This window comes from Nicotiana tabacum, chromosome 15 (assembly GCF_000715075.1).
Source record: "Nicotiana tabacum cultivar K326 chromosome 15, ASM71507v2, whole genome shotgun sequence".
NCBI lineage: Eukaryota > Viridiplantae > Streptophyta > Magnoliopsida > Solanales > Solanaceae > Nicotiana > Nicotiana tabacum.
In genome coordinates this window covers 98355664-98427752 of record NC_134094.1, presented here as the reverse complement: position 1 = coordinate 98427752, position 72089 = coordinate 98355664, and the positions used below count along the sequence as shown (strand labels likewise).

Below are 72089 nucleotides of genomic sequence, written 5' to 3'. Positions count from 1 at the left end.
TGTGCCTAGAAGAAACTAGAGTAAATGCGGGTTCTTTTAAAAATAAGCAAATATTATTATTTTCGCTCAATCCACGCGCTTAAGAAAAGTTAGGAACACTTTTTTTGCCATATCTCCATTTTGTGTTTATAGGAGTGTTAGGTTCTGCCCATTATTTTGTAAAAACTTTATTCATATCAATTTTTTCCCAAATAAACTTTTCGAAATCATTCTAGTTATGTCGGTTTTTCTTCGGTATCGATACGATTCGGTTAATTTTTGGTATTTTTTTAAATGTCAATTAAAAATCACAAGTAGAAGTAGAATGTAATACTTATATGTAGGGGTGTACAAACCGAACCGAAAAACCGCACCAAATCGAAAAGTCAAACCAAACCAATTAAAAAACCCGACTTGGTTTGGTTTGATTTGGTTTGGTATTGAGTAAGAAAAATCCGAACCAACCCGCCATATAAATATATAATTTTTATATATACTTTTAAGATTTTATATAGAATTTTCTTTAAAAAATGTCTAGAAATATCTGGGATTCTCTTGCGGGATATAAATTTTAATAGAATATGAAGTGCTCCATACAGATCAATGGGTAATTTTTAAATGTTTACTGATAGTAGGGGTAAATTTTGCTGGATAGATGTCACGACTCTAATTTTCCTCCGTAGGATGGCGTGATGGAACCTAGTATCTAAGACTATGCAGGCCTAAAAATTTGTGTAATAACTAAATATAAATGTGAAACTCAATCATTAGCAGCTGAAATAAATAAGAACTGCAAATTAAATAATTACAACTCCTAAAACCTGGTAAAAATAAGTCACAAGCTTCTAAGAGAAATACTAAGTGTCTCTATACATCAGAGTTTAAAGAGAAAAAGGAAAAATAACATAATAAGGAAAGATGGGGACTCCGAGGTCTGCGGACATTGGCATATGTACTTTGAAGTCTCCACGTACATGCTATCTCACTAGTATCTGGCCTGGTAAGAACAACCTGGATCTGCACAAAAAGATGTGCAGAAGAGTAGCATGAGTACACCACAACGGTATCCAGTAAGTGCCAAGCCTAACCTTAGTAGAGTAGTGACGAGGTCAGGTCAGGGCCCTACTGGAATAAAAAAGGAAACAAGGCAAAAGATATAATAATATAATGAAATGACTAAAAATTTAACAATGAGAAATTACAAAAAGGTTACTACATAGAAAATAGAGATTAACAACAAGGTCACTCCCAAGGACTCAGCAAGAACTGAAATTTTCATATTTAGCACGTGTACGCACTCGTCACCTCGTGTACACGGCACTCACACACCACAAATTATTACAACAGTACCAAATTTTAAGAGGATTTCCCCCCCCCCCCCCACAAGGTTAGACAAGTCACTTACCTCAAACCAAGCTCAATCGGTCAATAAGAATATCTTTCCCTCGATTTTTCAACTCTGATCGGCTTGAATCTAGCTAAAATAATTTCATACTATAAATATAACTACAAGAAACAAATTTAAATAATGAAATTATGACTTTAGCAAAGAACTGAGGATTCAACCCAAAATGTCGACCCGGGCCCACGTCTCGAAATCGGTAAAAGTCACAAATTACGAACACTCATTCGACCACGAGTCCAACCATACCGAATTTATCAAAATCCGACATCAAATCGCCACTCAAATCCCTAATTTAAACTCTTCAAATCTCTAGCCTCAAACTCCCAAATTCCACCTTAAATACATACAAACTAGGTGAAATATTCAGTGGGGAAAGAATAATATTGAATAAAAATGTTCACAAGTAGCTTACCTCAAGAAATCCCTCGAAAATGCTCTCAAAAATCGCCCTAGACCGAGTTTGCAAAGTCCAAAATGAAATAAATCTCGAACCCCTTAGGTTTTAAACACTGCCCAGGGGTTTTGCTTTGCGGTCCACTTAGCCGCATCTGTGGCACCTCTTTTGCGGTATCTCATCCGCTTCTGTGGAAAACGCTACGCTCCCTCGCGCACCTTTGGCCAAATCTCCCGCATCTGCGGGTGCGCTTCTACGAGCCCTCTCCGGCTTCTGCGACTCCAACTCAGCCTGCCCTTTTCCGCTTCTACGGAGGCCCGCACACATATGTGCCTTGGCATCTGCGGAAATACTTCCACTTCTACGACCATTGACCAAGCCCCTTCCATGTCGCACCTGCGATCTATTGCTAGCTTCTGCGAGCTCTCACCTGCAATAAGGGCTCCGTAGGTGCGATTACACCAGCAGATGCCCAACTTCAACATTTCACTCTACTCTAAATTCAATCCGTTAACTACCCAGAATCCACCCGAGGGCCCCGAAACCTCAACCAATTATACAAACTAGTCCTAAAACATAATATGAACTTAGTCGAGCCTTTAAATCACATCAAACAACACGAAAAATATGAATTGCGCATCGATTCAAGCATAATGAACTTTAAACTTTCAAACTTCTACATCTAATGCCGAAACCTATCAAATCAAGTCAGATTGACCTCAAATTTTGAACACAAGTCATAATTGACATTACGGACCTACTCCAACTTTCGGAATCGGAATCCGACCCTGATATCAAAAAATCCATTCCCGCTCAATCTTTTCAAAAATCCAACTTTCGACATTTCAAGCCTAATTCAACTACGAACCTCCAAATCACAGTCCGGACACGCTCCTAAGACCAAAATCACCCTACGGAACTATTGGAACCGTCAAACTCCATTCCGGAGTCGTCTTCACACAATTCAAACTACGGTGAATACTTAGAACTTAAACTTCAAATTTAGGGACTATGTGTACTGATACTGTAATACCAATACCGTACTGAAATATATATTATATTACACAAAACACATATTATTAATTATAATATAAATATAAAAAAAACTAAAATTTTACTCTCTTTTATTCTCTAAGTTCATCAATTAACTCTAAGTAAATACGAAGACATTTCTAATGATCAAATTTATTCCTTTATGTGCAGTTTTCTCTCTCTAGGTTGATATTTACTGGTTTTGGACAAAACTTTTGTCAATAAGCGTTTTTAGTTTTGTACTTTTGAGTACTTTAATTAAGAATATTATAGTCTCTGACTTTATGCACTTGTTAGTATTCAAATCGAATAAACCGAAGTTACCAAACCAAATAAATCGAAACTGAAAGGAGAAAAATCGAATCATACCGAATTTAATTCGGTACAGTATTGGTATAGCATTTTAAGAAACCGAATACCAAAAATACCAAACCGAAATGTCTAAATACCGTACTGTACCGATCGACGAACACTCATAGATGGAATAGTCTAGTCTGAAAGGTTTGATGGGGGAATTTTATCGATTAGGCCAAATGTAAGTGGTTACTTCTTGTAGTTTTCCACTTTGAATTAGGGCATCTTTCATCTTTCTATTAGACACTTCAATTGTACCTATTAAAGGGGTGCTAGATAGATATTTAAAAAATTGTACCGTACCAAATCGTTTTTAGGTTACTTTTAATAAAATCATAGCTTTATATATATATATATATATATATATATATATATATATATATATATATATATATAATTGTACCAATAATTAGGGTAGGATTTTTATTTTATAAAAATAAACCGAAAAAATACCGAACAGTATCGAATAAATTTACATGTGAAAAATATATTTATATATTAAGTTTAAAAATAATAATGTATTAAAATTTTCCCTGGGCCATGGAATTGTGAAAACGGTTACAAGCCAACAAATAATTAAACTCAAAATTCAAATTCTCAAACCTATTATGCTACTCCCACTGAAACTAAATTATTTCCATCATATTCACTAGCAAGACACAAAGTATTCTACAGATTATGTGTAGTAAACTATAATGTATTGAATATGTTTCTTTTCTTATGATTTAGATTTTTTCTTTTGAATATTTAATCTTCTATAGAGTTTATTCTTGAGTCTCAGCTTGGTTAATATCTTTTCATTCGTGTGATTTATATTTTCTTTATTTACGTTGCCGTAGAATAGTTGATGGATCTATACTTTGGTCATCTTTCATGTTATTTTAATTCATCATCCTTTAAACAGTAAAAAATAACTAGAGAGTTTTGCTAAGTTCGGTGTTTTAAAAGGTGTTTTCGGGGCGAGCCTTGGGACAGGCGCACCAAAAATGCCCTGAGACGATGGTGTGGGGCAAAAATCTCAAGAGGCATACACCCAGCAACTCCGGGCATACGTCGGGTGTTCGGGGCGTACGCCTGGGAGTTTGAGGCGCGTTTTTTCTTGTGAGGTGTAAGCCCGAGAGATTAAAAAAAATTTGTTGAATAAGTCCTTCATATAATACCCAAATTTTCAAAAGTTAGCTTCTAATTTCTCAAAAGTTTTAAAAAGGAACTGAAATGTATTACATTTAAAAGTCAAGACTTTTTTTTATTGATTGAAGCCCTAATTTATGATCTTCCCCAATTCTTTATCGTATCCACTAGTCTGCTAATATCTCCCAAAAGTAACGAATATTCAATTTTTTTTTACAAAATACAAAGAGAATTTCATTCTCTTTCATAGCAGCAAGTTCAAAGTTCAAATTGCAGGTTAGTCATCTTTTTTGTTCCTGCATGTAGAAAACTTTATTCTTTTCGGCTCAAGTTACTTGTACTTGTAAATAACGTATAATAGAAAACTAGTTGTTTTATGGGGATGGAGCACACTAATATATATATATATATACACACTCTAATTCCTTTTATTTAAATCACTTGTTATTTTTCTTGCTCCACTATTTTCAGAAATTACTATTGATATGAATGTTAAAGTTATTAAACTATGTAAATTATTCATGAATATTTTTAATTATCATTACACCCACTTCTCTTCTTGTGATAATGGGTTTGGAATTAGTTTAAAATTTTATTTATTTTTCAACCATTACACACCGTATAATTCAGTAGGTCTATTTATTTTGTATTATATCCATCTGCTCATCATGTATATACATATATATTCGAATATACTTTGTTATTGTCTGGTTAATATAGAGTTCGATCGACTAACTTAAGAGTGCACAATGCGTAGGAATTTGATTAAAGCAAAGTTGAATTCGACAATGTAAAGTCTCCAAAGAACTTCAACTTCTATCACTAATACTTGCAAAAGTCTCCATACCTTTGGTGCAACGAATTTATTAAAGTTGAGATGTTGTAAATACTTTTGGAATTTAGACAAACTACCTAATTTAGATTCTTCAATTTATTATACTTTGTTTACTAACCGTTATATTATGTTAAAATTATTTTCTCTTATTTTTTCAATTAAGAAAGCAGGTAAATGCCAATTATTTCGAAAATAGTAAATCAAGAAGATGAATAAGTGACTTAATTAAAATGACTTGGGAGATTCTGGGTCACCTGACATACTAAGGGGTAATTTTTAAAAGTTTGCTGATTGTAGAGGTAAATTTGATCGGATAGTATAATGATAGGGGTAAATTTGACCGAATAATATAACATATGTTAGATGTAGACAATATCCGAAAGTAAAAGGGTAAATTTGGACATTTTTCCTTTTCAGAAACTTACCAATTCCTATAATCTTTCTCTCTTTGTTCTCCCATGGCATGGCAGACATTAGTCTCACCATTTTGGTAAAACCTCGATTTGAAATCTATAGCTGGTACAAACCCATTAAATCTTTAAGCCTTAAACCTAGTTTTTTCTTCTATAGATACTTTCTTATTTTCACAAGAAAAGGGATAATTTTGAACATGGCAAAAGAAACTATCTATCTATCTTCACTCTCAAAAACTATCAGCTGCTTAGTCTTAGATGTAGCATCAGTATTTTAAAAGGCATTTTGGGGCGAGTCCTAGGGCGAGGTGTACCAAAATACCCCGAGGCGATAATGTGGGCGAAAGTCTCAAGAGGCATACGCCCAACAATTCGGGACGTACGCTCGGACATTTGAGGTGTGTTGTTTTAGTGAGACGTAAGTCTCAGAGACTTTTTTAAATTAAAACAAAATTTGTTGAATAAGTCATTCATATAATACCCAAATTCTCAAAATTCAGCTTGGTAATTACTCAAAAGTTTTAAAAAGGAACTGAAATTAATTAAATTTAAAAGTCAAGACATTTTTTATTGATTGAAGCCCTAATTCATGGTTTTTCTCAATTCTTTACCATGTTCGCTTGTCTGCTAATATTTCTCAAAAGCAACGAATATTCAATTTGTTATTTACAAATACAAAGAGAACTCTATTCTCCTTCATAGCAGCAAGCTCAAAGTTCAATTTGCAAATTAGTCATTCTTTTTGTTCCTCCATGTAGAAAATTGTATTCTTTTATACTCAAGTTACTTGTGCTTCTAAGTAGCGTATAATAGATTATTTTGACTAGATTTTTATGGGGATGGAGTACATCTATATATATATATATATATATATATATATATATATATATATATATATATATATATATATAGTTTTATATATTTATAGTTTTCTTCAATTTTTATGCAATTTTACATGTTTATAAATATTTACTGTAATTATATTATTTTATAAAATATTAAAAATTAAATACCTATGGGGCTTACGCCCCATGCCTCGGGGCTTACGCCTCGCTGAGGCATATGTAAAACGCCTCGCCTTACGCCCACGCCTTTTAAAACACTGCTCACTGTTACACCTTCATCAAGTCAAATCTATTTTTGTTTTATCCACTAATTCAGCAATAAAATCATGTTTAAATTATATAGGTTGTGTTAACATCATTACTTAATTTTTTTTTATGGATGCATACCTATTAATAACATCCAGAATTTTATCAATTTTAGGGTGTGTTTGGTACGAAAGAAAATATTTTCCGAAAAATATTTTTTAATTTTTCCATGTTTGGTTGGCTTAAATGCTCTGCAAGACATTTTCCTCATGAACTCATCATTTTTCTCTAATTGGAGGAAAATATTTTCCCTATCAAGAGAAGGGAAAACATTTTCCAAAACTCTTTTCCAACCTTCCCGCATTCCCCATCCCCACCAACTCCTAGCAACCCACCCCTACACCCTCACCCACCCCAACCCCAACCCACCCTCGGCCCACCTCCGCCCCCGCCCCCGTCCCACCCTAAATAGAAATATTATTAATAGTACTTTTTTTCTAGTATATTTTTTATTTGAACAAATGAGTATTTTTCTTTTCACGATGTTTTTTTTATTTTAACAAAAAAAGTACTTTCTTTTTATGATATATAAGAAATATTTCCTTTCATTTCAACAAAATAATGTAGTAAAAAGTATTTTCTTTTATTACAACAAAAGAGTAACAACATCAACCCAGTAGTAATTCCACTAGTGGGGTCTGGGGATGGTAGAATATACGCAGACCTTACCCCTACCCCATGGGTAGAGAGGTTATTTTCGGGAGATCTTCGGCTCAGAGATAAAAGAATTGTAACAACAACAGAAACCAGACAAATTGTATCAACACCGTAAGAGACAATAAATAAGTGGAAGGACAATGAGTATGTTAATAATAATAAAATTGAAAAACAATAAATATTGGAAATAAAATTCGTGTGATGAACAACAACCGCTAGCAGACCTAGACAAAATTCTATCAGACTAGCTGGAAAAATGCTCAACTATCCCTAACCTACAACTCTAACGCTCGACCTCCACACCTCCCTATCTAGGGCCATTTCCTCAAAAATCTGAAGTTGCGCCATCTCTTGCCTGATCACCTCGCCCCAATACTTCTTTGGCCGCCATCTACCACTTCTCGTACCTGTCAAAGTCAACCGTTCACATGTAACGACCCAATCGGTCATTTTGAGTATTACAATCTCATTTCTCCATTTACTGCTCAAATTGAACTTTACAGTTATAGTGTGACTTGCCGGGGCAATTGGTTCGGGTCTGGTGAATTTTTGGAATGAATTGGAACACTTAGTTCCAAGGTTTAAAGCTTAAGTGAAAATAGTGACCAAATATCGACTTATATGTAAACGACCTCGGAATTTAATTCTGAAAATTTCAATAGATCCGTATGGTATTTTGGATTTAGGAGTGTGCCCGGATATTTATTTTGAAGTAAGTAGTTAAATTTGGCTTGAAATGACAAATTTAAAGTTTGAAAGTTTGACCGGGGAGTTGACTTTGATATCGGGGTCAGAATCATATTCTGGAAATTGGAATAGCTTTGTTATGTCATTTATGACTTGTACGCAAAATTTGAGTTCATTCCAGATTAATTTGATATGTTTCGGCGCGAAGTTTGAAAGTTGAAAGATTTAAAATTTATTAAGTTTCAATTTCAGTTTTTATTGAATTATTAGATCCTTATTGAAATTACGGAACCATAGCAAAAAGAATCGTTGAATTCAGACATCGTATGAGAGAGTTATGCCTATTTCCGTGTCAGGACCGATTTTCCGTCGCCGCGAGCGCCCAGGGTAGCATGGGGTGCTAGCCCTGGTACTGAGAATTTTGGGATGCTGGAAACTGCGCCACAGGCAGCGCGCCATGCTACATGTGACGCCCGAAACAGCTGAGGGTCTATAAAACGAGGTTCTTGCCATTTTTACTCATTTTTGAGTTTATGGAGCTCGGTGTAGGCGATTATTGGGAGATTTTCACGGGAAAACATTGGGGATAAGTGTTCCTTATCCTATATTGATTATATTTCATGATTCCATATTCATTTACATCATGAATCCGTGAATTTATAAAAGAAAAATCAGATTTTTATAAAATTTTCCAAAAATATAAAATGAAGATTTGAAGGTCAATCCGATGTTGGAATTTTATAATTTTTGTATGGTTGGACTCGTATCGGAACGGGTGTTCGAATTTTGTAATTTTTGTCAGGTTTCGATACGTGGGCCCCACAGGCAATTTTTGAGCTAAATTCTAAATTTTTATGAAAAATTAGTATTTTCATATGGAATTGATTCCTATACCTCGTGTTGATTGTATCGAATTATTTTGACTAAGATTCAAGACGTTCAGAGGCCGAATCATGAGGAAAAGGTTTATTGAAATAAAGAATTTGCTTGGATTGAGGTAAGTAACTCTTCTAATCTTGGAATTGAGGGTATGAACCCTGAATATATGTATTTCGTGAATTGTTGGGAGGTGACGCACATGATAGGTGACGGGCGTGTGGGCGTGCACTATGGAATTTTCCATGCGATTTTATGAGTTAAAGAAATTGGACTGAAAAGCATATTAAAAATCATGTTGAGGCTATGTGCTAGTATTATTGGGACCCACAGAGGTCATATTGTGGTGAAATATTTATTTTAAAATGAAAATTTATACTCAGTCATATTCATTTCGTTGCATATCATATCTCAGTCTCTGTTGTTATTTATTGATATATCATATCATTATTTTTGGGCTATTCTCATGACATTGTGAGCCCATGAAAGAGAGACTAGAGAGATTGATGACTGAGGGAAGCCGAGGGCCTGATTGTGAGGATATTTTTGGGATCGGACTACACGCCGCAACATGCCATGTTTGCTTTATATATATTATACTATAGCACGTGAGTTGGCCGTGCGGATCTATATATTATACTATTGCACGTGAGTTGGACGTGCGGATCCAGATATTATTATAGCACGTGAGTTGGCCGTGCGGATCCAGATATTATTATAGCACGTGAATTGGCCGTGCGGATCCAGATATTACTATAGCACGTGAGTTGGCCGTGCAGCACGTGAGTTGTCCGTGCGGATTCAAATATAATATTATAGCACGTGAGTTGTCCGTGCTTATAGCGCTTAGGTTGTAGGAGCCCCTCATGAGTCTGTACACCCCCAGTGAGCGCAGTCGACTATAAACAGGGATCGGGTTGCACGCCGCAACAAGTATTGTGTAGTGCTGAGTGATTGAGTATAGTGGGAGAGAATGCGAGACAGTGAGATTGAGTACTCTGAGAGTGTGAGTACAATCTCTGAGATACATTGCATTGACATGCACACATGGCATATATGCATAGAGATGTGTTTTTCTCATGTTGTACGGTATCACATTATTCATGATTTCTCACACATGTTGACAGATGGACATAGTGATGCATTTGTTTTACACGGGTTATCTGGAAAGAAAATAAAACATATTATTTATTATTGAAAGTATTTTGGGAAAAATTATTGTTTTCAAACTTATTCATATTTTTGATAACTTCGGTAAACAATTTGGGTTTTAATTGATGTACTTGAAAGACATCAGAAGTCATGATTTAGCTGAGCATTTATTCTTTGAGTTACTTCTGGTATTATTTACTTATTGTTGTTATGGACTGTTGTGGACTATTGGTTTTGGACCCGACCTTGGTAGAAGCTCGTCACTACTTTCAACCTATGGCTAGATTTGTTACTTACTCAGTACATGGGGTCGGTTGTACTGATACTACACTTCTGCACATTGCGTACAGATGTTGGCTGATGTTGTTGCTGTGCTCGATGGTTGCGGGATTTGAAGATGTACCTGCATTCCTGTTGTAGTTGCTTCTTGTTCAGGGTAGCTTTAGATTTATAAAAGCTCTGTTTATGTATTATTCAAACAGACTATGTATTTATTTCATTTCCGCTTTGTATACTATATTCTTAGAAGCTCATGATTTGTACTACCAGTTCTTGGGGAGATGTATCGGTTTTAGATATTTTCTTTTAATTAATTTCATTGGAATTGGATAGTTGGAAATTGGCTTACCTAATGGGTTGGGTTAGGTGTCATCACGACTAGTGAATTTTTGGATCGTGACATCACACCTCCTAACCAGGGCATCTAGGCTCTTCCTTCGCACGTTCCAGTACCATCTAAGCCTCGCTTCTCGCATCTTGACATCCATGGGAGCCACGCCCACCCTCTCCCAAATATCTTCATTCCTAATCTTATCCAACCTAGTGTGCCCACACATCCATTTCAACATTCTTATTTTTGCTACTTTCATCTTTTAGATATGAGAATTCTTGATTGGCCAACACTCAGCTCCATACAACATGGCCGGTCTAACCACCGCTCTATAGAACTTACCTTTAAGTTTCAGTGGCACCTTCTTGACGCATAGGACTCCAGACGCTAACCTTTATTTAATCCACCCCCCGATACGGTGCGTGACATCCCTATCGATCTCCCCGTCTCCCTGGATAATTGACCCTAGGTATTCGAAACTCTCTCTCTTAGGGATGACTTGCATGTCAAGCGTCACCTCCATGTCCATTTCCCCCGACACCTCGCTGAACTTACACTCCAAATATTTCGTCTTGGTCCTACTCAACTTGAAACCTTTAGACTCCGGGGCCTGCCTTCATACCTCCAGTCTCTCATTCACACCACCTCTCATCTCGTCAATCAGAACTATATCATCAGCGAACAACCTACACCATGGCACCTTCCCTTGAATATGGTGTGTCAGTGCGTCCATCACCAGAGCAAATAAGAACGGGCTAAGAGCAGATCTTTGGTGTAACCCCATAACCATCAGAAAAGGCTTTGAGTCCCCTCCCACAGTCCTAACCCGAGTCTTAACTCCATCATACAAATCCTTTATCGCCCTAATATAAGATATTGGCACACCTTTCACCTCCAGGCATCTCCAAAGAATGTCCCTAGGACCTTGTCATACGCCTTCTCTAGATCAATAAATACCATGTGCAAATTCCTCTTCTTATCTCTGTACTGTTCCACCAACCTCCTGATAAGGTGGATAGCTTCCGTTGTAGAACGACCCGGCATGAACCCGAACTGGTTTTCAGTTATTGACACCGTCCTCTTTACCCTCCCTTTCACCACCATCTCACAAACTTTCATGGTATGACTTAGTAACTTAATACCTTTATAGTTGTTACAATTCTGGATTTCCCCTTTGTTATTGTACAACGGGATCATCGTACTCCACCTCCACTCATCTGGCATCCTCTTCGTCCTGAAAATAATATTAGATAGCTCAGTCAGCCACTCCCAACCTGCTCTACCCACATACCTCCAAAATCCTATTGTAATCTCGTCTGGTTCAGTCGCTTTGCCCTGGTTCATCTTACGCATTGCTCCCACGACCTCTTCCACCCACAGTTCCTAAAGTCTTGGTGACTCTCGGAGTGCCCCAATTCCCCTAACACGATGTTTCTATCTCCCTCTTCATTCAAAAGTCTATGAAAGTACGACTGCCATCAATACACGACCTTCCTCGTCTTTGATGCACCTCACTTGCTTCAAATCACGAGCCTTCCTCTCTCTCTCTTTGGCCAGTCGAAATAACTTCTTGTCCCCATCTTTACCCCCCCCCCCCCCCCAATTGCTCTTTCAGTCGCCCAAACGCAACCATCTTAGCCTCCGTGACCTCTACTTTCGCCTCCCTCCTAGCTTCCTTATATCTTTCTCTATTCGCGTAAGCACTAATGACATTCAAAGTACTCCTTCCAACTACTAACTTAATCGCCATCAATCTGTCACTCACATGCCTAACCTCTACCACTGACTCTCTAAGCTCCCTACCCACCAAAATACCCTCTACGTTCTTGCCCTCCACGCCTCCGGTGCACCACAACTTATACCCGTCGGTATTCTTCGTTTTCGATCCTACCCACCTAATCTCCTGAACACAAGCTATATTGACCTTTCTTTTCTGGAGAATCTTCACCAGCTCTATAGACTTACCCGTCAATGTCCCTATATTCTACGGTCCAACTCTCAACCTATAGGCACCCTTGTTCCACTTACCCCTATGGGCCCCGTCCCATCCCTTGACCCTTGCCCTCTATTACAATAAAAAGAATATTTTCCGAAAAAGGTGTTCACCCACGAACCAAACAAGGGAAAATAAATAATAAATTTACTCATTTTTCATGAAATATTTTCTAGGAAAGCATTTTCCATGAAAGATTTTCCATGGAAAGCATTTTCCTTCGTACCAAACACACCCTAAAACAAGTGTTTGGCATCCACGTTTTTAACTCTAGACACACATAGGCTGGAGTGCATGAATCACGATCTTCCCTCCAAATATTATGTAGAACAATATAAAATAATTCGGTATAAACGCGTTATTGTTCGAAATGAATCACAGTATTTTCACAATTCTTGACATTTTCCACTTAACCTATAATCTTTTCACATTGTTTGTTTTTTTAAATCTAACAATATCGTTTGTGCCCATTAATAGAAATTTGTGTTTTATCTTTTTCATTTTTTGGTTTTGCTAATTTCATAATGTCTATCTCACCGATAACTCTATTCTTTAATTTTGTAATTTCTTTGTTCCATTTTATTTTGCCTTCATACTTTTCGGTATATCCCAAAAAGAATGACACTTTTATATATTTAAAAGTAATTTTTTACTTTAAACTTTTTATTTTATCTTTCCGACATATTTTTTTATAGTCAAATGTCATGCGTGGCATGTTTAAGACCGTAATTAGTTCTAAGAGTTTTTGTTTTTCCTACAACCTTGTGCCTAATTAAATACTGCTACAAAAAATAAATGGTTGGAATATTTTTTACTATCTCTTCATGGTCATTTTTTTCATCACGGAAACTCTCTTTCATTCTCATTTTCTTCCTACAAACTAAATTACATTCATTTAATAAGTCATTGTTAAAACATTCTGAACTTTTATTTAATTATTGCTACCTAGAGTTTGACTGTTGGCTTAAACTAATCCAAGCTTAATTACGTATCTTCAGATTAAGTAATTATTAAGACACTATAAACTTGTATTATTGAACTGATAACTAAAACTGATCCAAAAATCGAAAATACAAAGACGAATTTCTAATTTTTTTTGATTTGTTGCTTAAGTTAAACCCTGATAATAATGCATGTTAGATTACTTGGTGATTGATGGGAGTATTTGAGAATTAAGAGGTTGTTTTGTCCCTCGTTGAAAAAATAAAGAAAGGAAGAAGTATTTAAAAGCATATTTTTGCCTTGTATAGTTATAATATTTTAAAAGATATTTTGGAGGAAAATTATAATGTGACCATATTATTAATAGTCAAGATTGAGCACTTGAGCACTTGTGGGCCAATTAAGTAGCCCGAAGTTAATATTTAAGTCACTTATTATTTTATAAATTAATTAAAAATGTTTTAAAATTAATTTCAAGAAAAATATTTTTAACAATTTTTTAAAATTCAAAGTAGGTGACGGTTTATGAAGAGATGAGTCTATTAGGTATTATAAATACCCATTAGGGGTGTTCAAAATCGAATCGAAATCGAAAATCGAACCACAAAAATGGCTTAATGGCTTATTGGTATCAGGTTAACGGTTTAACGGATGGGGAACGGATTGAATTTTTTTTATTAACGGCTTATCGGTTTGGGGACGAATTATTTAATTTAGTTAACGGATAATCCGTTAACCCGTTAAGAATATATATGTAATATATATATATATATATATATATATATATATTAAATAATAAAAAGCCCTTCTACACTTCCATTTCCAGTACTGGACCAGTAATCAATAATTCAGTATTACTCTATTAGACATTTAGACTTTAGAAACCCTAAGTCCTAACATCTAAAATTCTTAGCAACAACAATTCATAACACAACGGCCAGCCTCTCGCATCTCCCTCTCGACTCTCGACTCTCGAGTCTCGCCGACTGCCCGACTCGTCGTCTCGGCTCTCCTTCTCGTCGTCTTGCCTCTCCCTCTCGCCATAGCCCAAAGCAACAAATGGTAAGTTTCTTTTCTTGTTGATGTCTTCAGAATATTCAATCCTCGCTGTTGTTTACACCTTTAAAATCATAGAGCATCTCAAAGTATTCAGTCATTTCACGGATCTCCAATCACTCAGATTTATTCTGAAATTGACATTCCAATTGTTGTCTTCTCTGCCTTGTGTTGTTTTCATTACTTTTCTTTTCTTGTTGTAGTGACTCGTAGCATGGCTGAAAATATACAAAGTGGTAAGGTGATGGGTGAAAGTGGGGCTTCTAATTCAAATGCAATAAGTCAAGCTGAAACAACATAGTCAAATATAACCAAAAAAGAAAACAAAGATATGTTGTGTAAGATCATTTTACAGAAATGATTACTTCTGAAGGGAGTACAAAAGCAAAATATTACTATTGCTTTATTGAGTATTGTTTTAAAACCAAAGACGGTACATCGACACTTCTTTCTCATATATTTAAGTATCCTAAACGCCCTGCTATTGTTGATAAAAAATAATCAAATTTAGGCTTTCAATCTATTTTTTTTGGGGGGGGAGGGGGGTAGTCAGGGTGACGTAGCTGTTGTTACTTGAAAATTTGATCAAGAAGAGTATATGAATACGTTATGTCGTATGGTAATAGTTTATGAGCTTTCTTTCAGCTCCCTTATGAAAATAACGCAACCTTATTTTCAGATCCCTTCCCGTAGTACTGTAACTAGCAATTGTTTTGATCGTTTTAATGAAGAAAAGCAAAAGTTGAAGAGGTCTTTTATAGAAACGAAATAAAGAGTATGTATTACCATTGATACCTAGACATCTATACAAAAAAATCAATTACATGTGCACCACTGCCTATTGGATTGATAGTGAATGGAATATGCATAAGAGAATAATTAATTTTTGTCCTATTGTTAGTCATGTAACGACCCAACCGGTCATTTTACTTTCTAGAATCCCGTTTCCCTAAATAAGACTTCTCGTACGTGCTTTTACTGTTTTATGACTTGCAAGATGGTTAGTTTGGATATAGAATAGTTCGGGTTGAAATTGGAACACTTGGTTCCTGAAGGTTGGCTAAAAAGGTCAAATTTGACTTCGGTCAATATTTTGAGTAAACGACCTCGTAATCAGGACTTGACGGTTCCAATAGGTTTTTATGATGATTTCGGACATGGTTGTATGTTCGGATAGGATTTTGGATGACCTGGGTGCATTTTGTCGCCTAATAGTGAAGGTTGGTTCTTTGAAGGTTTTAGAAGTTCTTTACATTTGGTTTGGAGCGGGTTTTGATGATATCGAGGTCCAAACAGAATTTCGAGAGTGGGAATAGTTTGGTAATGTCATATAAGACTTGCACGCAAAATTTGGTGTCAATCCGGGTAGTTTAATAACGTTTCGGCGTGTTTGGAGTACATTGAAGAACTTGAAGTTTATAAGTTTGATTCAATGAGTTTTGAGGAGCGATTCTTAGTTTTAATGTTGTTTTGGGTGTTCCGAGAGTTCGAGCGAGTCTGTTTTATGATTTTTAAACTTACTGGTATGTTCGGGCGGGGACCCAGGGTCCCCGAGTGTCGATCGGACGAGGCTCGGACCAAGTTAGGAGCTTGGAGAAACAACCGAAGCTCCCAGATCTGTCATAATCGCACCTGCACTTGGACATCCGCAGGTGCGGGCTTGCAGATGCGATCCACGAGCCGCAGAAGCGAAAAATCGAGGGCAGCCTAGGAACCGCATATGCGAAAGATTAGGTGCACCTGCGTGCCCGCAGGTGCGAGAGATGTGGTCGCAGGTGCGTCTAGGCTCGCAAAAGCGGCTCCTTCTGTCCGCAGATGTAGAGTAAGGCTAGGTGAGGGAAAAACACACCTGCGAGGCATTTTTCGCAGGTGCGAAAATTGCTTGGCAGTGAGGGTTCATTTAATACGGGACTTAGGCCATTTTTATCACATTTGTCTTTCACTCTTGGGCGATTTGAGAGCTCTTAAGGAGGGGATTTCACCTAGTACTTGGAGGTAAGTGATTTCTACCAATCTTGAGTTAAATACATAAATTTAGGGTAGCTAATAACATGTAAATTAGAAAAAAATAATGGGTTTAGGTGAAAACCTAGGTTTTTGATCAAATGAGATTTAACCACGAAATTAATTATGGAATTTAGTAAAAATAATATATTTGAGTTCATAAGGTTATGAGTAACAACTTTCTTCAAATATTTTCGGAATTCAAGCACGTGGGTCGGGTGGGTGAGTTTTAGGATTTTTGCAAATAGGCTTGGGAAATCACTTTGATAGTTAGGGCATAAACTTTTAAGCATGTACTAATTATTTTATATAACATTTGACTAGTTTCGAGTCGTTTAACGCCAAATTGAGGGTTTGGGCAAAAATCTTGGACCGGAAAGTAGGCCTTGAGACGAGGTAAGTCTATTTTCTAACCTTGTAAGAGGGAATTAACCCCATAGGTCAATTATAACTAATATGTGCTCCTACGTGTGGGGGCTACGTACGTACTAGGTGACGAGAGTCCGTACGTAGCTACTAATTATGCTATTGTCCAGGTAGCCTAGGACCCATACCATGCTATACTTGAAATGTTTGCACTCCTACTTGTTGAGTTAATTGATTAAGTCATATTGGAAGTTGATAAAAGAATTGTAAAAGGTTAAATTCATTTACTTAAAGTTGCAAATGGAACACTTGGTTATAAATGAGGATTTGTGTGTTATTTAAAATGTTTTATATTTGTGGAGCGGGTCGAACACCTCGGTAGAAGATAGATGCATATATGGTTTGTGCCGTTTGACCCTCGGCAGTGCACCGTTTAAATATTATGTTAGATCGGTCTGTACGACCTCGGCATAATATGCGCATGAAAATCTTTGAAACTATTTATGATTTATATTGCTTAAAATACCTCGAAATTCAAGCTGTTAAATGACGAAATAAAACTTGGGATTTAATATTTGCGAAAGAAGGATTTACTATTTACTGACATTGAGCTTTTAGTATTGTTCATGAAATTCATCCTTAGCATAAAATTTGATATATCATTGTTGGACCATAGTAAGTGTCAAAGTCGACCCCTCGTGACTACTTCTTCTAAGTTAGACTGGATACTTACTGGGTACATGTTGTTTATGTACTCACGCTACACTTCTGCACTTGATTGTGCAAGATCTGAGGTAGGTACATCTGGTCACCAGTCCAATGTACATATTTGATCCCCGCTACGAAACTACACGGTGAGCTACCCTTCCGAGCGGTTCTGCAGCCATAGTCTTTCTTTTGTTTATTTATTTTGTCTATTTCATATCAGACAGTAGATTAGAATTCTTTTGTATATTCTACTAGTAGCCAATATACTTGTGACACTGGGTCTTGGCACACACTAGTAGACTTATGATTTTGGGTTGTATTTCTACGATTATGATTTCATTTAGCTGCTTTCGTTTTTCTCACTTTAAACTCCGTTATTTGTTAAATTCTTTAAATTTAAGGAAAGTTAGTTGTTTAACAAACTTATTAAAAATGGAAATCACTAGATTGTTCACTGTCGGCTTGCCTAGCAACGGTGTTGGGAGCCATCATGGCCTAAACCAGAATTGGGTCGTGACAATATGGTATCAGAGCACTAGGTTCACGTAGGTCTCACAAGTTATGGGCAGACTTAATAGAGTCTTGCGTATCGGTGCGAAGACGTCCGTACTTATCTTTGAGAGGCTATAGGGTGTTAGGAAACTACTCTTTATTCATCTCCTATCGTGCAGTTGATGGTATACTAAGTTCTTTTCTCTCATTCTCTGACAGATGATGAGAACACGTACGACGAACGTTCCAAACCCGGGAGGAGTTGCTAAAAGCCGAGGCAGAGGCCGGGGGAGGGCATCGGCCCGAGGTAGGGGACGAGGATGTCTCAGAGCCACCCTAGATCCGCCCCAGTTACATCACCAGCGGATCTAGTGGAGGATCCCATCATTGAGGAGCAAGGCGAGGTGCCCGCTGCAGAGCCAGTCCCGGTAGATTTTATGTCAACACCGGGCTTTCAGGAGTTCATGGGTCGTATGCTGCGGTTCATGGACACTATGACTCAGGCTGATTTATTTCCAGCGGATGCTATCACCTCTAAGGTAGAAGGGGGAGCACAGACCCCTACCGCTCAGGCTCCTGGGCATGCAGCCGTTATATATCATACCCCGGGAACTCTCCCCATGGGCGGAGCCCAGCCAGTCGCAGCAGTTGTACCTGAGCCTAGACTAACTGCGACCGGCGAGCCGCATAAGCTTTTAGATATATGGACTAGGCTTCACCCTCCGGTATTTGGGGGTGAGCAACACTAGAATCCTCAGGACGTTATTGATAGGTGCAGGGACAGACTGCACAACCTGGGGATATTGGAGTCTCACAGGGTGGATTTCACTACCTTTAGTTGGAGGGCAGAGCACGTAGGTAGTGGCAGTCTTGCCTTCTTGGTAGACCAGCAGATTCTCCTCACATGACTTGGGACCAGTTCACACACCTATTCTTGGACAGGTATATTCCACCCTCTTAGAGGGAAGATTTGCGGTTTCAGTTTGATCAGCTCCAGCAGGGTCAGTTGTCTGTGACCGGTTATGAGGCAAGATTCTCTGAGTTGTCTCGCCATGCACTGATGATACTTCCTACTGAGGCGTAGTGAGTGCTGAGGTAGGGAGAAGATGCAACAAAAAAAAAGAGTCTGTTACTCTGGGGAGTTCAGAGGTGCACCAACTGGGAGCAAAGGTCAGTTCATGAGGGGTCAGCCCAGTAGGCCCCCATATCCAGCACCGTCGTATCCACGGGGTGCTCCAGCGCAACCCTATTGCAGCGCTATGCCAGAGATTTCTTACCGACCGCTAGTTGTTCAGGGTCTTTCCAGTGGGTACTCCGGTCATCAGGGTTCTTCTAGTGCTTACTTCAGTGCCATGCCAAAGAGTTTATATCGCCCACATGCTATTCAGGGTTCTTCCGGTGGGTATTCAGGCCATCAGGGTCAGACTTTAAGGCAGCAGATCACCGCGTCGAGAGGCTGTTTTGAGTGCGGGGATCTTAGTCATGAGCAGAGATTTTGCCCTAGGCTTCAAGGCAAGGCAGTGCATCAGGGCCAGCAGCCCATGATTTCAGCTCCAGTAGCCGTACCAGCCGCCCGGCCACCCAGATGGCGAAGGAAGGTGGGTAAAGTTCGTCCCAGAGGTGGAGGTCAAGTAGGCAAAGGCCAGCCATGTGGCACTCCAGCCATATTTTATGCTTTTCCGTCCAGACCATATGTAGTGGCCTCAGATGCCGTGATCACAGGTATTATCTCTGTCTGCGGTAGGGATGCTTCAGTATTATTTGATCCAGGATCTACCTATTTGTATGTGTCATCCCTGTTAGCTCATTTTCTGGATATTCCTCATGAGTCCTTGGATACTCCTGTTTATGTGTCCACTCATGCGGGCAATTCTATTATTCTGGATCGGATCTATCGGTCTTGTGTGGTTACATTTTATGGATATGATACTAGGGCAGATCTTCTGTTGCTTGATATGACCGATTTTAAGGTCATCCTGGGCATGGATTGGCTATCTTCATATCACGCCATCCTTGACTGCCATTGCCAAGACTGTTACCTTAGCGATGCCAGAGTTACAGAGGTTGGAGTGGAAGGGTTCATCTGTCAGTAGATCTAGTCGAGTTATATCTTTTATGAAGGCTCGGCACATGGTCGGGAAGGGTTGCCTGGATTATCTAGCCTATGTTCGGGATACTACCATAGAGTCTCTAACGATTGATTTAGTGCCAGTAGTTCGGGAGTTTGGCCATATGTTTCCCTCTGACCTCCCAGGCATGCCACCAGATCGTGATATTGATTTCTGTATTGACTTGGCTCCAGGCACTCAGCCTATATCTATCCCACTGTACCGAATGGCTCCGAAAGAATTGAAGGAGTTGAAGGAACAACTGGAGGAGTTACTAGCAAAGGGGTTCGTCAGGCCAAGTGTATCACCTTGGGGTGCACCGGTATTATTTGTAAAGAAGAAAAATGGGACTATGCGGATGTGCATTGATTACCGCTAGTTGAACAAAGTCACCACTAAGAACAAGTACCTGTTGCCGCGTATTGATGATTTGTTTGAACAATTGCACGGTGCTAGGGTGTTTTCTAAGATCGACTTGAGATCGTGATATCATCAGTTGAATATTCGAGACTCAGTTGTTCTAAAGACTGCCTTCCGTACTAGATATGGCCATTATGAGTTTCTAGTGATGTCCTTCGGCTTAACCAAAGCCCCAGCGGCATTTATGGATTTGATGAACAGGGTGTTCAGGCCTTATATTGATTCCTTTGTTATTGTCTTCATTGATGACATCTTGATTTACTCACATAGCATGGAGGAGAACGAGCAACATTTGAAAGTGCTGCTTCAGACCTTGCGGGAACAGAAACTATATGCTAAGTTCTCCAAGTGTGAATTTTGGTTAGATTCCGTGGCATTTTTGGGGCATGTTGTATCAGGCAATGGTATTAGGGTGGATACCAAGAAGATTGAGGCAGTTTAGAGTTGGCCTCATCCCACTTCGGCAACTGAGATCAGGAGTTTCTTGGGAATAACAGGTTATTATCGCCGGTTTGTGGCAGGATTTTCATCTATTGCAGCACCTTTGACTAGATTGACCTAAAATGGTGCTCTGTTCCGTTGGTCCGAGGATTGTGAGGCGAGCTTTCAGAATCTCAAGACAGATTTGACTGTAGCACCGATTCTAGTGTTGCCTTTCAGTTCGGGGATGTATACAGTTTATTGTGATGCTTCACACGTTGGTTTGGGCTGTGTACTGATGCCGGATGAGCGAGTTATTCCATATGCTTCGCGTCAGCTGAAGATTCATGAGAAGAATTACCCTGTGCATGACCTAAAGTTAGCCGTGATTTTTCATGCTCTTAAGATCTGGAGGCATTACCTTTATGTGGTGTCATGTGAGGTTTATACTGATCATCGCAGCTTGCAGCATTTGTTCAACTAAAAGTATCTCAATTTGAGGTAGCACAGATGGCTTGAGTTGCTGAAGGATTATGACATAACTTTATCATCCGGGTAAGGCGAATGTGGTCGCAGATGCCTTGAGCAGAAAGGCAGAGTGTATGGGTAGCTTGGAATTCATTTTAGCAGAGGAGAGGCCACTAGACTTGGACATTCAGTCTTTGGCTAACCGAGTTTTTGCTTACGTCGTTGCCTAGTATTCACTATTGGAGCAGATCAAGGCTTGACAGTTTGATGACCCGCACCTTTTAGTTCTCATAGAGACGATACTACATTGTAGTTCCAAATAGGTTTCTATTGGCGAGGATGGTGTTATGCGACTCCAGGGTTGTCTATGTGTTCCTAATGTCGATTACCTGAGAGAGGGGATTCTAGAAGAGGCGCACAGTTCTCGATATTTCATTCACCCAGGTGCTACGAAGATGTATCGCGACCTGAAGCAGCATTTTTGGTGGCGGCGGATGAAGAAAGACATAGTTGAGTATGTAGCTAAATACCTAAATTGCCAGCAGGTTAAGTATGAGCACCAGAGGCCAGGAGGCCTACTCCAGCAGATGACTATACCCGAGTGGAAGTGGGAGCGCATCACTATGGACTTTGTAGTTGGGTTACCATGGACCTTGCGGAGGTTTGATGCAGTTTGGGTCATTGTAGACAGATTGACCAAGTCGGCACACTTTATTCCTGTGATGACTACATATACTTTAGAGAGATTGACCCAAATTTATATCCAAGAGTTAGTTCGGCTGCATGGTGTGCCCATTTCCATCATTTCAGGCAGAGGTCCTCAGTTTACATCACATTTTTGGAGAGCGGTACAGAGTGAGTTGGGGACCCGCGTAGAGCTCAGCACAGCATTTCATCCGCAGACCGACGGTTAGTCGGAGCGGACAATTCAGTTATTGGAGGACATGCTCAGAGAATGTATGATTGACTTTGGAGGGTAGTGGGATAGATTCTTGCCCTTGGCCGAGTTTGCTTACAACAACAGTTATTATTCCAGCATCGAGATGGCTCCATTCGAGGCTTTATATGGTCGACGGTGTCGTTCTCCCATTGGGTGGTTTGAGCCCCGCGAGGCTAGGTTGTATGGGACTGATTTGGTGAAGGATGCCTTGGAAAAGGTAAGGTTGATTCAGGAGCTGCTTCGCACAGCTCAGTACCGAAAAAAGAGTTACGCGGATCAGAAGGCGCGTGATTTATCGTTTATGGTAGGCAAGAAGGTTCTTTTGAAAGTCTCGCCGATAAAGGGGATTATGAGATTCGGAAAGAAGGTCAAGTTGAGCCCAAGGTTTATAGGCCCATTTGATGTGTTGAGGCGAGTTGGGGAGGTTGCTTATGAGCTTGCTTTACCTCCCAGTCTATCGGGAGTCCATCTTTAAATTTGTTTTGGAGTGGATTTTGCTGATATCGAGGTCCAAACAGAATTTTGAGATCGGGAATAGTTCTGTAATGTCATTTAAGACTTGCACGCAAATTTTGGTGTCAATCCGGGTAGTTTAAGTACGTTTCGGCACATTTGGAGTAAATTGAAGAACTTGAAGTTTATAAGTTTGATTCAATGAATTTTGAGGTGTGATTCTTAGTTTTAATATTGTTTCGGGTGTTCCGAGAGTTCGAGCGAGTCCGTTTTATGATTTCAAACATGCTGGAATGTTCGGGCAGTGCCCGGGCATCCCGAGTGTCGATCGGACGAGGCTTGGACCAAGTTGGGAGCTTGGAGCAACAACTGAAGCTCCTAGATCTGTCATAATCGCACCTGCGCTTGGCCAGCAGCAGGTGAGGGCTCGCAGATGCGAGCCACAAGCCGGAGAAGCGAAAAATCAAGGGCAACCCAGGAACCGCAAATGAGGAAGATTGGGCGCACTTGTGTGACCGCAGGTGCAAGAGATGTGCTCGTACGTATGGCTAGGCTAGCAGAAGCGGCCCCTTCTGTCCGCAGATGCGAAGTAAGGCTAGGTGAGGGGAAAATGCACCTGCGAGGCATTTGCCGCAGGTGCGAAAATCGCTGGGAAGTGAGGGTTCATATAATACGGGACTTAGGCCATTTTTATCACATTTGTCTTTCACTCTTGGGTAATTTGAGAGCTCTTAAGGAGGGGATTTCACCTAGCACTTGGAGGTAAGTGATTTCTACCAATCTTGAGTTAAATACATAGATTTAGGGTAGGTAATAACATGTAAATTAGAAAACAAAATCATGGGTTTAGGTGAAAATCAATATTTTTGATAAAATGAGATTTAACCACGAAATTAGTTATGTAATTTAGTAAAAATCATGTATTTGAGTTCATAAGGTTATTGGTAACAACTTTTTTCAAACAATTTTTTAATCCGGGCACGTGGGCTGGGGTGAGTTATAAGATTTTTGCAAATAGGCTTGGAAAATCACTTTGATAGTTAGGGCATGAACTTTTATGCATGTATTAATTATTTTATATAACATTTGACTAATTTCGAGTCGTTTGGCGCCAAATCGAGGGTTTGGGCACAAATCTTGGACCGAAAAGTAGGCCTTGAGACGAGGTAAGTCTCTTTTCTAACCTTGTAAGAGGGAATTAACCTCATAGGTAAATTATAACTAATATGTGATCCTACGTGTGGGGGATACGTATGTACGAGATGACGAGAGTCCGTATGTAGCTACTAGTTATGCTATTGTCCGGGTAGCCTAGGACCTATACCATGCTATACTTGAAATGTTTGTACTCCTACTTGTTGAGTTAATTGCTTAAGTCATATTGGAAGTTGATAAAAGAATTGTAAAAGGTTAAATTCATTTACTTAAATTTGCAAATGGAACACTTGGCTATAAATGAGGATTTGTGTGTTATTTGAAATATTTTCTATTTGTGGAGCTGGCCGAATGCCTCGGTAGCAGATAGATGCATCTATGGTTTGTGTCATTCGACCCTCGGCAGTGCATAGTTTAAATATTATGTTGGATCAGGCCGTACGACCTCGGCATAATATGCGCATGGAAATCTTTGGAACTATTCATGATTTATATTGCTTAAAATGCCTCGAAATACAAGCTGTTAAATAATTAAACAAAACTTGGGATTTAATATTTGCGAAAGAAGGATTTACTATTTTCTGACATTGAGCTTTTAGTATTGTTCATGAAATTCATGCTTAGTATAAAATTTGATATATCATTGTTGGCCCATAGTAAGTGTCAAAGTCGACCCTCGTCACTATTTCTTCGAGGTTAGACTTGATACTTACTGGGTACATGCTGTTTTTATATTCACACTACACTTCTGCACTTGATTGAGTAGATATGAGGCAGGTACATCTGGTTACCAGTCTGGTGCGTATACTTGATCCCCGCTACGAGTTTACATGGTGAGCTGCCCTTGTGAGCCGTTCTGCAGCAGCCAGGGTCTTTCTTTTGTTTATTTGTTCTGTCTATTCCATTTCAGACAGTAGATTAGAATTCTTTTGTATATTCTACTAGTAGCCCATATACTTGTGATACCGAGTCTTGGCACACACTAGTAGATTTATGATTTTGGGTTGTATTTCTACGATTATGATTTCATTTAGCTGGTTTCGTTTTGCTCACTTTAAATTTCGTTATTTGTTAAATTCTTTAAATTTAAGGAAATTTAGCTGTTTGAAAAACTTATTAAAAATGGAAATCACTAGATTGTTCATTGTTGGCTTACCTAGCAACGGTGTTGGGTGCCATCACGGCCTATAATTAATTTTTGTCCTATTGTTAGTCATAAAGGCGAAGATATGGCAAATGGTATTGGTAGGTGCTTACGTGAGTGGGGGATAAATAAGATCTTCACTGTCACAGTTGATAATGCAAGCTCCAATGATGTGACAGTAAAAGAATTGTCTAAGCAATTAACAAAAATGGAAACTAATTTGATGAACGGTAATCACCTTCACGTGAGATGTATGGCTCACATCATGAATCTTGTGGTCCAGGATGGTTTAAAAGAATCTTCAATGTCTATTGTACATGTTAGGCATGCAGTTAGATATGTTAGGCAATCTCCTGCAGGGTTGAAATAGTTTCAAGAATGTTTTGATGATGAGCAACTAAATTGTAAAACCTTTATGCTTGGATGTTCTAACTAGGTAGAATTCTACCTACTTGATGTTGCACAAGGCTGTTGAATTTGAAAGTGCATTTTCACATTATGCTTCTAGTGAAATTGGCTTGAGACATTATCTTGAGCATCTTATGTTGAAATTGGAATTCCTACATGTGAACTTTTGAGTAGTGATTGGGAGAATGTAAAAATAATTACAAAGTTTCTTGACATCTTCTATCTTCTTACTTTGAAAATATCTGGATCACGTTATGTTTCATCGAATATTCATTTTCTTGAAATTTGTGTGGTTGCTGTTTATTTGAAGCAATTAATAACAAATAAAGATACAATTTTAAGTGAAATGGCAAAGAAGATGAAAGAAAGTTTGATAAGTATTGGGGTGATCCAGGAAAAATGAACAAGATAATTATCATCTCATATATTTTGGATCCACGTTAAAAGCTCGAATCAGTTGGCTATGAACTTGTAAAGATGTTTGGGGAAGATCTGGGGGAAACTATACAAGCAGAAGTGAAGAAGCAGATGACTTCACTTTTTAGTGAGTATGTAAAGTCCAACTCAAAAGGTGTCGTGCTTGCTTCATCTTTAGATTGTTCTTCTGTAACAACCCAATCGGTCATTTTGAGCATTTGCACTTCGTTCGGTAGTTTACGGGCATGAGTACCTTCGTATGATGTACTATGACTTATGTGAATCATCGATTTTTGATTTTCAGGTTATTCGGAATCGAATTAGAAGAATGGATTTCAGGATTGACGCTTTATGGGAGAGTTGACCAAGTTTGACTTTTGTGAATTTGAACCCAGAATAGAGTTTTGATGGTTCTGTTAGCTCCGTTGGGTAATTTTGGACTTAGGAGCGTGTCCGGATTGAGATTCGGAGGTCCGTAGTTGAATTTGGCTTAAAATGGTAAAAATTAAATTTTTGAAAAATTTAACCGGGACTGAACTTTTTGATATAGGATTCAGATTGTGATTCCGGGAATTGGAATGGTTTCTTTATGTCATTTGGGACTTGTGTGCAAAATTTGAGGTCAATCGAACGTGATTTGATAGGTTTCGGCATCAGTTGTGGAAGTTTGAAGTTCAAAGTTCATTAAGTTCGATTTGAGGTGAGATTCATCATTTTGATGTTGTTATGCATGATTTGAGGCCTCGAGTAGGTCTGTGTTATGTTATTGGACTTGTTTCTATATTCGGACAGGGTCCCGAGGGGCTCGGATGATTTTCGGACGAGGTTTGGATCACTTTCGATGCATAGTGCATTGTTGAAGGCTGTTGGTTCTGGTGTGATCACACATGCGGCTGGTTTTGCGCAGGTGTGATGGTCACAAAAGCGTCAGTGGAGTCACAGAAGTGAGAAGAGGCTGGGTGAGGAGGACCGCAGAAGCGGATTTTAGCGCATATGCGTGCGCGCAGATGTGAGATTGGAAGCGCAGGTGCAAAAATCTTCGCAGAAGCATAATTTGATATCCACAGGTGCGGGAGTTACCGGGCAAGGATATTTTCGCAAACGTAAAGTTTTTACCGCAAAAGCGGTGTTCATAGATGCGACGAATTGTCCTCAAATGCGAAAATCGCTGGGCAAAACCTATAATTCGAGGTCTTTGGTTTCTATCTTCATTTTCGGATTTTGGATCTCGGATTGGGCGACTTTGGAGAGGAGATTTTTCACACAACTTGGGGTAAGTGTTATCTACTCATTTTTGATCTTATATCACAAATCTACCTTCGTTTTTGGAAATCGGATTGTGAATTCTATAGAGAAAATTGGGGGTTTTGGCCTAAAGTTTCATAATATGAATTTTTGAGTTTTCAACATCGAATTGGAGTCGGATTTGAGTGAAACTAGTATGGTTGGAGTCATAATTGAATGGGTTGTTGGATTTTTTAAGTTTTGTCGGGTTTCGAGGTACGGGCCCAAGTTGGGTTTTGGCCTTTGGGCTTTTGATTCAAGATTTGATCTTTTTCGATGGGGATTGGTTCCTTTAGCATTGTTTGATGTATTTGAGTTATTTTTGGTTAGTTTCGAGCCGTTTGGAGGTCGTAACGCGCATGATGGAATCTTTGGAGCATCATTTGGCTTGCTCGGCATTGGTATTGGCTTGTTCGAGGTAAGTAACTCTTCTAATCTTGGAGCTGAGGGTATGAAACCCTGAAATACGTGTTATGTGATTTGTGTTGAGGTGGCGCACATGCTAGGTGACGGGCGTGCACCATGTGAATTGGGACTTTGTTGCTTCTATGGCACCGTATAGTGGTCCTACTTTGTTAATGTCCCGTGTTTTCACCATGTGATAAGTAATTGAGTTGTCAATCATGTTAGATACCATGTTTAGGCTTTATGACGAAATTGCCAGGACCCATAGTGGTCGTTTCTTGCTGTTATTTCACTGATCTCATTTATATTTCATTCTCAGTCATATTCATGCATTCATATCATATCTCAGTCTCAGTTGCTATTTATTGATACATCATATCATTGTTGTCGGGCTAGTTTCACGACATTGTGAGCTCGTGAGTGAGGCTGGAGAGACTGATGACCGAGTGAGGCCGGGAGCCTGTTTGTGAGGATATTGTTACTATAGCACGTGAGTTATCTGTGCAGCACGTGAGTTATCCGTGCGGATCCAGATATTGATACTATAGCACATGAGTTGTCCGTGCAGCACGTGAGTTGTCCGTGTGAATCCAGATATTGATATTATGTCATGTGAGTTGTCCGCGCAACACGTGAGTTGTCCGTGCAGCACGTGAGTTGTTCGTGCGAATTATAGCGCTTGGGCTGAAAGGAGCCCCTCCGGAGTCTGCACACCTCCAGTGAGCATAGTCGACTATAAATATGGATCGGGTTGCACGCCGCAGCGGGTATTGTACAATGCTGAGTGATTGAGTGTGCTGAGCATAGTGAGAGAGATTGCGAGACAGTGAAATTGGGTACTCTGAGAGTGTGAGTACATGAGCTCATCATCGAGATGTATTGCATTTGACATGCGTACTTGAGATACATGCATAGAGGTGCATTTCCTTCTACTACCCAATTTTGGGGACATTTATGATTCTACCTATATATTGACATGTAGGCATAGAGACGTATTTTCCCCATGCTATCTGAAAATGAAATATCTTACTTATTGTTGAAAGGAATTTTGGAAAAAATCACAGTTTTCAAACTTACTTGTATTTTTTGGTATTTTCGATAAAAGATTTGGGTTTTTACTGAGATACTTGAAAAGTATGCCTATTTTTCGGGAACTGTGAACGAACTGAGCGTTTTATTTCTGAGATACCTCGTTTATTACTTGTACTATGCTGTTATGAACTGTGTTTGTTATGGAAGTTGGACTTTGACCTTTGTTCCATCTCGTCACTACTTTCAACCTATGGTTAGGTTTGTTACTTATTGAGTACATGGGGTCAGTTATACTCATACTACACTTCTTCACCTCGCGTGCAGATGTTGGCTACTGACGTTGCTGAGACCGACGGGAGCTGGATTTGAAGATGTATATGCGTCCCGGTGGTAGCTGCCTTTTGTTCGTGGTAGCCTTAGATATATAAAATTCTATTTATGTACTTTTCAAACAAACTATGTATTTATTTCATTTCAGCTTGTAAATTCTATTCTTAGAAGCTCATGATTTGTACAACCAGTCCTTGGGGAATGTATAAGATCCAGATATTTCTTTACTTAATCGCTTTATTAATTATTATTGGAACTGATTAGTGGTTAATTAGCTTACCTAGCGGGTTGGGTTAGGTATCATCACGGCTAGTGGATTTGGGGTCATGACATCTTCATTGGACACTTCTACTTTCGGGCTTTCTGGTAGTCAAGTAAGCAACCAAAATACAGGACATTTAGAATCACTCATGCAAGATATAAAAAATATATAAAAGTGGGAGTGGAGGTGTGGATACTAGAACAGAGTTAAATAAATATTTTGGAGAAAAAACTAAGGATGACACTAAAGAATTTGATGTTCTTCTCTGGTGGAAATTGAACTCAGTTAGATTTCCTGTTCTTGCGGAGATGGCTCGTGATGTATTAGTTGTTCTGGTTTCAAGTGTGGCATCTGAATGTGCGTTTAGTACCGGGAGAGGTCTTCTTGATTCATTTAGGAGTTCATTAACTCCTAAATTGGTGCAAACTCTAGTGTATCTTCAAGATTAGCTTCGAAATAAATTAAAATAGCCTATTAGTGTTGAGGCAGATCTTGATAAAATCGAGCAGCTTGAACAAGGTAATAATATCGTTACTATATTTGTTGTATATAAGTGTTGTGGATATGCTTATATTTATCGCACGACTCATTATTTTAATTTTTTTCTTCAGATTTAGCTAGCGATAGAAAAGACTCTTCCGTAATTGACATGTGGTGTTAATATATCTGGTAAGAATTTGAATTATGGATGTGCATCTTTTCTATAATCTGCTAATTGTGTTATGTTAAGATATTGTATCTCCAAAAATCTAATTTACAAAGTTTACAAAAATCCAAAAACTTGATACAGCTCTTTTACAGAGTTTAAGGAGGTGAGAAAATTCAAAAATATGATCTACATCATCCAAAAAATTTAAGGAGCTGCATAGGTTGAGACTTTTTTTCTCACATTGTCCTGTGTAATATAGACCTCCTGTTATAGTATCAAACTGAAGCATGCTATGTTCTCTGCATATTTGGTTTTCTGAGTAATTTCTATTGCCAATCTTCAGTTATGTTGTTCCTATTTAAAAGGAGTCGTAACATTTTAAACATAGTATCTTCTAGTTCTTGGAACCTCTATTGCCCGCCTTCACATCACATTGTTTATGTTTATCAAGTTCGAATACCTGATTTTCTTAGAAGACTGTCAAAAATTATTTTGGTGGAAGTTATCTTCACTCTCAAGACAATAGGGTACAAGCTTTATTCAACTAAGATCTAATTACAACTTGAAGATTATATCAGTTTGCTGAGAAGATATTCTAAAGTTCATACAATATATTACTAGTATTTAGGCAGAATAGTATCTAATTCCTTTTTTTTTTTTTACTTTGTTTGACAGGATATTTGAATGCCATTACTTATAAGTATCTTCATATCCGCTAATGGAGTGTCTAGTTGCTGCTTTATTTATTCTTGGATGTTGTTTCTTTTAAGTTTACCCCCTCTATTTTTGTTTTTATTTGGTTATTCCTCTCTTGTGTATTTCAATAGAGAAATTTGGATATATTATTGATGAAAAGTATTAAGCATGTTTCAATGGTATCAAGCTTGTTCACTAGAACGAGTTTTATATTGAAGAAAGGTCTCAAACGTTCTGTTGCTGGAACTCGTGCAAATCTGAAATGATATCTCTCTGCGTGTCTTAGATTTTTTACTTCGGTTTATTACACGATTTACTAATTAAAAAAGCACAATCTAAACCGATAACCGCCCGATAATAGCTAAACCGATACCAATCCGCCCGATATCTTATCGGGTGGCTAGCAGATTAATACATTTAAAAGCCGATAACCGATAAGCCGAACCGTTAAGAGTAAATAACTGCATGATCCGGCCAATAAGCAGCCATAATACCCATATCCCCTCCAAAATGATGTACAACTTCAGATTTCATCTCTTTCTCATCTACTTATTTTCTATAACTAACAAATATTCTATTCTTATGGGAAATTCGACTTAATTGCTGAAACTTGAATTTTAGTGGCTTTGTAAAATCCTGGAGGAATTCTGCTATTATCCCTACAGTAACAAAGTGAGAAGCTTAAATTTCTTAAGGACAATGTTTACACTATCAGAGTCAGATTATTTCATCACATTATTTTTCTAACAATGCACACCCCATAAAGAGACCAAAACAGAGAAACGGGTGATTGCAATTGCATATGTTAATTTTTTTCTACTTCAAATAAATAATATTTCCTATAGTTCAGTTTATGTGATGGAGTTTGGCTCGAGACAAATTTAAGAAAGAATATAAAGACTTCTCGAGTTATATAACTATACGAAGAAAAGATATGAAGGGATTTAGAGAATTATGAGAATGATATGAGGTATTAGAGTGGTAAAAATTTGGGAAACTTGAGAAAGAGAAAGAGGGGTGGAGAAAATGGGAAAGATGAAAAGAAAATGGGAAAGATAGGAGGCTAAACCATTACTTTGTATATAATTGATAATTATGTATAGAGTATGTAGTTAAATCATAACCTCTCCAATAATGGGGTATTTATCACTTTTAGCTCGCGCAAGAAACTATTTATATTCGGCAGTCAAAAAGGTATATAAAATTTGTATAACTTTTGTATATAGCATACAGAATGTACATATACAAAAAATATATATTTTTTGGCTAATATTTTGATAGCGGCTATACAATGTCATTTTCTTTCCAATAATGATGATTAGGTTCAAAATATAGCATATATAAGTAGAAATTCGTAATTTAAAGCAAGATAAACCATTTGCGACCGTAGAAAGTACAACAACAATAATAATAAATTTAGTGTAATTCCAAAAAGTAGAAAGCAAAAATAATAATAAGTTATATTGACAAAGTAACCATCTTGTTTTACCTTTTTCTTTAATTACATCAAAGGACGTGGCAGGGAAGAAAATAGAGCAAATTTCATTTATGGTCGTTCGGCCTTCGACGCTAAATTAAGACAATCGCTAGCTTATTAAATTTGATTGAAAGTTATAGCCAAAAACTTATTATATTGGCTACACACAAAACAATGCGCTGACCCATTTGATCAACTCTTCAAGTTGTAAAGTAGAGTTTTTAATCTCTTCTGATCTACTACTCTTTATTATTTCTCCACCATAAATTGTTAATTTGTTAAAAATAAATCAATTATCTTATTTAACTCCATTTGATTTGCAGAATTTAGTAGACAACTGAAAGTTATTTCAAAGTCGATATCACTTCTTTTTTAATAACTGAAGAAATGGATAAATGAAATGAAAATTTCATATAACTAAAACCAAAAGCACCAACTTACGGTGAAATGAGCAAGTTTTAAGTTCTCTCTCTCTTCTTTTTTCTTCTAAAGGCTTCGTCTTTATATTCCTCTAATCTGAATAAGTATCACATTTTGCTTTTTAAGGTCAAGTTGGACCATTTTGAATCAGTCTCGTGTTTTATGGATAAAAATTAAAATGTGTAAAATACCCTTTAAATATTCGTCAGAGAGATACCCAGTTTTTCATATTACGAATAATGAGTTCCTTAATTTTACTAATATTTACTATTAGCAGAAAGAAATTTATGCTTGTTTAATAGAATCTAAAAAGTAGCAAAACATTTAAATAAATAAAAAAATTAATTAGAGTAACATTGAGTCTTGTGAGTTGTGATTCAATAGAATTACTTTAATCTTTTTGTGAGGTAAACCTATTGTTTTTGTTCATTATCGTTCTTTGATTTTTGTTTTAATAGAAATGTCAACCGCTTTTTAATTATAAAATTTTATACAAAATAGTCTATACACATTGGATAGATAAGGTTAAGGTAAAAGAATAATATATATACACTTTTATACATCATACAACAATCTATACACGTTGGATAGATAAAAGTGCTCGGAATACAAAATAGACCGTCACTATACAAAATAGACTGTCACTATACAAAATATATATAAAATAGACTGCCACTATACAAAAAATATATAATAGACTGTCACTATAAAAAAAAATATACAGTAGAATATCACTATACAAAATAAACTGTCATTATACAAAAAATATATAAAATATACTGTCATTATATAAAAAATATACAAAATAGATATTTCGGTTTATTAAATGTAATATGTTTGAGCCGAAGAGACATTTCGTGTCAATGAGAAAAAATACAGGATTATTAAAATTTTGAGGGGTTAAGGATCATTTTGTCTAGAAAATACTACACTACCAATTGGATTTAATTTTAAACTCTACCTTTCATGATCTCAACAGTAAAATGTGGAAACCTTACCGAGTGAACTACCTTTCAACCCCATCACGTTTTGCCTTAATTTATCCTTTCTTAGGCAGCGCGACCGACACTTAACAAGTCACATACTTCTAATTAATTATCTCTAACCTTTTGTCTTTTGACACATTTTCTTACGACAACTGTCATAACACAAACACGCTTTTCTTTTGTCACCTTTGAAAATGGGTGACAACTACCAGTCAGGAAAAAAAGAAAAACAATTCCCCGCCACCTTGGCCCCTCCAAAGAAAAACGATATTTTGATCATCGGGAAGAACAAGAAAGTTTAGAGATTAAAATAAAGCATGAGAGAGACAACAAAAAGATTCCATATTTATATATGAATGTGATCTAACATTAAAGTTTTCACTGTCGTCTCCATTGTTACTATTTTATACTACATATGTTATGATTTTTCAAGATTTGAATCTTTCCAAGTTCAGACCATTTCTTTCTCCTTATTTTTCTCTATACTTTAGAAGGTAGATAACCAATATTTAGAAACCAAACTGCAAAACCCAAAACTTTTCTACTTCTTTCCTCTACTTTTTATGGAGATTCTCAAATTATGGAAGCCTCAGGTCAGCTTCTCTTTACAAGAACTGCAGTTTTTCATCAATTAGGTTGTTTGATCCAATTTATTACAAAAAAAAAAAAAAAAAAACTTTTTGTTGATCCTTGTTTTTTTTTTTCAGGATTTATTTGTCATAAAGTCACCTAAGCAATCACTAAGGGTGGTCCTTGTAGTTTTTGCAGTGGTTTGTGGAATTTACATTTTCTCAATGTGTATAAACCAAACAAGTAATTATCTTTCACAAGCTAATTCACTAAGCATCCATGTGATTAATCGGCATAATTGTCATTATCCTGTTTTTCAAGAAGAAGATATCCATTACTTGCATTTTCCAAAGCCTCAAACATTTAACAGGTAGCTGCAAATATATATAAATAATCCTTCTTATGGTTCAAGTACAACTTAGATGATTGAATAAAATTAAGTGACATGTTTTTGATTGAATTATAGGAAGGAATGTGCGTGCAATCCTGTTCGATTTTTCACGATTTTGTCGATGCAGAGATCAGGGAGTGGGTGGTTTGAGACATTGCTAAATAGTCATATAAATGTGAGCTCTAATGGAGAAATCTTTGGTGCTAACTCAAGGAGGAGTAATGCTTCAGTAGTATTGGAAACTATGGATAAAGTCTTTAATCTTGATTGGTATAGTAGCTCATCCAAGAATGAGTGCTCTGCTGCTGTTGGATTTAAATGGATGCTTAATCAGGTAATTGGCACTATTTCAAATCTGCAGTTGGATATTCTAAAAGTAGATAACATTGTACTTTCTCTAGCAGTTTAAGCTTTTAGACGAGTTGGATACATTAATATGATATTAGAGTAGGTTGAGGTCCTGGATACAAGTCTCACCGTCACATATTATCAAAAACAAAGTTTAAGCTTTTAGAAGTTGATCGCACAATGTCCTTTCTCTAACAGTTAAGTTTTTAATTAAGACGAGTTAATCACTCATTCGACATGTTGGGATCGAGATAACATGGTGCATGCGGAAGCTAACAATACAAAGTTTAGTGGATGATAAATCAGACGACAAAAGAATTATACTAAAATATGATACTATAATGGGGTTTGGTCAATTGACCTACATATAAAAACTAGTATAAAATAAAATCTCCCTCTAAACAAGACTCTTTAATGACTACATTGTGATACTATTGTTGTTGTTGTGAGAAACAAATATCCTCAATTTATAGATGTACATGACTTTTCCTCCGAGAAAAAGATAAGCCATATGAAGGTTCCTTTTAGGAGTCTTTTTCCCTTCAAAGAGAATCCTAATAGGTTAGAAATTCAGGGCAACATCCTAACACAACAGAGTGAAGAAAAGTATAAAACAAATGAAATATCTTGGTGAAACCCAATGCATGATTAAATGAAATTATATCACAATCATGGTGTAGGGATAGCCCTGAAATAGCTACCTTCTGCTTGTGGTAGTAGGGGGCTGTTGGCTTAGTCTGCTTGTGGTTCCAATTAAGCTTCTCCGGTTTCTGAGATTAATTAATTGGATACTTGAGACTCATAATCTTTTTTCGGAACTGTAGAAACAGCCTTTTGCAAAAATGCAGGATAACACTGCATATAATAAATCCTTGTGGTTCGGCCCTTTCCCAGACTCCACGTATAACAGGAGCTTAGTGCACCGAATTGCCCTTTTTTATACAATAATGGAAATAAAGACATGATTACTTTCACAAATCACACTGATAAACTCTATATTAGTGGTATTTTCTTTACTAGAGGTGCATTAGCTGATAACTACAAAACTGCTAGATTTTCTCAACTTTTTTAATGTATATGAAACTTGAAGGGAGCTTTGGAGTATCATGAGGAGATAGTGGATTACTTCAACAGAAGAGGTGTCTCTGCAATATTTCTATTCAGAAGAAATCTGCTACGCAGGCTGATCTCTCAACTTGCTAATTCCTATGACAAAGATACTAAACCATTGAATGGAACACACAAATCCCATGTCCATTCTCCATATGAGGTCCTTCACTCCCCTCCCTCCCCTACTCTAACGCTCTATTTGGCATGACGGAAGTCATTTTTCATGAAAATGTTTTGATGAGGAAGTCATTTTCTGGTGTTTGATTAACAGAATCAAAATGGTAAAATGACTTCTCTCACTTATGATGACACTCCAACTAACACTTAGACAAAAATAATAATCTTTAGTACTCAAAATTTTCATTAGAACACTCTCCGATTTGCTAATTTTATCATATTTTTACTCCAGAAAATATTTTTCGCTCACCAACCAAACACTGAAAACATTTTCCATGGAAAAAAACATTCTTCAAGAAAATTGTTTCTATGAAAAATGACCTTCGTCGTAGCAAACACACAAGCCTTCATGAAGTTTCTAACTTGATGTTTCTAAACCTGTTTCAGGCTGAAGTATTGGCAAAATACAAGCCAGTGGTGAATATGACATTACTAATACCAAATTTAAGGCATGCAGAGAGGAAGGCTGCTAAAGCTTTGGAATGCTTTAAGAGCACTCGACACATTGTTCTTTTCTACGAAGACATTGTCCAAAATCGCACTGTAAAGCTCCTTACTAGTTTGAAACTGAGGCGTCGTTTGATTAATTAACTTAAACTTGGCAAATTACACAAGTTTGATGAATAACAGCAATACTTTATCTATTTGTCTGTGCAGAAACTAGCTGATGTCCAAGAGTTTCTGGGGCTGCCTCAAAGAGAACTCAAAAGTGGTCAGGTTAAGATACACAGTGGACCTCTGTCCCAACAAATAGAGAATTGGGATGATGTGCAGAAAAAGCTCAAGGGAACACCCTATGAGACATTTCTTAATGCAGACTAACTATACTACCATACATAGTAATACCAATGACAACACCTTCTATTAAAATAGATTGGCTATGAAGATTCCGCGCAGTCAGAAATTAATACAGACGCAAAGGACTTCGACAATTTCTCATCTCTGGCAGACGTCTCAGTAAAATTCGAATCTAGATGAAGTTCTGACCATCTATCAGAGAGAGAAGAACGACAGGATCTTGTTGGACATATAGACTTTGATTTCTTTTCTAATTCCTGCCCAGTTCCATCTTGTAAATAACAGCCTCAGTTATCAAATTTGGAGGAAATACTCGTCACATTGCTTGTGGGACATTTTTGTTTGTTATTCAATACATGATATATGAAATATCTTGAAAGTTAAACTAGGTAAGAAGATCACAAGAATCTCCAACAATCAGATATGGAATTATTTCTCTTTCCTTTGAACTTTTAAATTTTATTTTCTATGAATGGTCACCAAAATGCATGGCTTTTGATCAATGTAGAAAATGAATTTATTTCTTTACATTAAGCAAACAAGAAAGATACTACTTTGGTTCAATAGGATTTATTTTGTTCAAGATGCTAACTCTTCTGCATAGCTTGAATCCTGGTTGAGATTACCCAGTAAGTTAAGAAGACCATTCCCAGATAAAACGACGTTCTTTCTTAATGCAACATGTCTTGCAATTTTTTTTATTTTTTTTTTGGCCCAGTTTAACTATTTGGTACTAGCCCGACCTATAGCTTGTTTGGCCAAGCTTTTGTTTTTGAGCCAAAAGTACTTTTGGCAAAATTGAGGTGTTTGGCCAAACTTTTAGAAAGAAAAAAAATGCTTTTGAGGAGAAGGAGAACAGATTTTGAAAAGCAGAAAAATGTAATCTGTCTCCAAAAGCACTTTTCAAAAAAAAATACACTTAGAAGCAATTTTCAAAAGCTTGGCCAAACACTAATTACTGCTCAAAAGTGTTTCAGATTAATTAGCCAAACACAAATCGATTCTCACCAAAAGTACTTTTTTTGAAAAATACTTGAAAAAAACACAATCTCAAAATAAGCAAATTTTAAAAGTTTGGCCAAACAAACTACTAATCTGGATTTGAACCGAGTAAGCCCACAAAAGGACTAAAGTGCTTTCTAACCACCAATAGGTTCTTCATTCCCAAGGCTCAAGACTCAGATTCTTCATTCCCAAAGCTATCTTGCAATTGATGCACAACATAATCAAAATTAACTTCTAGTCTCAAAAGCGAGTTGGACAAAATACTATTTCATTTTCATGAGAATGTTCCAATTAAGTCATGCAATGTTGGGTTCTTATCTCCAAGCAGCCAGGAGCAACAAATAAATTTCTACAGATGAAATGAGACACTAGTCCAATTCGCCTAATATACAGTACTGTGTATATTTTAAGTGCCTAATGACAAAGCAAAGATAAGATTTTCTCAACTAAGATTTCAATCAATCTTTGTCAGAGCTCTTTACAAATTCTGTTTCTATCCAGAGAGCTTCTGAAATGAATTACCATCTAAACACTTAAGCCTACATTATATGTACAGAATGACCCTAGATGAGTTAGTAATCAATGAGTCATTGATTGACTGTCCCGTTCGTTAATTCTGAATCATGTTTTTCAGTCTGTTCAATCACAAATTGGTCAATAATCCGCACAGTATTTACAGGGTCTTGATTAAGGGAAGCTGCTCTCCATTTGCTTGGGAACTTCTGAAGGTAACTTGGCTCCTGCGGCTGCTTTGGCTCTCCGTCCCAATTAGGATCCAGTTTCCACTCTTTCGGAACCTACAAATTGACAGATATTAGATGAATCACCAAGTGTAAACACCTCGAGTTCAACTCTGGGAATCTATTCTTTCTTTCCTGAATAATTCAGGGATAGGGGCCAGATAAAAGGTAGTAACTCATTGGAATATTCAGTAAACCGGGCAGTTTGCAGCCACATTGCAGAAACAGTTCATCATGAAGTCACCGAAACTACTATCAAAAGGAAAGTGAATTTAACAGCCACAAATTCCTACAGCCAAGTAAAACAGTGACAGCGAGATCTTGACCTTTATTATCCTCCTTATACAGAAAAGTGGCAAAATACCTTATCAACTGCAAGAGTAAAAACTTCAAGATCGCCTTTGTTGTTGATATGAAACCGTGTAAATGCCTTGTAGTTAGCAATACGGAGTGATGAAAAGGCTTCGTCGAAATGTATATGAAGCCAATTAATGCAAATGTACAGGTAGCTTCCGAAAACCAAAGAAACCACGGGTGTTGAAAAGACCCAAAAATAAAGGAAGACGGATGAATAATAAATTACAGCACCCCCTCGAGATAGGAAATCCATCCCCTTCTTGCAGATAGTATTCCTGGTGACTGCCATAACCTGAAAACATGCATCAGATTAAACACAGTTATTACATAATTAAGCAATTGAGTCATAGTAAAGCAATACTCTCATGGGGCATATTCTTACCTCAGGAACATCAAAAGCAGACATGAGATATTTAATACATGCCGGGTAAAGGCCAAATGTCCATTGTTCTATACGTGCCCTAAGGCCCGTTGGGTCTGGAAAATGCTCGCTCTCCACATATCGGTACCATTCATATAAAGTATGATACCCTGAATTACAACAATAAGTAGTTAGCAAAGGACATAAGTGCAAAAAAACATGAAACAGGAGGCTAAGTTAGGTAATCTCAGTCAAAGGGTGGATGGATTCAAGATCCTCGTATCATTCTAAAATGACGAAAATTCTCAGCCTCAGCTCATGGTATGCCCTGAGTCGGAAAGATGGATCATAATTGACAAAGTCATAAAGGGCATAAGAGCAGTTCTTATTACTTAAGGGGCCGTTTGATTACAAAGATACGAGATAATAGTCCTGGGATAAAATGTGGGATTATTTTATCCCACGTTTGGTTGAAATTTTATATTCGGGTACAAGCAATCCCAGGATTATTTATACCACAATTGTGGTATTGTTTTATACCACACTCGATATGGATAAGAATCCCTGGATTCCGGGATAAAAAAAACAAAATGACAAAGATGCTCTTTTCTGGAGCTCTTTTTCCAAAGTCTTCAAGGCCAAGAGACCCTTGTGGTCCGGCCCTTTTCCTGGACCCAGCGCATAGCGGGAGCTTAGTACACCGGGCTGTCCTTTATTTTCAAGGAAGCCAAGGTTAAAATTGAAAATAAAGGTATATCTAGTGTAAAACCAAATATATCTTTGTATTCTACGCTGTACATTCCCTTTTTAATCGAATGAACCAAACGTCTAGCAATAGAAGTATATCCAACAAATAATTCCGTCATTATTTAATCCCTGTTTTATAACACCCCACATTATTATCCCAGCACAACTTGTTCACAGACCAGACGACCTCTAAGAGAATTAGGTGAGAATAATTATTTAAACACAATAGGTGCATTTCATGTAAATTTAATATTGTACTTTAAGTTCAGAACTGTCACTGGAAGTTAAAGGAAAGAAAGAAAACTGAATAAAGAACATACTAATAAAAGTAAATTAGTTTGAGACACACAATCACACAATAGAAGACAAAATGCAAAATCTTACCGGAAGTCGCAAGTAGCTTATGCCGAATACATGTCTCAATGCCTAATTCCAGCAAGAGCATAAGAATCACAGCTGCAGCCAGGTGGGCAGACACATGAAGAATCCCAATTACTACTTTCTTTTTCCATGACACCTTGGATGGCACAAAGGCTATTGCTATTATTAATAGTAGCATTGCGCCAGTCAAGGAGACAGATGAGCTTCCGAACATATACATAAATGTATCCCACACTGTGCTGAAGAAGGTTCTCAAGTGACCCGAAAATGTATCATCCTTGAAAATGTGATCTAGCTGACACTAGAAGCAAATGGAGAATGATCAGTCATATCTATCCAGGCACTAGACTTCTACCTTAGTTGGAAAGTTAAAGATTCCATGACACTCTCAATCAGACTTGAAATGTGAAGTCTCAATCAAAGAGTCTGTTCAATAATTCAATCCAACATTTAACTGAATGTGTAACTTGAACATGTCCAAACTGAATGTATTATATGATCACACATTTGATGTGCTTGACAATAGAATAGAAGATCACTTGATACATCAAATGGCACTAACAATGTTTTTTTTTAAGTGAAAACAATAAATACAACTGAAAATCATCAACCCTTAAAATTATATCTCACACCTGAAAATATATATTAAAAAAACCAAAAGTTCTTGTGCAATAGTCAAAATGTTCAGCTAACAATGACTCTGTACACTCAAATGGCTAATTTAGTAAATGTTTTAAAATAATGTATTGTAAATTTACACAGAACTGTATGAAAATAAGTGTCTAATACATTAAAGCTTTATAATTTTTATAATTTAGTTTTTTATATATAGAAGAAAACAACTGATTTTTCAATGATAATGATCAGACAATGCAACACAACATTTGCATTACCCAAAAATAAGAGATATATGAATTATTTAGAAAATACAATACAACATTCAACTGAAGCTGTCAGATTACTAATTTTATCAAACGGCCCTAAATGGGGTACCAAGGGGATCCAATTAACCCTAATAAGAAATACATTCAAAGTCAAACAGAAAGTTACCTGCGGGAACATAGAAAAGGCCAATGCGAAGTATATGATGCCGCCAATAAAATCAAATTGCCAATTTTTCTTCCTAAATTTCAATATATTTCCCAAAGCAATCTGCAGATATTTGTAAGCATATTAAAGCCTCATTTTGATTATGAAGCATAACACAGGCCTCATTTAAGCACCAAAATCAGTCTATATAACATAAAGGAGATTGATTCCATACCCTGCTTGAATCTTCAAAAGATGGGTAAGAAGCTTTGCTCTCATAGGATGTTCCATATAAATTGTTGAAATTCCTGAAGACATGTGTCGGATGCAAAAAAGCACCCCCACAACCATTAACAAGTAAATATTGGACATAAGCTGGTTTATCCGATGGAACATATTTATGGCGCAAATAATGATGCACATCCCCAGCAATTCGAAGTCTACATCTCCCTTTTAAATGGTCGCGTATCAAGTGAGAGACATTCTTTCCAGTATCTTGATTAAAGTACCAATCGAGAAGCCAACTAGGTTCATGAGTCATAATAATCACAGAATCATTCTCACCAACCTGAAATCGTTAGGGTTAAACTTTTCAATTCACGGGATTTCAAATCAAATCTATCAATCATTAATTCACTGTAAAATCCCCACGATCTTTTCTATGTTTAACTAGAAACTTGAATTTTAAAAAAAAACAGAAAAAACACAAGTGAAGTTGGAACTGAAAATGCCAAGTTAATAGAGTCAAAGTCTTATTAACAGTTTACTGAAAAACTATAACATCATTCAACTCACAGTCTACCATCTGACACCCCAGCAAGCGCTATTTTTACTTCTTATCAGCAAATACAATTTACCAGGAGGAATATCCTTCAGGAGGACAGGCTTCCGAAAAGTTGAAAGTGGATCCATATGGTCAATATCTGGTCCTTTTGTAGCAACTGAACTTAGGATATTCGCATACAAGCGCAATAAACTAGCTTCACCTCCATATTCATTAAAAGGTAGAAGGACAGGTGAAAGAGAATAGTGGTTTACCGATCTCGCATAACTCAATGTCATTTAAGGACGCCAATATCATTTTCCATTACTACTTCCTAACATCCACCAAAAAGTACAAGAATGACATGCTTATATGGAGTTATCAAATTGTTCCACTTTTGCTTCTTCCTTGTTTAAGTCCTAGCTTTTTCAGTACCATAAGAAGCTAGATCTTACTCATATAGTCACATCTACCTTATATTTAACTAAACAAGGTAACAGATTGTGCAAATGTCCTCCATTTCAACTTCCGCTTTTACCACCTCCTGTCCTCCACTTTTTCCTCCAACAAACATAATGCAAATGTCAGGGGAATTCAACCTAGGCAAGATGTTAGAAAGATAGCATGAAAGAGCTGGAGATTTAGTCAATCTTCAACAAATTTACATTCCAACAAACTTGCACAAGAATTTGATCACTTTTGCCGGTCATCACTCAATGTGAAAGCTAAGGAAAACTTCCATGACATGCACATATGACATAACAAGACTTAAACTCAGAAACAATCACCTTATACAATTCTTAAATGTTTTACTGGAAAAGGAGAAGAAAGCTGTCTAATGGAATTTCAAAACTGTTTATCGATTGGTTAAACCTTACATAGCTTGCCGCCCAACAGGATTAACCAAGTATAAAGCAGAACTATAACCAGTATAACTGCTGACTTATATATGTGAGTAATTAACATCTACCATTGTTCATTTTAGCAATGTGAAAACCATTATCTACCATAAGAACTTTTCTAAAATCATTATCATCTACCATTTTAACCTAGTGGTTCAGGATGTTTTGCAACAATTAACAGTCAATATTGCACAATAGAACTACATTGAACAAGTAGGGCAAATTTTGGCATATCCAGAGACATACATGACTCAGAAAATGCAACACGACAACTATGGCTAGAAAGTAAAAATAAGATACCTTGTCCCTTATTAATTCTGAGAAGAACTTGAACTGGTATACATCAATATCAGAATGGAGAGCAAGATCAAGACCAAATATCCACCACCTTTTCGGAAGCTGCAAGGCAAAATAGCTTTTCTTTTGAGGCATAAACCACCCACCCAACCAGCTCTTGTGACAAATGTACCTCATGAAAGTCTGAAGTCCATCAAACCAGTCTACAAAAGTTCACAAAAAGGACTGGCTAAGACAAGAAATAAAACCCTACATTAGCTACACTGCTCGACTGAAACTTAAATAGAACATGAAGAGATCTCTACAACTCTCCTATAAAGACAGAAGTATAAGCCCAGAGGCCTAGAAACTTCACTAACCATGATTTCCAGGGATGACAAAACACTGAGGTCCATCATATTGCCTGAGCTCAGTCACACCGGAAGGTAATTCGGGCTTGTTAACGGCAATATGGTCTTCCCTATACCAGATTGGAGGCTGAAGAGCATATTCAAAGGGACGAAAAAGGCGCTTCTCATATGTAAAAGCTGATGGGTTTGGATACCTACAGGAAAGCCCAAAAAAGTGTATCATCTAACATTAGAAAACTATTATACTCCAAAGTTCTAAGCTCTGAAATTTGATGAACCAAATATATCTCTGCAAAAGAACTGATGTTATAAAGAGAAAGTCCTGCTTAATAATATCCCCGAAGCGTGATTGACAGCACATTTATGCATTCAATGCAGAGGAAAGAAATTCCTTTTCACACTAAATCACTCAATACACTCAAAAGGTTGCCCTGGGCTTGGTGTCAACATTGAGGATGGTGCCTATTTATTTTCAGACGTTTCTTCACAATTATATATCAAGCATCATATTGACATGTTAATGTAATTCTGTTAATCCATTCTAGGTAAATAATGCATTTGTTGCACATACAAAAGTGTATTCTTATATTGTGGTTTAAAGTTAAGAAATGAACTGACTCAATTACTTTGACTGGCAATTAGTAGGCATGTAATAATCCTTGCCTTGTATAACATCATCAAAGACACAGAGCACCTTATCATTACCACCGAAGTCATCAACCTGACAAGAGACAACAACCACACAAGATAGAAAATGATATCTACATTTTAGCACAAATCTCCCAAGGCGGCCATCAGCGCAAGGATACACAAGAAAGCATAACCATATCGACACACACACACACACACACACACACACACACACACACACACACACACACACACACACACACATATGCTAATATTAGGTGGATCAACAAGCTTCAGCAATTATTTTTCATGTCTGAATAGCTTCATTGTTGAAAGTTCTTTCAGCAACTTGGTAAATGGACAGAATAAGTGAATAACAGAAGTCACTCCAGAAAGTATTAGCTGAAGAAGAATATATATAAACCACAGAAATGCACGAGATTTTAATCCTAGACACTCCAGAAAGTATTAGTTGAAGAAGAATATGTCGAACCCACAAAAATGCACGAGATTTTAATCCTAGATATTAAGAAGATATCTAAGACAGGACACATTATATCCAGCCAAATGATATGGCAATTAAGCATAGTCACTGTTGGTAGTAAGTCTGCTTCAACTCAAAAGGTGATGATATTATGAGCCAAATTGTGAACAAATTACATGCAGTTGCTCATGTAGAGTGCACAAACCACTAATGTTATAAAGAAAACTCTGAGCTTACGCAAGGTCACCCCCAATAAGAAGCAAGCGTCCACGTGGCAGTGTAAGCATGGAACCATCATTTTGGACCTGGATTGAAGGTTGAGCAAGAAGGCGTGCCACAGTGTAGGAAGAGTTTCCGCCATCACCAGTATCAGCCATGAAATCAAACCAGATACCATCCTCTTCACTAAACTGATCATACAAAAGATCCTCCTGCTTCGTTCCATCTTCAACCCTGCTCATAGCAGCCTGAGAATGGGAAAGATGAGGATGTTAAGGTGAACCTACTTATGTCCTCTTATACAATCATTAAAATCAAGGAATAATTATCTACACTTCTCCCTGCATATTTTATTATAGGAAAATATAAAATCCATTTTTAACTCTCCCTATACTTACCATTCTATGTAGACGTAAGAAAATGCTTTGCTAAAAGTAGGAGGAAACACATATCCTTGATCCTTTGACAACTCGAGGTTCTTACAACACATTCAAGTGTCTTAAAAAAAGTATTACAAGGAGAAATCTCGCACTGAAAGCTGAATGTTTTAGCAGGAAGTTAGAGCATCATAATGTACCTGCATCATGCGCATATCAAAACGCCCAACAAATACAGTTACCGAGACCAGGAGGTCAAACACTGTCTTGAATAAATCAGCAGATGTCCTGTAATTCCGGTTAACAATGACATTATATAAGGAAGTTTAATGGACTTACTTGAAGAACGGGTCAGAAAGAGATGCAAGTAAAGAGCATACCCTGAATACCAAGGAACCATATCCAAAAACTCTGGTTTCATCTGCTTTTTCTTCAATTTCTCAAACTCCTTGAGTGATAAAGGGCGTGATAGAGCCCATCTGTTGATAATTACACATTAGTCTGGTAGAAATGAAAAAACCCAACCTTGGAATATTACATAGGGCTGCTAGTGCAATGGTGCTAACAATTCCTCCATGCAGACAGATTAACTGAGTAAAGTTTAGACCTGATAAAATCATAGTCATAATTACAGAAATTGCTTATATTAAGCCTTCAAAATACTTAATATGCTGTTAAACCTTCTGTGCTTTATAGAAACCAACCAGGTATAATATTTAAAGCATAAAAATAGATGATTAGCCAGGAATTAATAAATTATACTAGGAAGATAGGTCAGTTGCACTTTTGCATAAGCACAACATATTGCATTTACCAGTGACTCGAGGAAAAACTGTTTTTCCTCCATAAGCGATAGAATATCCACAATAGCCCATAAGGGAGAGCAGCTAATCCTAGTGGATGACAAACTTAATCCCTTTTCATTATGGAACATCAACTAATTGACTAGAAGTAGATTTTGACTACATATATAATCCAGCATGGAATCTATTACCTAAGTAATTCTAGCACAAAAGACAAGCATATTTTCCAGAATCAGACCCCCTAAATGGTTTATAATCAGATCTAAACCCCTTATCTATGGTCATGACGTCCCCCCCCCCCCCCCCTTTTAATTTTGATGACCGTGGTGTCCAGGCCAACTTGCAACACACCTCCACTAATTCGACCAGGGGCGGATGCAATGTGGTAGATGCGGGTTCAATTGAACCCATAACTTTCGACGCAGAGTAGATATTTATATGTAAAATTCATTAAAATTGCAAAAATAATGGATATGAACCCATAACTTTAAAAATATAATGGGTTCAATGTTAAAAATCTTAAAAGTTGAACCCATAGAGTTTAAATCCTGGATCCGCCTCTGAATTCGACGGGGTACATGCTACCTCCCACCAACACATGTACCGGGTAACTCTGTCCACTAAAGCTTGGACAGATGGGAAGAAATCACGGGCGCTAGAGTTAAACCTGAGACTTTCTCAGTCCACTTCATTGACCACTAGGCCACACCTTAGAGAAAGAGAAAACAAGCTCTAACATGTGAATGGAAAATTGAGCTACTCACCCAGATGACCTTTCCACCACATAATTTGCCATATATAGGCCAATAAAAGTGGCCCACAATGAATAGATCGGAGAAATTTCATCTGATGATTCTGCACATGAGCCGCCACAAGTCAACTGGAAAGGTGAAATTCAAAAGTGAAAATAAAATAGCAGGCATAAGATCCTCCATCTCTCAACAAGAAAGTATGAAAACCCTTAAATTAACCCTTAAATTATGAGAGATAATACCTCTCCATAAATGACCCATTTGGACAAGAATGGGTAATCACTAGCAGACCCAACTGGAGCAAACCAAGATTTGCAAACTTGATCTTTGAATTCATTCATGCGGATGAATTTCGCAAGCCATGTGTTCCTCTCTCCCTTATTCCACAGCGAAAACCATATAGAATTCCTCCAGTCAAATGTTTTTTCCGTTACTATGGCAAGGTTCCCACAGTGGCTATAGAAAACACAGCAGGCTATACTTATTACCTAAAAGATGATGAAGCAATAAGATAAGGACCAGAGTAAAATTATGTTAGCTTAAGATGCATTCTCAAAACTTACAGCACAATTTTGAAAGATTTTCATAATTTCAGGCCTCTTTCCAGCCACACGAGCAACGAGCCCAAGATACCAAAGCCCGAGAAATATAACATGGAAAACAAGAAGAAACAAAATGGATGAGACATATAGTGTCAGAAACAAAGAGAGGTTCATCCTGAGATCTACTCCCATAGATTGAAAACTTGGAAGGTGGTATATAGCTGCCAATAATATCCAGGCTATGTACCTGCAAAAGCAAATTTTCGTTAGCTAGATTTTACTCACAGATGAGTTATTACAACAGAAAGAGAATTAGACGACTTACCAGCGACTGAAATTAGAATAACTTGGTTTAATTGTTTTCCCTATAAATGGAGACGAAAAGAAGTAAAAGAATCCGAGCAAACAGGCATACATAGACCACCACTTGATATCGAACTTCTGAATAAGTGAGTGCAAGTTATCTGATGATATAAAAAACAAGCATCCCACAACCACTGCAATCACAAAATGCCGTGAATGCTCGTGTGGATAAGGATATGAGTGAGTTAATATTGTCCTGACTGTCTCCATGTTCAGAGTATCAAGAAGACCACTAGACTGCTTATCAGACCCCATCAAGCAGCCTCGATTTCACGCCACTTTTATTGACAAAAGTTCCTGACAATAGATTTTAGTTCTGAGGGACCAGCTGCAAAACAGAGAACTATATTTGAATGTTGAATTTAAATCCAAATAATTATGACCAAAACATGTATTCAACTTACAATTTCATACATTGTCCCAGAATACAAGTTGAGATCGGTGATATGAATCCTCTATATATTAAGTTCTATCTGGGTTTATATCTATTCCAATATTGGTAAGTAACTTGTCTTATAATGCATTTTCAGGATTCTCTAAAACTAGAATACTCTAAAACTCACGTTCTTTTATGACCAAGATATTCGTCTGGGCCCAACCCTTAGGACCAACCGCAGCGTTTGAAACTCGGGGACAATAGAAATGCCCTCTTTCCTTCTCCACTTAAATACCAGGCTTAATTCGCATTGTGCAGGGCTCGAGCCTGTGACATAAGGCACAAATCCCTCAACCTTTGCCACTTGAACTAAGCCCTGGGTCTCTAAGACTCGCACTTATCCTACCTGAACCTAGATGTAAGTGTATGTATAAGCAACAATTAACTTAACTTAAAAATTACAGGTTTCCCCAAATGCAAAATCTTCTAAGAGGACTAAAAAGCTCCATGAATTGAGAAGATAACTACTCCATATACCATTAATTGAACTAGTCATAAGGTAGCCCCCTCTAAGAATTTATCAAGAAAGTTTAGCACCCCATAATAAGATTCAATCTTTACTTAAAAAGGAAAAGATTTCAAAGCAAATCCAACCCCTATTTTCACAAAAATGCCACGCCCAAAACTAGCTAGGGTTTGCTGGAAAAAGAATATTGATAATATATACATAACTTTCACATTAACATCAACGTAACTATCAAAAACTGTATATAGATTTAAAACTGAGAAATAGACAAAATTCTAGAAATAGAAATAAGGAGAGAATTGTACCTCAATTAAGAAAGACAACCGAATATAGAGATAGAGAGAGAAGCAGCTGGGTCTGTGTAATGCATATATATTGGACATGATTTAGTAGTTGTATATAATGTTTGGATTAAGGAACTGACTCAGCATGTTATCTGAGGATGTCTGCAAGAAACCTTTTCTGTATTTTTTTTGTTTTTTTATTATGGAACCTGCAGCATATTCCTCTGTACACAAATAACCTCCCCCACCCCCAAACGCCCCAACTATCGTGTCAAACCGCCCTTATTTTGACTTTTGAAAACAACTTCCCAAAGTACGAATTGAAATCTTGGAGGGTGCATTTAATTTAATTTAATTTTAAACTACTGTCTGGATGATGATGGTATTGATTATGATTAGGAAACTTATGAAGCAATTATTTTGGATCGTTTGGATTATAAATAAGTTATAGGGTTTATAAAGTGGAGTAATGAGTATAATTTATTATAAATATTTAGTTTATCGGGTTAAAAATGAAATATATGGTGTATATTATATAAGTTATAGGGTTTATAAAGTGAAGTAATGAGTATAATTTATTATAAATATTTAGTTTATCGGGTTAAAAATGAAATATATGGTGTATATTATAGGGGTGTTCGTCGGTCGGTACGGTACGGTATTTAGATATTTCGGTTCGGTATTTTCGGTATTTGGTTTCGTAAAATACTATACCAATACCGTACCTAATTAAATTCGGTATGATTCGGCTTTTCTCCTTTCGTTTTCGGTTGATTCAGTTCGGTAACTTCGATTTATTCGGTTTGAATACTAACTAGTGCATAGAGTCATAGACGGTAATAATCTTAATTAAAGTACTCAAAAGTACAAAACTAAAAACGTTTGTTGGCAAAAGTTTTGTCCAAAACTAGCAAATATCAACCTAGAGAGAGAAAACTTAGAGTAATTAATATCTTGTTACTTGCTTAGAGTTAATTGATGAATTTAGAGAATAATTAAAGGAAAGTGAAAGTTTAGATTCTTATATTTATGTTATAATTAATAAATGTGTATTGTCTAATATAATATATATTTCAGTACGGTATCGGTATTTTGGTATTTTATTTTAAAATACCAAATACCATACATAATACCATTTTTTTTTAAAACTTAAACCAAATAGCATACCGAATACCAAAATTTTCGATTTCGGTACGGTAATTCGGTACTAGTGTATAATATAGAATATGTTTTAACTTTGGCCTTCTCTAAAAGGATACTGAAAGAAGAGCTTTGAATAATGACATTACATCCGAGGATTAACTATACCAAATTATTATTTACATTGATGGGTAATAAGAATAATATAGAAATTGTGATATAACTAATTCTTAAATTATTTATATTGAAAATAAAAATTCAATCAAACACCAAAACATAAAATTTAGTAATCCCACATTTTATCAATAATATTATATGGTTGAATTAATTAAATGGCCTTCCACAAATAGTAATAGAAGCCCATGACAAGTTAAATTAAAAACATTAGCTGGTGACTCTTTGGGTCCCATTAGCTTACAGCTCTAAATATGTTTCTTATTTACATTAATTAAAAAAGAAGAAGATAATGTTGCAAAATCAAAAATTAACTTAACAAGTTACGTATGTTGTTTGCTCCTTTTTCTTTATTTTCTGCGGTCATTTTTGGGAGAAAATCGATTTCAAGAACAGGTAAAAGGGACGAACAATGAGATTCTTGGACTGTCACAAAAAACTTACGAAGAATCAGATTTTTAGATTGCCTCTATTCCATCGCTACATAGCTTTTATTTTTCTCTCTATTTGTTCTTCTTATTAGTTGATTTTTATATCCGATTTTAGATTTAATGATAGGCAAAAGGACCTGGTCTCTACTCCAACATGACAAAAAGGCCTGAGATCAAAGTTCTCCAAAGCTGAAAGTTCAATATTTACATGACTATGCTGGGACGAGCGGCTCATGATTGCTATTTTAGGTGAGTGTTCATTTGATTAGTAAATTTATTTTTCTGGTTTAGATGGGTAAAAACGAGAAAGATGAGATTTATGATATTCTAAAAATTTTGCATATTGGATTGCCTAAGTGTTATGTTAAGATCGCACATATATATTTACGATCGTCTAAATTTATGTATCATAAAATAAAAATTCTTAACATAGTTTAATATACTTTCATTTATATCGCATGTATTGACATAATAGGAGATAAATTTATGTGTTTAAAAGTTGAAATTAAAACTCTGTCGTCTAGGTTAATTATAACGACTCGACCGATCGTTTTGAGCTCTAGCGTGTCGTTCGGCAGTTTGAGACCTTGAGTAGCTTTACTTTATGTATTATGACTTGCGCGTGTAGTCAGTTTTGATTTTCGAGCAATTCGGAGTTGATTTGGAAGAGAAATTCTCAATTCGGAAGCTTTAAGTTGGAATAGTTGACCAAGCTTTGACTTTTGAGTAAACGATCTCGAAATATGGATTTGAAGGTTCCTATATGTTTGTAAGGTAATTTCGGACTTGAGCGTATGTTCGAGTTGAGTATCGGATAGTCTGGGAGCGATTCAGCACTTATTATCGAAAGTTTGATTCCTCAAGGTTTTGAACTACCTAAGTTTGACTTAGAGTGGATTTTGGTGTTATCGGACTCCGGGCAGTATTCCGGGACCTTGGATAAGTTCATTTAGTCGATTGAAACTTGTGTGTGAAGTTTGGTCGTGATCCGAAATGTCTAAGTGTGATTCGGATGCGTTCGACAAAGTTTGAAGGTTTGAAAGTTAAAAGAAGGATTTTGACCGTAGATGAGTGGTTTTGATGTTATTAATGGTGTTTTGAGCCTTTAGATAAGTTTGGATAAGGTGTGAGGATTTGTTGGTATGATTGGATACTTAAGCAATTCTTCTTATTCTTATTCTTTCTTAGTTGTAGTTCATATATTGATCGCACCGGAAACTATTCTAGGAGAAGTTTGAATCCGTTCCGTTCAGATATTGATTGGTCTTTGTTTGACATGGTTTACGCGTTATTGGAAACTCCCATCGAAGTTCACTATGAATCTTTAGGTACTTTTTATGTGATTTATGGACACTACCTAATAGTAAGAAGTCTAAAAAAAATAAATCCTTTTTATATACATTCGAACCAACGTTGGTCATATTGCTCTTTATCGAGAAATCGAAGAAGCTATACAGGGGTTTTTTCGGGCCTATTCATATGGTACCTAACGTAATTCTATGATACCCATGGGACTTCGGGACTCTCCGGTTCAGCTAGGCCCATAGTTCCGGAATTTATACGCGAATCAAGATCGATGAGGAATATCCAGAAAGGCATTTCGGGAATTGGCCTGATTCTATCTCTTTTCGTTCCGTTTGAAGAAAGGAAGGATCCCAAAGAATCGATCCTCGGGTTCCGGATGATTTCGGACCAATTCCTTTTGATTTGAAGTTGCTGGTTTCTGGTGTCATTATGTGCATCGTGATCGCGGAGAGGGACTCGCAATCGCAGAGAGTTGCTTGGAGCTAGGAAGAATTTATTCTTCGCGATCGTGGTTGGGGGTTCGCGATCGTAGTGCATGATCAGGTTGTGAGGGTCGCGAATGCGATGTGTTAATAGGGCTGGGGGTGCTCATCGTGATCGCGTGATGGAGTCTGCGATAGCGGAAGGCGAATTTCTGAGGCTGGAAGGTTTTCCCTTCGTGTTTGTGGAGCTGGGCTCATGTTCGCGTAGGCTTGACAGGCTGAGCTTTGTGATCGCGGGAGGGACCTCGCGTTCGCGAAGAAGAAGTTCTGGGCGAGGTTGGTTTGGCCTTTGCGATCTCAAGGGTGCTTCCGCGGTTGTGAAGAGGAAGGACCTGGGCAGAATATAAGTTAGCAAATCGGGAATTTGCTTATTTCTCTCGTGTAAGGCGATTTTGGGTGATTTGGAGGAGTCATTTTTATCATCTATCATAAGGTAAGCAATTCCCATTTGTTGTAAGTTATATACATGGATTATATATGGCTTTTAACATAAAATTAGTAAAATTGGGTAATTTTGGAAGAAAATCTAGAAATGATTTTTTTTTTATTTTGACTACGAAATTGGATATGGAATGAAAAATAAATTTTTATATTTGAGTTCGTGGTTCTATGGGTAATATCTATCTTTGAGAATTTTCGTGATCGGGGCACGTGGCCCCAGGAATTGACTTTGTTGACTTTTCGTGTGAAGTTGGGAATTATTTTTAATTGTTAAATTGCGAGTCTTTGAGTATATTTTGATTGATTTGCACGTTCTTTGACTAGCTTTGGATCGTTTGGCATTGGTTTGAGGCGTTGGAGCCGGTTATCAAATTTTGATGCGAGGTAATCTCGTGTCTAACCTTGTAAGAGGGAATTTACTCTGTAGATGCTATATTTATTACGTACTATGTGTCATGAGAGCTACGCACGTATGAAGTTACGAGTGTCCGTGCGTATACTAGATTCTTGATTATAACCGGGTAGACGTACAAGGGGAATTTACCAAGTGAATTTTTGCTGGCCTCGCCAGGCTAAAGCCTGGTATTACACCTGGCCTCGCCAGGCTAAAGCCTGGTCTTACACCTGGCCGTGCGAGCTCTGTAGCGAGCTACAGGCCAGCCTTTGGGTATTTGATCATAACTTCTTGTAGGAATGTCCGAATGATGAACGGTTTGAAGCGTTAGAAACTAGACTCAAAGAGCTTTAATTTGATATGTATATCACCTAATAAGTCGTTATAGTTTGGTAGAATTATACGTTTGAAATAGGATCTTGTGCGAATTGAGATATCCTTTCCACTTAATGTATCTTACTTATTCCGCACGAATTCTTTCCATTCACAAAACTCCTTAGTATGTTTCAACACACCTTAAACATATACTTTTCATTTTGAAACAATGTGGTTCTATCCCATGGGTCTCATTTAATACTCTAACACGTTATTCCCAAATACCATTGGCGTACTTTAAAATATTAAATCGTTAGAAAAAAATTTTGGGGCCTTACATTCTCCCCCGCTTAGGATCATTCGTCCTCGAATGAGGAGTAGTGTCCGTTCCAAAAACTTAACATAATTTATCTCTTTTCTCACATACCTCAAGTCCCCAAATTGACTAACTCCCAAATTATTTTTCAGAAATTTCGGCAGAGTCTTCCCTGTTTTTGGGCCTAACCACCTGCCAAAGTAACACCAAAACCACCCTAACATCACTTCCATAACTCGAAAAAGCATAGCAATATATATCAACAACATTAATCTCAATATTACATATATCATACTCTTAGTTTGGCCTATTTCCTTCAAGATTTCATAAGGCCTAATATGACTACACATACTTTACCTTCCTTAACAATTCACCCAATATATTCATAGAGAAAATCTTTAGAATAGCCCGTTCACTTTCTTCAACTCTAAATCCCTATGCCAAACACCCAAACTAAACCTTTGGAGACCTCCAATAATCACTCTAAGATGTGCTAGCTTGAATATGACCATAAAACTTCCTATCCATTACATTTGATCACTGGGTAATGATGCTTCTTTGACATGTTTGAGCCTTCAACCCCCACTGATTTCTATAATTATGAACAACGAGGTTTAAGATTGGCAAAAATAATTCAAAATCCATCAATGTACTGAGCACAGCATTTCAGGAGGTTATATCCTAAGAAACATGAAGGTTACTACCAATAGTGCTGACATTGTTAATCATTGTGATGACATCATTGATTCGACACATGAGGCATAGAGTTGCCTAGAGGCATAAATGATCATCTTGACATATTTCATCATTAGTGGAACATCTATATCAGATTTCTTTTTCATATGACCACATAGGAATTGAGTTCTACAAAATATTCCTTGATACAGTTACAATCTTATTAGTACTTGCAACTTGTCTTTTTTTTTTTTTCCAAATTTTCCAACAAAAGACATTACTAGGTCAGTTTTTTTCTTATGGAACCATCTGTTTCAAATGAATAACATCTACTAGCTTGCGCGCACACCCTGATAACATCAACCTGCATGGCAATTCCTCAATATGTGAAGTAACATCGTCCTCATACCTTTCTTAGCCACCCTCTTTTCTCTTTATAAGTCTTATAGGATTTTAAGAAACCACTCTACTTCCCTCGTGAACATTCTCACTATCCCTCTTTACTGCGAAATACTTCCCAAAACACATATCAACACCCTTCATATATATATTTACTTCAACAAAAATCATTGTCCCGAACATGGCCTTTTCTAAAACTTGAGATCCTCCTAAATTCTTCAAGGACACCTTCTTGTTTTCCTTATAAGTGTAGGACTTAGTCCACCTGATTCCATCCTCGATGAGTAACTCACCTTATTCTCAGTATTGTAGTCACCAATAGTATTTCCTGGTATTGCAGCGTAAGAGCTATCATGTTAAACATGTTTGGTTCGTAACAAGTGTTCATCCTCTTTTAATCTATTTCGAACATTTTCCCTTTGGTCTAGACAATATGTTGGTACTATATTTCCTTTGTGACTAGAGCATTCAATCCCATCCCATTTTGCCCTTGATTCATAGTTGACAACCTTATTGTGCCACACACGTGTTTGCCTCCCATGAATTCGTAGTATCATTGCGCCTGGTTTGTTGAGTTTATCACACTACCACTTCATCACCAGTAGTCTCACTTTCCAATGTAATATGTAGACATGAACTCCCTCTATATCTTTTAGTTGATATTCAGTGTTACTCAAGTTGACTGCATTACAGTTGATCATGTATATCTTCCATTAACACTTGTGCTCTAGGCGAGTCCATCATTCTGATACGAATTATTTTGCGAAAACCATCTTGTTCATTCTTTTCCAATTCTTCTCGCCACATTCTTCCTAGTTAGTGAATAACCATGCGTTCTTCCATATATTACGTGGTCTTTTCCCTTAGTTGGGAATTCATCATGCTCGCCTCTCTACACTTGTTGGGATATCCGTGGGAAAGTGTGTTCATCCGTGTATTACCTAACACTTCCTTTCTTGTAAGATTCTTAAGAGACTCTCCATCAAGTCCCGATGCACTCTTGGGTTATTATAACATCATATTTATCTCTCCCACTCGTTCTGTCTTTCTCAAAGACTTGGAAATTTTAGCTAAATCGCAAATCCGTGATTAACTCATTCTAAGAACTCGCAAGCCTTTCACATTTGATCTGTAGTACTTCCTTGGGTTCCATTGTCTCTGACTTTCTAACAAGTATAAAACCCCTTTTGAAAACCTTACTCTTAGTTTCTAGTATCGTTGACCTTGTCATGCATATTTCCACATACGAAGAATTTACATTTCCTAACCTTCCACATTATTTTCGTACTAGTGGTTTATCATTTGCATACCCTCTTAGAGAATCACGTTACCCCTTACCACTTTTCTATACTACACATGTCTTCAACAGAATATTCAAACATCATAGCTATGTGGTCTTACTCTTGTTTCATTGTATTTAAGTGGCCTCTCTATGGCCCTTCCTCCCCTACTTGGGGTGAATGATTCATATTTTTACACAAGTCTTGAATTTAGCAATTTGAGGGAGACATGTTTCACATCTCTAGTTCTCCTGTATATGATTGACTATTAGGGAGATTTAAGTTCCCATGGTATTAACCTCATAAGTTTTCTACTCTTATTCATCCACATAGGCTTGGGATCCAAATCCCTCGTGTCAATATCCTTTTTGGAGTGTAACACCATGCACATTCCTGGGATTTTTATAATATTCATAGTGCTAGGGTCTTCTCACTGTGGGTTCAATTGACTCTTCTTTCATAACTTCTTGTCTCCCGTGAAAGACCTACACATTTATCATTACTCTCCAGGCCATGCCCTTCATATATCACGTGCCTATGTAACATGTATACATCTTAGAATCATATACATAGTTCTCACACTATCCACATGTACTATTTAAGCTTAGGTCTCATTTATCATGTAGGTGCCTCTTTGGAGGTGGGTAATCACTTCTAGCACTCTTCTCATATAAAGTATGCTCATGGCACTATATACTTGTCTTATATGGCCATACCATTCATTCAATATGATACATGTGCCATCTGTTTAATATTTAGGCCTTTACCCTTTCGTCATGTCACATGACAACATTACTTGGAATAAACCAAAAGAGCATTTAAACTTACCTTGAACCTCAACGCACAAGTTGGAAGAAGAACAGTTTCACAACCAGTTTCATCGCACGATTCAGAATATCAAAGAAGGGTATTATTCCTAAATGTCCAAGTAGCCTCCAACTTATAGATGTGGTCGACAACACACCGATAAGAAGGACTCTACTAGACACGGCTCCGAGACATCCTAGGACACTTTAAAACCTTAGGCTCTGATACCAAGTTTGTCACTCCTCAAAACCGAGGAGCGCGACCGGCGCTCAACCGAGTGAATCCGGCCGAGCAAGCGTGTTAGATTTCATTCTACCCAAACTCATCCATTAATAAAGAGGAGATGTACTCCATTAATAAATCACTGAAAAGATTTTATTAACAACTTCCTTTTCATTCCCATTAGCAGCTTCATTCATAATTTCCAAAACATTACAAGTTTATAGAATTAATAAAAAATTATAATTTCCAAGTACCAACATTTATAGTTCAATTCCCAACATCAACCATAACACACAACCTGTCTACGGAGCCTCTAAGTACAATAGAAGAGTAATATGGAAATGCCGGTAACAAGATCCCGACTATACCTCAAAACACAGTACATGAGAAACAAAAGATACATGACCCCGAAATAAAGTGGGGCTCACCAAATCAGCTGAAAAGAGTGTACTGCTATCACTGATCAATGCCGCCTGCTGAAGAACCACCTGCATCCATTAAAGATGCAGCGCCCCCGGCAAAAGGGACGTTAGTACTGTCGAATAGCACTAGTATGTATAGCTAAAAATCCTCTTTCAAAATAGAATGCCCATATAAGAAAAGTCAACACATAGAAACATCAAGTCACAATCAACAATATCCAAACGTCCAGTTAAAACATAATAATTTTTAAAATATGAACTTCATATATAAATTTGGTTGGGAGATCATTAGCACCGATATACCATCGTCTTTGTTAGCACGGAGTCCGATCACGCCCGATCGGCTAGGCCATCTCCCCACGAACAATGTGGTTTGACATGTGATGCGAAAGAAAGTTGTTATCAAGAGTAGTACCACCATATGCGCAATATGACGTCTGATCTCCACCCGATCAGCTAGGCCGCCTTCCCACATATGCCGTGTGGGTTGGCTTTTCGAATCCACTAAGGTTCCAGTTTCATCCCAATTAAGGGGAATACTATCACAATTTCCAAAGGTTCCAATTTCATCCCAAATAAGGGAATAATCCCAATCCACCCCTACACCAGCACGTGTAGTTTCAGGTGTGGGCCTTATGACCCACCCTTCCTCGGTATTGCTAATGATGCTCCCAAAAATAGTTTTGATTTGATTTGCAAACAGAAATATCATAAATACAATTGTACTCACCTCAACATCTTTCACATTGTATGAATTCTCATTAGTATTTTCAGTCATTCGCAACGACAATATTTCCTTGGCTCATTAGGCCATTCACAAGATTCTTTATTCCTGGCACGATGACCGTATTTCATATTCCACACTTTCACCTCTTTCAATTTCAAAATTCACCATCAAGTATCAACATATAGGATATTTCAAAAATCATATACTCCAAATCTATTTGAAATGGAAACTTCAAACACAAATGGTTTCTTCCCAAAGAATGAGGCATACCAACCAACAATAGAAACACACATGAAAAATCATAAACAGTCAATACACCACTTACTCTTGCAATACTCTTCCCCAGAAATGACAATGTACAATTTCAACACATGAGTATATAGAACTCGAATCACACTGGATATATTTATAAGTCAAAGCATTAGTTAAAGAAACCATTAATGGGCATGAATTTAGTACAAAGCTTTTAGACAATTCTATCTCCGAAGTCATTTTTTTAAAACATTTGAGTCGAGACTCATTTCATAACCTTTCTTACATCATTTTATTTCATTGGCACCATTGGCCACAAGTATAACTTTCACTTCCAACCATCTTTATAGATTATCAACAATAAGACATTTCCAAATAAAGACTTTAGGTACATATAAGATCAATTAAGAGTCTTAAGAATATTGAGATTTTCTCACACAATTTGGCATACTATCTTTCATTGAAACACGACTCAAAGCCATAACCCTTTAATACGTAACCCATACTTTGAAACTTACGGAAACATTATGGAATTCAATTCCAAGAGAGAAAGTTTAGCCATCATACTTGAATCGAGCTTCCTTAACTCTAGAATGATCCGGAATTCTTAGCAATCCCGATCTATTTTGAGACATAATAAAATTGAACCATAATTAGGAAAATATTCATGGTCTCAGCTCATTTGAGCATTTTATCAGACACTAGGTGTGCAAATTTAACCACGAGATTCTTCTACAAGATTTCCTTCACTCCACAACCCAATCCTTACTTATTTCAGCTCAACAATCTTCCCACAATTCTTATTGGTATATGCATGTATAAATAATAATCTCATACCCATGAATCACACTCCTAATTAACCACCATCTACCCAAATTCGAGATTGAAAACTAGGGTATGGAACCTTACCTCTTAGATGAAGAACTTGAAGAATTTCTTGTTAGATTTCAAGTCTTGGACAAGATCTTGATGAACAAAGCACTTGAGCTTCTTCCTCTCTCTAGAACCCTCTCACTTCTCTCTAAAAATATCATATTTTTGCTCCAAAAGGTTCTTCAAGGCTTATTTATCGAAGTTGGGTCGGGTTATAACAATAGAAGAATGGATACTCCAAATATTCCGGACCAGGCTACAGACCTGGCCTCGCCAGGCTAAAGCCTGGTCTTAGCACGCGACAGGCCTGGCCTCGCCAGGCTAAAGCCTGGTATTACACCTGGCCTCCCCAGACTAAAGCCTGGTTAAGCCTGGCTTTTTGCTGGCCTCGCCAGGCTAAAGCCTGGTCTAACACCTGGCCTCGCCAGGCTAAAGCTTGGTCTTACACCTGGCCTTGCGAGCTCTGTAGCGAGCTACAGGCCAGCCTTTGGGTATTTGGTCATAACTTCTTATAGAAATGTCCGAATAATGAACGATTTAAAGCGTTAGAAACTAGACTCAAAGGGCTTTAATTTGATAGGTAGATCACCTCATAAGTCGTTATAGTTTGGTATCAACATATGTTTGAAGTAGGATCTTGTGCGAATTAAGACATCCTTTCCACTTAATGTATCCTACTTGTTCCACACGAATTCTTTCCATTCACAAAACTCCTTACTATGTTTCAACACACCTTAAACATATACTTTTCATTTTAAAACAATGTGGCTCTATCCCATGTGTCTCCTTTAATACTCTAACATGTTATTCCCAAATACCGTTGGCGTACTTTAAAATATTAAATCGTTAGAAATATTTTCTGGGGCCTTACACAACGTATCTCAAGTTCTAGGACTCGTAATCTAATGATTCAAAAACGAGTTGAAAGATTATTAAAATAATGCTGCACCAGTTCAATAAATTATGATTTTATGATATCAAAAGAACGAATTTAGATCAAGAAACGTGTTCTAGAAAGATAAAGAACTAAACAAATTCCTAAAGTCACCACTTGGAATGAATTAACGTGATATAGAAACACCAAACACAATTGAAAATAAGATAAAGACTATCACCACCTTGCTTGGAACCAAAATCAAGGATAAAGAAGACAAAATAGAGAAAAATACTCTATTGTAAAACTAGGGCAAACCTCAAAAACGTGAATTGCCTTCTACAAGGCAAGAGAACCCTTTGTATAGGCCTAGAGTCTCTTCTTTGATGGCTAAAATTCCTATTATAATAAGAAAATAAAATAACTACAGACAAAGAAAGTAAAATTCCTATTCTACAAGGAAAAGAAACTAGATTCCTACTTAAAGGAAAATTCTTATTCTAAAAGGAATAAACTAAATCCTATTTTAAGAAGGAAAGGGTCTTGGCTTCTTGAAATAAATCTTGGGCCTTTTGAACTTGAAGACAAGTCCACACACCTATTCATGGGCATATAAGAACTTGTTTTTGGCTAGCTAAATAACAAAAGGCTAATATAGCTTCTTTATTTACATCATTCTCCCCTGGTTGAAAAGGACTCGTACTCGAGTCTAAAGGCTCTATAAATGGTACAAGGTCAACAACATTAAATATTGGTGACACCCCATAATCGTCCGGTAGATCCAATCTATAAGCATTGTCACTAAATTTTGAGCAACTCGAAATGGACCATCAGCTCTTGGTTGCAACTTTGGATACTTTTGGTTAGAAAATCTTTCTTTCCTCAAGTATACCTAGACTAAGTCTCCCACGTTAAAGAATTGTTGTTTTCTCTTCTTATCAACTTGTTTCTTATATGCCTTTGTTTGTCTCTCAATCTCTTGTACTACTTTCTCATGCAACCTTTTTAATTGCTTAACCCTCTCATCAATATCTCCACTAAAATAATGGATTTTAAGAATAGGAGACAAGTCTAATGGAACAAGAGGATTCTTATCATAAACCACTTCAAAAGGACTTTTTCCAGTTGTTCGATTCACAGACTTGTTGAAAGCAAACTCAGCATGTAGTAGCAAGGATTCCTATTCTCTTATGTTTTTGTTGATCAAACTTCTTAGCAATGCACCTAAACTTCGATTGACTACCTCTGTTTTTTCATTTGTTTGAGGGTGATAAGATGAGCTATACTTCAACTCCGTACCAAGCTTAGCCCATAAAGTATGCCAAAAATGACTGAGGAACTTAGAGTCACGATCCGAAACAATGCTTCTTGGAATGCTGTGTAACTTGACAAATTGTTAAAGAACAAAATAGCCACATGAGTTGCATCAGTTGTCTTGTTACATGGGATAAAGTGTGCCATCTTATAGAATCTGTCAACAACAACGAAGATAGCGTCCTTATCTCCTTGAGTCCTTGGCAATTCAAGCACAAAGTCCATGCTAATATGTTCCCACGGTATTGTAGAAATTGGCAAAGGCTCATATAATCCCTTATTGCTCCCATGCATTTGCTTTTCTACATATTTCACAATGCTTAATCAGCCTCAACACATCTTTGTTCAATTTAGGCTAGTAGAAGTTTCCTTGAATCATCTTCAATATTTTAAAATGGCCAAAATAACCAGCTAATCCACCCTCATGTGCTTCCCTCGCAATGGACTCCCTTAAAGAGCTTTGTGGTATGCAAAGTTGCTTTCCATAGTAAAGAAACCCATCTCGAATTACAAACATTCTTTATGGACCTCCAAACATTTCTTCCAAACATCTCCAAAGTCTGGATCAGCCTCATAAAGCTCCTTGATATGGCCGAATACAAATATATTAGTTTTCATCATAGAATTAAACATGGTCTTCTACTAATAGCATTAGCCACTTGATTGATGTTTCCAGCTTTGTGCTTGATTACGAACTGAAAATTCTGAAGGAACTCTACCCATTTTGCATGCCTTGCATTGAGCTTTTGTTGGTGACTAACATACTTTAGTGCCTCATGATCAGAATATAACAAAAATATCTTGGTAATAAATAATGAATCCAATGTTGCAACATACGAACAATAGCATATAACTCTTTTTCATAGGTGGAGTACTTCAATTTAAATCCACTTAGCTTCTCGCTAAAATAAGCCACAGGTTTACCTTCCTGGCTAAGAATTCCTCCAACACCAACACATAAAGCATCACATTCTACTTCAAATAAAATATCAAAGTTAGGCAACTGAAGGATAAGAGCTTGTGCCATCTTCTTCTTTATCAATTCAAAACTCTTTTGAGCTTCTCCATTCCACTTGAACATGCTTCCTTTCAAACACTCAGTTATAGGGACAACCAAAGTGCTGAAATATTTGATAAATCATCGATAGAAGGACACCATTCCATGAAAGCTCCTTATATCCTTAATTGACCTAGGAATTGGCCAACTTATGATTGCCTCAATCTTGCTTGGGTCAGCTTGAATACCAACATTAGTTACTAAGTAACCAAGAAAGCAAACACTTTTAGTATAAAAGATGAACTTCTTGAGTTGTGCATATAGCTTCTCTCTCCTTAAGGTTTCAAAAACCTTCTCCAAATGCTTTCCATGTTCAATTTCCTCTTTGCTATAAATTAGGATATCGTCAAAGTAGACAAAAATAAACTTACTAATGAAAGGTCTAAACACATGAGTCATAAGCCTCATGAATGTACTAGGAGCATTTGACAAACCAAAATGCATTACCAACCATTCATATAAGCCTTGTCTAGTCTTGAAGGCAGTCTTCCATTCATCACCTTCTCTCATACGAATCTGGTGGTACCCACTCTTCAAATTAATCTTTGAAAAGATCTTAGAACCATGTAATTGGTCAAATAGATCATCTAACCTTGGGACTGGGAAGCAATATTTGATAGCGATCTTGTTGATTGCTCGACTGTCAACACACATCCTCCAAGTACCATTTTTCTTAGAAACAAGCAAAGCAGGTATAGCACAAGGACTAAGGCTCTCCCTTATTAAACCCCTCTCCAATAGTTCTTCGACTTGCCTTTGGAGTTCAGCTTGTTGTGTAGAATTCATCCTATAAGCTTTTTTGTTTGGAAATGATGCTCCTGATATAAGGTCAATTTGATGTTGAATATCGCGCATGGGTGGAAGTTCTAACGGAACATCTTCAGAGATCACATCATCAAACTTAGCAAGTAACTTCTTGGCTCGTGTATCTAACTCATGCTCCTCATCTTGTGAGTCTTCCGTGGCTACTGGCAAAAAATATAAATAGGCATAATTTAAGAAAAATTTCCAGAAACGTAGCAGCAATAGCTATTTTACACACATGACAATTAAATAATTATATTTCTAGCAGATACCTTTAAACCATGTACCTATAATCACGCACCCAATGCATTTATTTTCTTAAGTGAAAATGTTCTTAGTACTTTTAATATTTTTTCTTATATTTTCTCTTGAAACCAATCCCTAACATATTTAAATGGTAATATGTTTTCGTATTTTTTTGTTGGAAACTAATTTATTCCATACCAGATTTTTTACATTTCATACATGGATCTTTTTACTAGAAAAAAGTACATGTACCTTTTTATACAACATTATCTAGCGAAAGTATACGGAACAAAATACCATATATATATATATATATATATATATATATATATATATATATATATATATATATATATATATATATATATATATATATATATATATATATATATATATATTACTTAAATACCATTATAACATATATTGAATTATACTGTGTATATAATACATTAGTATACCTCTAAAAATGATTATACCAGAAATATATAATATTATACTTCAATAAAAATATAATATAATTGAGTTATACCATGTTTATTACCTTTCCCCCTATAATAATACAATAGTATACACAGAATTCCTCTAAAAAGTTATACAAAATATATATAATGAATAATTCAATATGTAGTATTAGTCTCATAATGATTAAGTGAATAAATTGAGTGTAATGATTAAAGAAGAGAGAAATGTAATGAAAAATATGAGAATATAATTAAATCCCTAATTTATAATAAGAGAGAGAGTGTGAAAAAATAAATATCCCATAATTTGTGCATTTTGACTGCTCATTAATTATGTGCATAATCTCTATCTGCCACTAGTGTAAAACAAATTGCCATTTATGGAATAAACAAAGAATAGTATTATTTTCTTAAATATGTTTTAAAAAGTGATCAACTGTGTATTGTTTTCTTCCTTTATTGACGTGGCCAATAATCCGTGATCTAGTCATTAGCATATCAGACACAGTCTTTGCTTTCTTTGACAGTTCTTTTGGGTGCAATGGCATCAAAACGATCTTACGTCCATTAATTATGAATGAATAGGTGTTATGATATCCATCATGAAAAGTACGCTTATCATATTGCCATGGTCTTCCAAGTAATAAATGGCAAGCATCCATCTTTACCACATCACTCTAAATTTGGTCTTTATAGATCTTACCATTAGAAAAAGAGACCAAACATCTTTTAGTGACTTTCATACCTCCACCATATTGCAGCCACCCGACTTTGTAAGGTTTGGGGTGTACCTCAGTCTCCAAACCCAATTTAGTCACCATCTCTTCCGAAACAACATTAGGGCAACTTCCACTATCGATAATCACTAAACATACCTTGCCATGTGATGTACACCTCATGTGGAAAAGGGCCTCTCATTGCGATAATTCTTCATCTTCATGTTCAGCATGTAAGATCCTCTGAATAACAAACATATCACCTTCATCAGGTTCTACATAGGCATCCTCATCTTCCTCATTAACTTCCTCAATTGGCTGGTTGTCTTCATGATTGGAATCATCTTCTTCATCAACCAACATAACAATCTTTCGGTTGGGACAATCAGCTTGCACATGCCCACAACCTTGGCACTTAAAACATCTTCTCCTAGTAATATCCCCCTGAGGTTTCTTTTCAGCACCCTTTGAAGATGAATTAGAATAATTAGCTCAATAAATTGCCTTGGAATTTCCACCACTACCACTACTAGTACTCCCCTGATTGGTGTAATTCTTCTTGGAGTATAATTTCTTTGGCTCTTTTTGTTGTTGTTCAATACTGATGGCAAGATTTCGTACATCATTGAATGTCCAATAAGGTTGTAGGCGAATAGCATCGGAGATGGAACGCCTTAAGCCACCAATATATCTTGCTATAATCTGTTCCTCAGGTTCTCAGGTATCACACTTAATCATGACATATTCAAACTCCCGATTATAGTCTTCCACGGTCTGGTTGGAGAAAGATATGAACTTTAAGATAATTCTCTTATTTGTACGTATTAGGAAGAAAATGTCTTCGAAGTTCTCTCTTCATCTTCTCCCAAGTTCGAATCTTACCATGACCTTCTCTTTCTCTTTCTCACTTCAAATTGTCTCACCAAAGTGAAGCATATCCCTTAAACTTAATGGCGGTGATCTTAATCTTTTTCTCCTCAGAATAATCCTCGAACTCAAAGATTCATTCTACGGTCAATAACCACTCCATAAACGCATCCCCTTGTGTTTTTCAATAAAAATCAGGAACATCAACCTTCACATCATCCCTTTTCTCCCGAGTATGCTTCCTTCTTCTCCTTGGACGATCAGAGTCATCGTCTCATTGTCTCCTAGGAGGATCCGAATTTTCACTAGAGTCATCTCTATCAGCCATATGAAAGGGGTTAATATCAGAGTCCCCTTTATCGTCTTCCTTGGGCCTTCTATGTCGTTCTTTCCTTTCGTAGTGTTGGAGTTGCCTCTATAGTTGTTCTATTGTCCTTCTCATCTCTTCCGTCTCCATGTCACGATATACTGCTCTTCTTTCACTTTCTTGAACCCAATGACCTTTTCTTGCTTGCATATTAGGTTCACCACCTACTGCTCTGATACCAAATTGATGTGTTTCTTCGAGTTAACAAATAACCAATTGACCAGGATCAAGATCTTGAAACGAAAACGTGGTTTATGGATCGACTTCAAGAAATAAAATATCTCAAGTTTGAATCTGATAATTCAAATACGAGGTGAAATATAACGATCTAAACTATAAGAAAGACTATTTACTCGTTCAAAACAAGTAAATATTGATGATGCTCCAGTTTAATGAAAGTTATGATTCTATGATATAAAAAGAACGAATTTAGATTAAGAAACATGTTCTTGAAAGATCAAGAACTAAACAAGTTCCTAAAGTCACCACTTGGAATTAATTAACATGATAAAGAAATACCACACGCAATTGAAAATAAGATAAAGACTATCACCACCTTGTTTGGAACCAAAAACAAGGATAAAGAAGACAACATAGAGAAAAACACTCTATTATAAAACTAGGGCAAACCTCAAAAATGTGAATTGCCTTCTACAGGGCAAGAGAACCCTTTGTATAGGCATAAAGTCTCTTCTTTGATGACTACAATTTCTATTCTAATAAGAAAATAAAATAACTACAAAAAAGAAAAGTAAAATCCTTATTCTACAAGGAAAAGAAACTAGAATCCTACTAAAAGGAAAATCCTTATTCTAAAAGGAATAAACTAAATACTATTTTAAGAAGGAAAGAGTCTTGGCTTCTTGAAATCAATCTTGGGCCTTTTGAAATTGAAGACACGTCCACACACCTATTCGTGGGCATATAAGAACTTGTTTTTGGCGAGCTAAATAACAAAAGGCTAATATAGCTTCTTGATTTATATCACTAAGTGTATAGTATTTTTTCCAACACTTGAATATTTTTTATGGGAATATTCATATTTAAAGTGTGGATTAAATATCTTGTTGTGCTTATGTATTGAATGCTTTTCATTTATATTGAAGTGAGTTATTGTTTCTTTTATTCTTCTTCTTTAATGTTTCCAAAGGGATTAGTTAACCTTAGGACTCGCCCATTAACTTCGAATTAATTTTGGAAAAGATAATTTGGGGTTGGAAAAGATTAACTAACATGAACTTGAGGCGTTAACCCTCACTTTATAGATTCTACCTAGGGATAGGATTGAACTAATTCTAGCCATATTCGGGTATGCTTAATCTCTTAATTATTTTTGGGATAATTCAATTAGGAAGTCTTGTTAGTCTTCGGAAGAAGCTAATCAACAACAACAACAACAACCCAGTATAATCCCACTAGTGGGGTCTGGGGAGAGTAGTGTGTACGCAGACCTTACCCCCACCCTGGGGTAGGGAGGCTGTTTCCAATAGACCCTCGGCTCCCTCCCTCCAAGAACTCCCCACCTTGCTCTTGGGGTGACTCGAACTCACAACCTCTTGGTTGGAAGTGGAGGGTGCTCACCACTAGAGTAACCCACTCTTGTCTTTACTTGAGTGTAGAACTAACATATGAGGCTAATTAACATAAACTCACTCATATTTGTAAAATCGTGAAATACATTGGATCGTTACTTGAGTGTAATTCCCATTGCATCCATGCTTGTAGCTATTGAACATTTTACTTGCTTTCTAGGTTAGTTTATATTTTTGTAATTAGTTATAAATATTTTATCAAAACCTTTCTAAGTGTTTGACTTAGCATAATAAGTGATAATTTTCTTACACGCCTAATCTCCTATATATTATTCTCTATGGGATTTGACCCTGACTCATAGTTGGGTATATTCTATTGTGTGAGACCATGTCCATTCACTTTTTAGTAGTGGATTTGTACGTCATCAATGGTGTCGAGACTTGCAGTATTTCTATATCATTAATTACTCTACATTTCAGTATTAGAAAGGTTAAATAAATAACTTTAGATTCATAGAAGGTCTCTTTAGAGTGGGTATCTTGATTGCGGTACTATTGGGTGTTTAAGATGGAGTATAGTGGCTTCTGGGCCTTAAGACGATGCAGTTTCATGGTAGGATCTCTTGGGGTGAGTTTTGATTAAGGACCATAGTGTTACTGGCAAGAAGAAATGTTAAATTGAAGGCAAGTCGAGAGGGACTCGAGGAAATAAGTTTGCTTGGTAGTGGTTCGGGTCGGCAAGGTAATATAAATGATTGGTGCTTTTGGTTCTTTTGGTGTATTGAGGCTTTGTAGGTGTGTTGTGGAAATGCTATTGGTCTTGACAGTCTGCATGACTTGGTTAGGTGTAAATGGGTTTCAAAGAGTTCTCGATGGTGTCGACCTCGACTTGGGATGGATGCTTCCTACATGTATGAGGATTTTATTGCGTGTTGTGATTTTCTTCTAGATAAGGTCAAGTGGAAGGTTCTTGGTTGATGGGGGTGTCTATCCACTTGTGATACAGAGTTTATAATAGAATTCTCGTGTTTTCATATGATGGCATGATGGATGTAGTGCGTCATGTGGGATTGAGATTTGTATGCATAAGTTTGCGGGTTAGTTTTGAAGGGAAGGTCATGGGTTCTAGATAGCATGGGTAGTTTCAAATGTTTAGAAGAATGCTGACACTATTTGGTATCACTTGGGAGGCATGTGCATTTCAGAATTGCTCATTGTGTTTTGACTTGCGGGTATTAGACTAGTATTACGGTAATTGCCTGGTTGTTGACTGTTGATGTTCAGATTCTGCTACGTGGCGCAGAAGATTTATGGGAGTATTTCTCGCGAGAGGATTGTGCATGAGGGATGTGTCAGTTATTTGAGTGGTCGAGTTGAGATCAAATATAGGGATTCTTGTATTCTTGGGATTTGTAGACTGGGAGTTCTCGTAGGTAGATTGTTCCTTAGTTGCAGACGATGAAGATATGTCCAGAGTTAGACGGCGGATGGTATGTGTTATGGACATGTTACTAGAGGCTTTTTGGAAAGCTATTGACCTATTTGTGGGTGATTCAAGTTAATTTGGGGGCCCATTGATAGGCCTAATGAGAATGTGTGTTCTACATCAGATCGAGTTTGTTTACTCCACACAGCTAGTGTTGAGGGGTGTGACATCGATTAGAGTTGATCTTACTCGTGTTCTGATATATTCCACGTGTTACTCTTATATGCTATAATGGGTTATAAGATTTATGACTATTTGCATACTTGATGCAATTCTGTTTGGGCCTTGCGGTGGATTTCGAGCTAGATAGCTCTTGGGGTGTAATATAGTGGATTTCGCCTTGGTTATGGTCTTCCTGTCTGTGGTGTAATGTGCTATCCGCTTCTTCATGGTGATGGGCATGATCTTGGCATGTTTGTTGTTGGTACACAAGTGTTTATTGATTATGAGCATTACGACTCGATGGGTATTCCATGTGGACCGGTATGTTGGATCGAGCTATGTGATGCAGCAGAGTGGTGTTGGGATATGATCCTTTGTGCTTATATTGTGTGTTTTGTTTCTTCTCTATGAGATGTGTTGATAGAATTGCACTTTGTGGTGGTATTTGTTAAGCTTGTGGGATGGTTCTCTCATTTAGTTCTATTTATATCATTGGTTACGTTTGAGCTGTTGCTTATTTGGTGCACGGATTGCATCGTATGTGGCTCTAGGTGTCATTGTCGTGACCGGCCAGCCAAGTAGCTTACCTGGGTGAAATAAGATTCTTGAACTTGGAATTTGTGCTATCGGTTTTAGTTAAGGTAAGTTTGAAGAATAATGGCATTAGTCAACTTAAAATTTGGCAATGGTTCTTATCGGGCGAGTGAGCCCCATGACTTATTGATATGATGAGTGGTTATGAGTTTCTATATATTTCTTACATCATTAGCGGTGTTGTGAAGGTTTGGAACAAGGCTTTATTTGGTATGTGGTTTGCTGCCAATACCAGATTTAGTAATGAGCAGCTATTGTGATCAGAAGTTACTGCTATGAGTATCTGAGTTATGTGATATATCATGTGATTATATCTTGGAGTGTGGTTATTATGGTTTGATGCAACTTGTTTATACTTTTACAATGTTTGGATGTGAGAATTGGGTCTTATATTGAACATCGGATGTTGGAGATTGGGTTCTAAGGTTTATGGACCAAGGTTGAAGTAAGGATCTTCAGTTAGGTTATGCTGTCATGCTTGTATGGATTGGGGTGATGTAGGATCACCCATGGGTATGTGTATGATGACTTATACAGTGATGTGATGCCTTTGGAACGACTCTTGGCACATTCGAGGACGAACATATGTTCAAGTGGGGGACAATGCAGTGAGCCAATCGGTCGTTTTGAGCATTTATATTTTGTTCGGTGGTTTGAGGCCATTAGTAGATTCATATGGTGTATTATGACTTGCTTATATCATCTATTTTGATTTTGGAGTGGTTCGGGATTTGAGTTTCTCATTTTAGAATCTTTAAGTTGGAAGAGTTGACGAAGTTTTACTTTTGTGTGTTTGACCTCGGATCAGAGCTTTGATAGTTCTGTTGGGTCCGAATGGTGGTTTTGGACTTGGGCATATGCCTAGATTTGCATTTGGACATTTCTAGAAGGATTTGTCTCTAATTGGCGAAAGTTAACAATTTGAAGTAGGGGTGGGCATCGGTCGGTTCAATTTTCATGAAATTCGGTTCGGTCTTTTTGATTTTTGATTTGTTGCACCAATATCCGAACCGAAATTAGTTCGGTTTTTTTGGGTTTTACTAATTCGGTTTGGTCGGTTTGGGTATGTCAAAAGATTATCAAAGATGTAGCACATAACAAAGAATTTAGTAGCATTAATACTTATATTACACTAAAATATCCATATCTTATCAGTTAAAGCACTTAAGCTTGAGCAAATGTAGAGAAAGTGCAGCAACATGCATCAACTGGAGCAAACCCAACAAAATGAAACATAATTGATCTCATTATTTATCTTTAGTCAAGCAAAAGAATAGGGGAAGCGTTGGATAGTCTGTTGAATAAGATTTTTTTTCTCATTTCAATTTAACATTCACGGACATGCTAAGCCTGGCAAATGAAATAGAACGCATGGAGAACAGATGAACCCTAACGGGCTTGCAACAACATGATATCCAATAAGGGCAATTATTATGACTAGTGAATGGGAAAATAGATAATGTAATTGGAACACTAGTTTAATCATTATGGGTTGGACTATTTTGTTTTAAATTTCAGTAAGAAAATTGCATTGGACTTTAGCATTGGATTTCAGTTAATA

At 36.9% G+C, this 72089-nt stretch overlaps 2 protein-coding genes across 3 annotated transcripts; one reads left to right on the top strand and one right to left on the bottom strand.

Moving 5' to 3' along the window:
- The first annotated feature begins 33922 nt into the window (after window positions 1-33922).
- Window positions 33923-37554, top strand: LOC107830572 (uncharacterized). The gene is made up of 6 exons (XM_016658182.2): window positions 33923-34304; window positions 34419-34651; window positions 34748-35006; window positions 36111-36290; window positions 36695-36850; window positions 36965-37554. Exons 1-6 carry the CDS (start codon window positions 34275-34277, stop codon window positions 37127-37129), a joined length of 1023 nt encoding a protein of 340 aa, XP_016513668.2. The 5' UTR covers window positions 33923-34274; the 3' UTR covers window positions 37130-37554.
- A 993-nt stretch (window positions 37555-38547) lies between these two features.
- On the bottom strand, window positions 38548-49646 carry LOC107830573 (uncharacterized). 2 transcript variants are annotated; one of them, XM_016658183.2, is made up of 16 exons: window positions 49415-49646; window positions 48170-48535; window positions 47866-48091; window positions 47545-47790; window positions 47315-47430; window positions 46128-46226; window positions 45948-46035; window positions 45389-45618; window positions 44047-44231; window positions 43691-43890; window positions 41961-42293; window positions 41747-41848; window positions 40700-40997; window positions 39590-39738; window positions 39215-39499; window positions 38548-38907 (listed from the first exon to the last, which is right to left on the bottom strand). In XM_016658183.2, the coding sequence occupies exons 2-16, from the start codon at window positions 48460-48462 to the stop codon at window positions 38698-38700; spliced, it is 3060 nt and encodes a 1019-aa protein (XP_016513669.1). In that variant the 5' UTR covers window positions 48463-48535; window positions 49415-49646; the 3' UTR covers window positions 38548-38697. The 2 variants fall into 2 exon arrangements, with proteins under 2 accessions (XP_016513669.1, XP_016513670.1); XM_016658184.2 differs by lacking the exon at window positions 49415-49646 and adding an exon at window positions 48612-48730.
- Between the last annotated feature and the right edge of the window lie 22443 nt (window positions 49647-72089).

Bases quoted from the DNA above. Each gene is read 5' to 3' on its own strand.
- LOC107830572 (XM_016658182.2), top strand. From the start codon at position 34,275: ATGGAGATTCTCAAATTATGGAAGCCTCAG. The intron at 34,652-34,747 runs GTAGCTGCAAAT...ATTGAATTATAG, and splicing joins AAGCCTCAAACATTTAACAG to GAAGGAATGTGCGTGCAATC. The intron at 36,291-36,694 runs GTCCTTCACTCC...AACCTGTTTCAG, and splicing joins ATGTCCATTCTCCATATGAG to GCTGAAGTATTGGCAAAATA.
- LOC107830573 (XM_016658183.2), bottom strand. From the start codon at position 48,462: ATGGGGTCTGATAAGCAGTCTAGTGGTCTTCTTGATACTCTGAACATG. The intron at 46,227-47,314 runs GTGAGTAGCTCA...AATTATCAACAG, and splicing joins GTGGTGGAAAGGTCATCTGG to ATGGGCTCTATCACGCCCTT. The intron at 40,998-41,746 runs GTAACTTTCTGT...ATTTGCTTCTAG, and splicing joins CCTTTTCTATGTTCCCGCAG to TGTCAGCTAGATCACATTTT.